The following is a 71,369-nucleotide window of genomic DNA, read 5'->3' on the forward strand; positions in this document are numbered from 1 at the left end:
GAATGCTATTTCATTGGCTAGACCATATTAATATTTTGTTTCTGCATTGATCAGTTGATGGACATTTGCATTGTTTCCACCTTTTGGCTATTGTGAATAGTGGTAAAAGTTTATCTGGGTGTGTAAATATCTGTTTGATTTCCTGCTTTCACTTCTTTTCGGTATATACTCTGATAAGGATTTGCTGAATCATAAGGTAACCTTTTTTTTTTTTTTTTGGCCACACTGCATGACTTTTGGGATTCCCCCACTAGGGACTGAACCTGAGCCCATGGCAGTGAAAGTCCAGACTCCTATCTACTAGGCCCCCAGGGAACTCCCCTGGTAACTATATTTTTAATTTTTTTTTTTTTTTGAGGAATTGCTATATATACTGTATTTTGAGGAATTGTTTTCCACAGCTGCTGCACCATTCTGCAGTCCCACCAGCAATGCGCAAGGGTTCCTCAGCCTTGTTATTTTCTGGTTTTTTTTTTTTCCCTTTAATATCACCCTCCTAATGGCTGCCAAGTGGTATTCCCTTGTAGTTTTGATTTGCATTTCCTAGAGGAATGATGTTGAACATCTTTCCATGTCCTTATCAGCAAATCTTTTGGGAAAAATATCTATTCAAGTCCTTTGCTTATTATTTTGAAAAATTTATTTATTTGTTTTTTTCCGTGCTGGGTCTTCCTTGCTGTGTGGGCTTTTCTCTAGTTGCGGCGTGCAGGCGTCTCCCTGCAGTGGCCTCTCTTATTGTGGGGCACGGGCTCTAGGCACACGGCTTCAGTAGCTTCCGCTCCTGGTCTCCAGTGCACGGGCTTAATAATTGTGGCACATGGACAGTTACTCCAAGGCACGCAGGATCGTCCTGGATCAGGGATCGAACCTGTGTCTCCTATAGAGGGCAGGCAGATTCTTTACCATTGAGCCACCAGGGAAGCCCATTTGCCTATTTTTATTTTTTTTACTTTGTTTTTTCATTTGCCCATTTTTAAATCAGGTTGTCTGTTGTAGTTAAGTTTTGGGAGTTCTTTACACTTTCTGGATATTAACCCCTTGTCAGATAACATGATTGGTATTCCATGAGTAACTTTTTGTTCTGTTGATGTGTCTTTTTAAAAAAATTTCTTTTTAAAATTTACTTTAATTATTTTTGACCACAGTGGCACATGTGGGATCTTAGTTCCCCAACTTGGGATTGAACCAGCACCCTCCGCATTGGGAGTGCAGAGTCTTACCCACCGGACCACCAGGGAAGTCCCTAACTTCAATGCCCCAAAGTTCTACATTTTGATGAAGTCCCATTTATCTATTTTTGTTGTTGTGGTCTCTGCCTTTGATGAAACTGCCAAGAGAGCCTTGCCAAATCCAACATCATGAGGCTTTCTTCCTAAGAAGTTTATAATTTTAGCTCTGACATTTAGGTCTTTGATCCATCTTGAGTTAATTTTTGCCTATAGTATGACGTCAGGGTCCAACCTCTTTCTTTGGCTTATGGAAATCCATTTTTTTCCAGCACTGTTGAAAAACCCCTTTCCACATTGAATGATCTTGGCGCCCTCGTCAAAAATCATTTGACCATATATGGGAGGGTTTATTTTTGGGCCACTGAATGTTTTCGCAAATAAAATGTTATTGAATACATGGCCATGCTATTTCATTTGAGAATCCAACGTTGGAAGAGCCTGAAGTATTAACTACCTGGCCTTTGACAGAAAAGGTTTGTCAGCCCTTGCTCATCGGAGCGTAAAACCTGCAGAGGTAGAAACACGTGGGAGGGACTTCCTGGGCGGCCAAGTGGGTTACGACTTCCCACTTCCAACACAGGAGGGGTGCGTTCAATGTCTGTTTGCAGAACTAAGATCCCACATGCGGCATGGTGAGGCCAAATGTGAAAGAAAAAAAAAAAAGAGCTCTTACACAGGTTACAATCCATACCCTGAAGCTTGGGACACTGCTCCTTTGAGGCTCCTCTGGCTTCCAGCTCTGGGTCCATCCAATTGCTCACAACTTCTTACCCTTTAGCCTCACCCGCCTGCCCTTGAGTTCCCTCTGGTTTAAATTCTCTTCCCTTTCCTATCACTTGGGCACTTGGTTAAATGCCCCCTCCTCCAGGAAACCTTCCCTGAATGCTTTGGGCTGAATGAAGTATTCTCTCCTTTCTCACTCTCAAAGGGTCTTGATCTATAGTCTGTCAAACAGAACACACTGTTGTCCTGGTTTGTAACTTACTCTCTCTCCTATAGTCCTGGGGGAGCCAGCAAGGCAGCGCTCAGCAGCCTCAATCCCTTTATAGCTAGCCAAGCCTGGCACACAGTAGGCACGCAAGGTATACAGTGTCTCACTGATCAAACTGAATAATCTTTGTCAAAGCTGGGCCCACTGGTTCACAGGATGGAGCAGTCCTGGTTTATTCAGAGAAAACAAGAGAGGACATCAACAAAAAAAATTTCTTTAAGTTTGGCTGATTTAAAGCTTTCTCTCTTAAAAAAAAAAAGAAAAAATTTTTTAAGGGATCCCCTGGTGGCTCAGACAGTAAAGGGTCTGCCCTCACGTGGGAGACCTGGGTTTGATCCCTGGGTCAGGAAGATCCCCTGGAGAAGGAAACGGCAACCCACTCCAGTATTTTTTTTTTCACTCCAGTATTCTTGCTTGGAAAATCCCATGGAGGGAGAAGCCTGGCGGGCTACAGCCCATGGGGTCTGAAAGAGTCAGACACGACTGAGTGACTTCATTTTCTCTTTTTTTAAAATTCATTTTTGCCTAAAAATTTAATTGCTGTGACTCATCTAATTACAATAATAAACAATACAGTTTCTTTTTCTTCAAATAATAGCAAAAATACAGTTTTTGCAATGTGCTAAGTAAAATCTAAGGTGCTTTGCATATGTGCTCGGTCGCTCAGTCATGTCCAGCTCTTTGTGACCCTGTGGACTGCAGCCCGCCAGGCTCCTCTGTCCATGGGATTCTCCAGGGAATAATACTGGAGTGGGTTGCCGTTTCCTCCTCTAGGGGATCTTCCCAACCCAGGGATCAAACCCCTGTCTCCCCATTACAGGCAGATTCTTTACCATCTGAGTTACCAGGGAAGATGTGTCCAAACCCCAGGGCCACCAGTCCCAACAGTCAGCCTCAGCTTTCCTCATCCTGAAATGGGGCTGTCAGGACGTCTGAATGGGGCTGCTGTGAGGGTCGAATACAGTAGGGCAGTTGTGAAAGAACCAGAACCACATGTGTTCTGAGGATGGTGGCCAGGGATACGGGTGGGGTGGGCGGGAGGAGGGGGGCATGCATTTGGCTGAATCAGCACTGTTCATTTATTTGGATCCAGGTTTGAGACTTTATATTCACTGCAGGTTCAACTCTGTCTAATTGGATCTAGGCAGTTGTTGCTGCCTATTTTTTTGTTTGGCTGTGATGCATAGCATGTGGACTCTTAGTTCCAGGACCAGGGATCGAACCCATGCCCCCTACCTTTGAAGTGTTGAGTATTAACCATGGGACCACCAGCGAAGTCTTTGTTGCTACCTTTTTGTACCTGATAAAGTTCTCTGCTCTGTGGTATTGACAACAGGGTCAGGGCTGCTTGAATGACAGACTCCCCCCACCCCCCGACATTTTGTTTGTTTAATATTCTTTTCCAGGATGGTTTATCACTGGATATTGAATATAGTTCCCTGTCAAAAGATAGATGTTTAAGTCACCTCCAGAAACCCCTTTCATCCTCTGTATAACACACTCAAACCTCATTCTCTTTTCCACAAGGAATAAACCCTCAGCCACGTCTTACTGATGGCCCCAGGGAACAGGGAGACGGATAGAATCCAGACAAAGCGGGAAACACTTCACCTTCCAGCTCATTGATTCTGTTAGAAATAGGAGCTGAGCTTCTGAAACGTTTCCTTCTCTGTCTCCTCCAATAAAATCAAACTGAATCTCAGATGAACTCAAAGGTGAAGAGTCTGGCTGTAACTCCATCATTCTGTCCGTTACTTTTTCTCTTCCCAGTTTTAGTAATTGAAACGAATTTGAAGGCCATTCAGCCTCATCAGCAGAGCCCAGCTCTCAGCGACCCACCTGAGGAGACACCGCAGTAGCGGAGAGGGAAACGGTAAGGCGGGCGGGCTTCCCTGGAGGCTCAGACGGTGAGGAATCCGCCTGCAACGCCAGAGACCTGAGTTCCGTCCCAGGGCTGGGATGATCCCCTGGAGGAGGGCATGGCAACCCACTCCAGTGTTCTTCCTGGAGAATCCCCAAGGACAGAGGAGCCTGGCGGGCCGCAGTCCCTGGGGTCACAAAGAGTCAGACACGACTGAGCAGCTAAGTACACAGGCAATTACACGACCCTGTGGCCAATATTTTTACTGCAGGCAATGGCCTGGGCAACATGCGGCCAGTATTTTACCGGCCCGCAGAGTGGACCTTTGTAATGAAATAGGAGAATATATCTATTTCATTGCAAAGGAATATGCACAATATTCCTTTTCCAATCCTCTGAATTTTGTTGACTATTAAAATCTTAACTTGGGAATTAAACACAGATCATATACAAATGAATACATAGTACATTGCCCATTTCCCCAATACCTTGGGTCACAGACACTGGAAAATTAATACTCTTGACTCCTCAGGAGCTTCTTAGCACATCTGTTTTTAATGCATTGTCATCGTTTCATCAATACCATGTGCCAAGCTCCACACTGGCACTGGAGGAAAAATGACATGTAGCATGAAGTCCCTGACCTCAAGCATATTACAGTCTGGTCAAGATGAGTAGGTTCATCTTGCCTTGAATTGACCTGATGTCTCCTCCCTCTAAGCTTATGTCACCAAAATGTAGGTAGACACAAATTCAGTGGATGCCAAATACCACCGCTCCAACTGTGAAACAATTATCATCGGCCAAGACATGTGATGAGAAAATTCCCTGAGCTAGATAATTTCCTTAACACATATTTAGCACTTCCCAAACATAGGCTAGATTAGAAAGTTCTATCCAAGGAAGGATGCCTGTCCTGCTTTGAAAAGGAAAATGGGATGACCCTACCATGGCGAGAAGGGGGGCTCCTTTGGCTGAAATTAGGGTTTCTCTAAACCAGAGCCCTTGGGTCCCCAGGGAACAGGAAAGCCATAACGGTTCTCAGAATTCTCTTACTTTTCTCCTTTCTCTCTTTCCCTCCCTCCATTGCTTCCTCCTCTCTTTTTTAATTTTCCATATCTTAATAACTCTTCTTGCATTTCTCTGTGAGAAAGCAAACTACTACAAAATGTTTCAGAGGGTGCTGGAGTTTGATGACATTGGTTATCTCAGAGTGATCTGAAACATATGATGGCTATTATTTGTGCCTTTGAAAAGTAAAAGTTGGAAACCCCAGTTGATATTTCTTAATCAATTTCTTTTGGTGAATAAAGCATCTTAAGGGTTAGTCTTTCTGCTTTAATTTGTGGTAAATGCTGCCCTCCTGTGGACACATGTGGCTATTACAACCTATGAATGAGGCTCCAAGAAAAAAGTTGCTTGATAATTTGTTATTAACTGTCTTCTGCAAAGAGGCCTCTGTTTTTTATTTCATTTTTTTTGGAGGATTCCCTGGGACCCTGAAAAATTCTCCATATTCTTCTGAACCACTTTCCACATCCCAGGAGCTACAAAATGTCTGCAGTTCTCTGTGTGTGCATGCGTGCGTGTCCAGTTCAGTTCAGTTCAGTTGCTCAGTTGTGTCCAACTCTTTGCCACCACATTGATCGCAGCACGCCGGGCTTCTCTGGTCATCACTGACTCCTGGAGCTTGCTCAAAGCCATGTCCATTGAGTTGGTGATGCCATCCTACCATCTCATCCTCTGTCGTCCCCTTCTCCTCCTGCCCTCAATCTTGCCCAGCATCAGGGTCTTCTCTGGTGAGTCGGTTCTTTGCATCAGGTGGCCGAAGTACTGAACAGGTGGCGTGTTCAGCAGTCCCACTATTTTGTGACCCCATGCACTATAGCTGGCCAGGTTCTTCTATTCATGGAATTATTCAGGGGAGGATGGTGGAGTGGGTAGCCATTTCCTCCTCCAGGGGATCTTCTAGACACAGGGATCGAATCCATGTCTCTTGTACCTCCTGCATTGGTAGGGGGATTCATTACCACTGTGCCACCTGGGAAGCCCAATTCTCTGGATGATAAGCTACCAACCTAGCTCTTATAACTAGCTCCTGCCCTCTTGCCTGTGTGTGGCCTAGTGACAATTTTCTGTTCAGAAGGCATCTGGCTATCCCATTACCCAGGGCTCCTAACAATTCCACTCATGTCCATCTATTGCTGCTGGGGTGTGAGGAGGAGAGCAAAGGCTATAAAGAGATACAGAGCAACTTCTCTGCGCTATGAAGATCAAGCAGCGAGGTCTGCCAGGCCTCCTCTTTTGCATCAAATATTGATCCCTGCATAACATGTGGAGGGCACTTACACAAAACATGTTAGTGAGCAAAAGCCAAGAGAGCATCATTTCTGCCTTAAACAGCAAGGGAAGTGAGGATGAAGCTCTGCGGACACTTTAGATGGAGAAACGAATTAGGCTGAGGTCCTGGCCCTTCCCTAAAGTCATGGGGGCTCTGAGAAAGGCTCAGTCCCTCAGTTTCCCAGCTGTAAGCTGAGAATGTTGGATACAGTAGCTTTAGGAACAAATTTAGCTCTATTTTTATATGATTTGTCTGGAATTTTGCCTGGATTTTGTCTGGATAGAAATTTTATAAATTTCTATCCAAAGGTACCTCCTCTGAGGATTTAGTTGTTAGCATATAAATGCCCAGGAAGAGGTCTTGGATGGGCCTTCAAACGTCTGATCGACTGTATCAGTGGTGTGTATTCATTCTCTGTTGTGAAGTACCTCACCCCAAAACCACATGTGTCAAACCCCAGTCTCCACGGGGCAGGATCTGGCCGTGGCTGAGCTGGATGTCCGGTGTCAGACGGAGTTGCCATCTCACCTGCTGGCTCAGCTGGGGGAGGATCCATCTGCTTTCTGCTCCGGTGTGTGGCCGTGGGCAGACCTCAGTTCCTCATGGACTGAAGGACAGACGGCCTCAGCTTCTTCCTGTGGGTATCTCCACAAGGAGATCCCAACGTGGCAGCTTCCTTCATCAGAATGGAGCAGTGAGAAGAGCCAGAGGCAGGGGAGAGGGAGGGAGAGAGAGAGAGAGGGAGAGAGGGGTGGGTGGGGAGAAGGTGAATCTTTTGTAACCTAATCTCAGAAGCAACATCCCTACACTTTTGCTGTAAGATTTTAAGTGAGTCCCTAGTTTTAGTCCAGTCCCAAGAGGATGGGATAAAACTCAGTGTGGTGGGGAAACCAGGAGACAGTGTTCTCTAGGAGTAATTTCAGAAGCTGCTGATCACATTGTCACTTTAGGAAAGGAAATGCTTTTATACCCCAATACCTAAAATTGGGCTGCTCAGGCCTATCTCCTAGCATGCCTGGTTTTTAATGTGTGATCACAGACTCATTTATATGGGGTGCCAAGCTCCGCACTGGCATTGGAGGAAAAAATGACATATAGTATACAGTCTTGCATGTTAGTATAGTATAGACCTCTCGCATGTTACAGTCTGGTCAAGATGATTAGGTTCATCTTGCCTTGAACTGACCTGATGTCTCCTTCCTCTAAGTTTACGTCACCAAAATGTAGGTAGACACAGATTCAGCGGATGCCAAATACCTCTACTCCAATCCCAAAACGATCGTCATTGGCCAAGAACATGTGATGAGAAGCTCGCCTGAGCTAGAAGATTTTCTCAGTGCATAGTTAGCATTTTCCCAACGTAAGCTAGATTAGGAAGATCCATCCCAGGAAGAATGCCTGTCCTACTGTGGAAAGGAAAATGAAATTACACTACCCAGTTTTCATTCCAATACCAAAGAAAGGCAATGCCAAAGAATGCTCAAACTACCGCACAACTGCACTCATCGCACAGGCTAGCAAAGTAGTGCTCAAAATTCTCCAAGCCAGGCTTCAACAGTATGTGTACCATGAACTTCCAGATGTTCAAGCTGATTTTAGAAAAGGCAGAGGAACCAGAGATCAAATTGCCAACATCCGTTGGATCACCAAAAAAGCAAGAAAATTCCAGAAAAACATCTGCTTCTGTAGTGTTATGCCTTCAAAATGTAGGTAGAGACAAATTCAGTGGGTGCCATATACCACCACCGCACCTCCCAAATATTCGTCACCGCCCAAGAACATGTGATGAGAAGACTGCATGGGCTGCAATATTTCTTTAACAAATGTTTAGCACTTCCCCAACACAGGCTAGCTTAGGAAGTTCTACCCAAGGAAGAACGCCTGTCCTACTTTGAAAAGGAAATGGCAGTATGCTACCCTGGGGAGATGGCTGAACCACTCTGGCTAAAATTAGGGTTTTTCAAAGCCAGAGACAATGGATTCCCATTTGGGGAATCGTAATTGTTCTCGGACTTCTTGTCTTACTTTCCTCCTTCTTTCTCTCCTTCCATCCCTCCATTCTTTCCTTCTCTCTTTCTTTTTAATTATCAGCATTTTATTTTTATTTATTTATTTATTTATAATTATCAGCATTTTATTTATTTATTTTTTTTATCATCATTTTAATAACTGTTCTTACATTTCTCTGTAAGATGACTAATTACAGAGTGTTATTGGAGTTGCTGGAATTTGATAAGACTGGCCATCTCCAAGTGATCTGAAAAATATGATGGCTATTATCTGTGTCCATTAAAATTAAGAATTGGAAAGCCAAGTTGATATTTCTTAATTCAGTTTGGTATAAAAATATCTCAAGTAGTCTTTTAGAGGGCAGCTTTGAAAATTCTGCTTTAAGTCATAGTAAATGATGCCCTCCTGTGGACACATGTGGACATTACAACCTATGAATGAGGCTCCAAGAGAAAAGTTGCTTGGTAACTCGTTATTGAACATCTTCTGCAAAGAGGGCCCTGTTTGTTTTTTTTTAAATTTTCTTTTCCTCGTGAGAATTCCTTGGACCCTGAAAAATTCTCCATCTTCTGAGCCACCTTCATATCCCAGGAACAACAGAATATCTGCAAGTCTCTGGCAGATAAATTACCACTCTAGCTCTTATAGCTAGCTCCCTCCCTCTTGCCTACGTCAGGTTGGTTACAGTTTCCTGTTTAGAAAGCATCCAAGGATCCCATTATCCTGCTGTTAGGAGCCCCAGGGCTCCTAACAATTCCATTCATGTCTTTTTCTTGCTGCTGGGGCGGGAGGTGGAGAGAAAAGGGTGTACAGAGATACTGAGCAACAGTACCTTCATTGTGAACATCAAGGACCAAGTACTGTTGGCCTCCACACTTGCAGCAAATATTCACCACTACATAAAATGTACAAGACATTTATATAAAACATGCTAGTGCACAAAACCCAAGAACACCTCATCGCTGCCTTAAATAGCAAGGGAAGTGAGGATGAACCCTGTAGACACTTTGGATGGAGAAACAACCTGGGCTGAGGTCCTGGCCCTTCCCACATGTCGTGGAGGCTCTGAGAAAGTCTCAGTCGCTCAGTTTCCCAGCTGTAAAATGAGAGAGTTGGATAATGTTTAGCTCTACTTTTGTATGGTTTTTATTTTCTGGACCTTTCTTGAAATTTCTATTCAAGGGTACCTCTTCTGATGATTTAGTTGTTCCTGTGAAAAGATGTCCAGGAATTGGTCTGAGATGGGCCTTCAAATATCTGATTGCCTGGTGTGTATTCATTTCCTATTGTGAAAGACATTACCCAAACTGAGTGGCTCAAAATAACATGCGTCATCTCCCAGTCTTCATGGGTGAGGATCTGGCTGTGGCTGAGCTGGATGTCAGGTGTCGGACAGAGTTGCCATCTCACCTGCTGGCTCAGCTGGGGGAGGATCCATCTGCTTTCTGCTCGGGTGTGTGGCCGCGGGCAGACCTCAGGTCCTCATGGGCTGAAGGACAGAAGGCCTCAGCTTCTTCCTGTGGGCCTCTCCACAGGGAGATCCCAACGTGGCAGCTTCCTTCATCAGAATGGAGCAGTGAGAAGAGCCAGAGGTGGGGGAGAGGGAGGGTGAGAAGGAGGGTGGGCGGGTGATACTGAAATATGGAAAGAAGGGTCAGGGTGGGGAGCAAACTCAGTCCATTATAACCTAATCAGAAGTGATATCCCATCACTTTGGCTGTAATATTTTGATTAAAGTCAGTCATCCTTTTTTAACCCAGTCCCAAGTTGATGGGATAAAACAGTGTGGTGGGAATACTAGAAGGAAGTGTTCTTTGGGAGTCAACACAGAAGCTGCCAATTATACTGTGTGATTTCATGAAAGAAAATGCCTTTGTATTCCATTTTCTTTCGATGTAAAATGGGGCTGCTCAAGCCTATCTCCTAGTACGTCTTGATTTCTAATGTGTTATCATCAACTCATTTATTCTGTGTGCCAAGTTCTGAATTGGCACTGGAGGAAAAAATGACATATAGTCTAGAGTCCCTGACCTCAAGCATATTCCCACGTGGTCAAGATGATTAAGTCCCTCTGGGCTTCAAAACGATTGTCATTGTCCAGAAGCACGTGAGCCAGAAGATTTCCTTAACATGTATTTAGCACTTCCCCAACACAGACTAGATTAGGAAGCTCCATCCAAGAGAGAGTTCCTGTCATACTTTGAAAAGGAAAATGGGACCACCTTACCCTGGGGAGACGGTTGGACTCCTCTCGCTAAAATGAGGGTTTCTCAAATCCAGGTAGCCTCTGGATACCCTAGGATCTGCCAAGTCATAATGGTGCTTAGATTTCTTTTCTGATTGTTCTTCTTTTTCTATTTCTTTCCTTCCTCCCCTCCATTCTTTCCTTCTCTCTTCTTAAAAATTTTTCAGCATTTTAGTAACTCCTTACATTTCTCTGTGAGAAGACCAATTAAAAACTATTCTGGTGGGGGGCAGGTATATATTTTAACACTGGTCGTCTCAGAGTGATTCGAAACATATGATGGCTCTTATTTGTGCCTTTGAAAAGCAAGAATTGGAAACCCAAGCTGACATTTCTTTATAAATTCAGTTTGGCAGACAAAATATCTCAAGCGGGTTAGTTTTCAGAGGTTGACGTAGGCTATTTGTCTTTAAGTCGTGGTAAATGCTGCCCTCCAGTGGACACATGTAAACATCACAACCTATGAATGCGGCTTCAAAAGAAAAGTTGCCAGCGAACATGTTATTGAATGACTTCTGCAAAGAGGACCCTGTTACTTTTTTTTTCTTTTTCAGAATTCCTTGGGACCCTGAAAAATTCTCCTTCGTCTTCTGAAGCATTTTCCACATCCCAGGAGCTGCAGTATATCTGCAAGTCTCTGCAATATTGGTATTGCAATATCTGCAATACCAAAGTCGCTCTTAAAACCAGCTCCCTCCCTCTTGCCTGTGTGTGTGGCCCTGTTACAATATCCTGGTCACAAAGCATCCAGGTATCTCATTATCCCAGGCTCCTAACAATTCCATTCATGTCCATCTACTGCTGCTGGGGAGTGAGGTGGAGAGCAAAGGGTACAAAGAGAGACTGAGCAATTTTTCTCCTTTGTAAAAACGTAGGGCCAAATAATGTTGGGCTTTTAATCTTGCAGGAATATTCATCACTTATAACGTGTAAGGCCATTTATACGAAACATGTCAATTAGCAAACCCCAGGAAGGCATCATTGTTGCCTTAACTAGCAAGAGAAGTGAGATGAAGCCATGTAGATAGACACCTAGATGCAGAAACCAAGCAGGCTGAGGTCCTGGCCCTTCCCAAATGTCATGGGGGCTCTGAGAGAGTCTCAGGCCCTCATTTCCCAGCTGAAAACTGAGAGCGCTGGATAAAGGAGCTTTAAGAACAAGTTTAGCTCGACTTCTGTATGATTTATATTCCCTGGACTTTTCTTGAAATTGCTATTCAGGGGCACCTCCTCTGAGGATTTAGTTGTTCATGTATAAAGATGCCCAGGAAGAGGTCTCAGATGGGCCTTCAAATATCTGATTGCCTGGTATTAGTGGTGAGGTATTTGTTCTCTATTTTGATGCACATTACCCAAACGTAGTGGCTGAAAACAACGCGTGTCATCTCCAGGCTCCACAGGTCAGGATCCGGCCGTGACTGAGTGGATGTCAGGCGTCAGACGGGGCTGCCGTCTCATCTGCTGGCTCAGCTGGGGGAGGATCCATCTGCCTTCTGCTCGGGTGTGTGGCCGCGGGCAGACCTCAGGTCCTCATGGGCTGCTGGACGGAAGGCCTCAGCTTCTTCCTGTGGGTGTCTCCACGGGGAGCTCCCAACGTGGCAGCTTCCTTCATCAGAATGGAGCAGTGAGAAGAGCCAGGGGCAGGGGGAGAGGGAGGGAGAGAGTGGGGGGGGGGGAACGTTAGTCTTTTGTATCCTAATCTTAGAAGTGACATCCCATCACTTTTGCTGTCTTATTTTGATTAAATTGAGTCACTACTTTTAGCCCAGTCCCAAGGGAAGGGGAGAAAACACAGGGTGGTGGGGAAACCATGAGGTAAGTATCTTTTGTACCTCATTTCCTTTCGTTGTAAAATGGGCCTGCTAGCCACTATGGAGAACAGTGTGGAGATTCCTTAAAAAACTGGAAATAGAACTGCCATACAACCCAGCAATCCCACTCCTGGGCATACACACCGAGGAAACCAGATCTGAAAGAGACACGTGCACCCCAATGTTCATCGCAGCACTGTTTATAATAGCCAGGACATGGAAGCAACCTAGATGCCCATCAGCAGAGGAATGGATAAGAAAGCTGTGGTACATATACACTATGGAATATTACTCAGCCATTAAAAAGAATACATTTGAATCAGTTCCAATGAGATGGATGAGACTGGAGCCCATTATACAGAGTGAAGTAAGCCAGAAAGATAAAGACCAATACAGTATACTAACACATATATATGGAATTTAGAAAGACGGTAATGATAATCCTATATGCAAAACAGAAAAATAGACACAGAAATACAGAACAGACTTTTGGACTCTGTGGGAGAAGGCGAGGGTGGGATGTTTCGAGAGAACAGCATCGAAACATGTATATTATCAAGGATGAAACAGATCACCAGCCCAGGTTGGATGCATAAGACAAGTGCTCGGGCCTGGTGCGCTGGGAAGACCCAGAGGAATCGAGTGGAGAGGGAGGTGGGAGGGGGGATCGGGATGGGGGATACATGTAACTCCATGGCTGATTCATGTCAGTGTATGACAAAAACCACCACAATACTGTAAAGTAATTAGCCTCCAATTAAAATAATTAATTAAAAAAATGGGCCTGCTAATGCCTAGCATGGAATCTAGGCCTAATGCTTTGGGAGCAAGGGTCTCAGCCACTGGACTACCGCAGAGGTGTCAGTCTTCATTTTTAATGTGGTATCATTGACTCATTCACACAGTGTGCCAAGGTCTGCACTGGCATTGGAGGAAAAATGACATATAGTACAGAGTCCCAGACTTCATGCAGATTACAGCCTGGTCAAGATGATTAAGTTCTTCTTACCTAGAATTGACCTCACCTCTCCTCCCTCTAAGCTTATGTCACGAAAATATATGCAGACACCAATTCAGCTGAAGCCAAATACCACCCTCCAACTCCATAACCACTGTTATTGGCCAAGAACATGTGATGAGAAGCTTTCATCAGCTGGAAGATTCCTTTAACATGTATTTAGCAGTTCCCCAGCATAAGCTAGGTTAAGAAGCTCCATCCAAAGAAGAATGCCTGTCCTACTTTGAAAACGAAAATGGGACTATCCTATCCTGGGGAAAGGGCTGGACACTTCTGGCTTAAATCAGGGTTTTTCAAAACCAGAGCCTCTGGATTTGCAGACTTCTCTTACTTTTTCCCTTTCTTTTTTTCCTTCCCTCCCTTCATTCCTTCCTTCTCACTTTTTAATTTTCAGCATTTTAATAACTCTTCTTGCATTTCTCTGAGAGAAACCTAAATACAAATTTTATAATTTTTATTTTGTATTTTATAAAATTTTTTTATAACTGGAATTTTTTAACACTGGTTTTCTCAGAGTGATCTGAAATAAATGATGCCTATTATTTGTGCCCTTTAAAAGCAAAAATTGGAAAGCTGAGTTGATATTTCTTAATAAATTCAGTGTGGCAGACAAAGTGTCTCTTCAGTTTAGTTCAGTTGTTCAGTCGTGTCCAACTCTTTGCGACCCCATGGACTGCAGCACGCCAGGCTTCCCTGTTCGTCACCAACTCCCAGAGCTTACTCAAACTCATGTCCATCGAGTCAGTGATGCCATCCAACCATCTCATCCTCTGTCATCCCCTTCTCCTCCTGCCCTCAATCTTTCCCAGCATCAGGGTCTTTTCCAGTGAGTCAGTTCTTCACATCAGGTGGCAAAAGTATTGGGAGTTTCAGCTTCAGCCTCAGTCCTTCCAATGAACACCCAGGACTCATCTCCCTTAGGATGGACTGGTTGGATCTCCTTGCAGTCCAAGGGACTCTCAAGAGTCTTCTCCAACACCACAGTTCAAAAGCATCAATTCTTCAGCACTCAGCTTTCTTTATAGTCCAACTCTCACATCCATACATGACTGCTAGATAAACCATAGCCTTGCCTAGATGGACCTTTGTTGGCAAAGTAATGTCTCTGCTTTTTAATATGCTGTCTAGGTTGCTCACAACTTTCCTGCCAAAGACTAATCTTTTAATTTCACGGCTGAAGTCACAATCTGCAGTGAATTTGGAGCCTAAAAAAATAAAGTCTGCCACTGTTTCCACTGTTTCCCCATCTATTTCCCATGAAGTGATGGGACCAGATGCCATGATCTTAGTTTTCTGAATGTTGAGCTTTAAGCCAACTTTTTCACTTTCCTCTTTCACTTTCATCAAGAGGCTCTTTAGTTCCTCTTCACTTTCTGCCATAAGGGTAGTGTCATCTGCATATCTGAGGTTATTGATATTTCTCCCGGCAATCTTGATTCCAGCTTGTGCTTCTTCCAGCCCAGCGTTTCTCATGATGTACTCTGCATATAAGTTAAATAAGCAGGGTGACAATATACAGCCTTGACATACTCCTTTTCCTATCTGGAACCAGTCTGTTGTTCCATGTCCAGTTCTAACTGTTGCTTCCTGACCTGCATACAGGTTTCTCAAGAGGCAGGTCAGGTGGTCTGGTATTCCTATCTCTTGAAGAATTTTCCACAGTTTATCATGATCCACACAGTGAAAGGCTTTGGCATAGTCAATAAAGCAGAAATAGATGTTTTTCTGGAACTCTCTTGCTTTTTCAATGATCCAGCGGATGTTGGCAATTTGATCTCTGGTTCCTCTGCCTTTTCTAAATCCAACTTGAACATCCGGAAGCTCATGGCTCATGTACTGTTGAAGCCTGGCTTGGAGAATTTTGAGCATTACTTTACTAGCATGTGAGATGAGTGCAACTGTACAGTAGTTTGAGCATTCTTTGGCATTGCCTTTCTTTGGAATTAGAATGAAAACTGATGTTTTCCAGTCTTGTGGCCACTGCTGTTTTCCAAATTTGCTGGCATATTGAGTGCAGCACTGTCACAGAATCATCTTTTAGGATTTGAAATAGCTCAACTGGAATTCCATCACCTCCACTAGCTTTGTTCATAGTGATGCTTCCTAAGGCCCACTTGACTTCACATTCCAGGATGTCTGGCTCTAGGTGAGTTGCTTTGTGAAGATCTTTTTTGTACAGTTCTTCTGTGTATTCTTGCCACCTCTTCTTAATATCTTCTCCTTCTGTTAGGTCCATACCATTTCTATCCTCTATCGAGCCCATCTTTGCATGAAATGTTCCCTTGGTATCTCTAATTTTCTTGAAGAGATCTCTAGTCTTTGTCATTCTGTTGTTCTCCTCTGTTTCTTTGCACTGATCACTGTGGAAGGCTTTCTTATCTCTCCTTGCTATTCTTTGGAACTCTGCATTCAAGAATGGGTATATCTTTCCTTTTCTCCTTTGCTTTTGGCTTCTCTTCTTTTCACAACTATTTGTAAGGCTTCTCAGACAACCATTTTGCTTTTTTGCATTTCTTTTTCTTAGGAATGGTCTTGATCCCTGTCTCCTTTACAATGTCATGAAACTCCGTCAATATTTCAGGCACTCTTTTCAGATCTAGTCCCTTAAATCTATTCCTCACTTCCACTGTATAATCATAAGGGATTTGATTTAGGTCATACCTGAATGGTCTAGTGGTTTTCCCTACTTTCTTCAATTTAAGTCTGAATTTGGCAATAAGGAGTTCATGATCTGAGCCACAGTCAGCTCCTGGTCTTGTTTTTGCTGACTGTATAGAGCTTCTCCATCTTTGGCTGCAAAGAATACAATCAATCTGATTTTGGTGTTGACCATCTGGTGATGTCCATGTGTAGAGTCTTCTCTTGTGTTGTTAGGAAGAGGGTATTTGCTATGACCAGTGCATTCTCTTGGCAAAACTCTGAATTAGCCTTTGCCCTGCTTCATTCTGTATTCCAAGGCCAAATTTGCCTGTTACTCCAGGTGTTTCTTCACTTCCTACTTTTGCATTCCAGTCCTCTATAATGAAAAGTACATCTTTGTTGCTTGATAACTTGTTATTGAAAAAAGTTGCTTGATAATTTGTTATTGAATGTCTTCTGTAAAGAGGGTCATTTTTTTCTTTTTCTTTTGAAGATTCCTTGGGACCCTGAAAAATACTCCTTCATCTTCTGAACCACCATCCACATCCCAGGAGCTAAAAAATACCTGCAATTCTCTGGCATCTAAGCTACCAAATATAGTTTATAACTAGGTCCTTCCCTCTCACCTGTGTGTGGCCTGATTACAATTTCCTGTTTAGAAAGCATCCAGGTATCCCATTATCCAGGGCTCTTGAATAGGGCTCAATTCCATGTCCATTTCTTGCCACTGGGGTGGGAGGTGGAGTACAAAGCATATAAAGATATATTGAGCAACTTCTCTTTATTTGAACATCAAGGACCAAGTACTCTCGGGTTTCCACTCTTACACCAAATATTCATCACTACATAACATGTACGATCCATTTATATAAAATAGGTTAGTGAGCAAATCACAGGTAGCCCTCATTTCTGCCTTAAATAGCAAGGGAGGTGAGGATGAAGCCATCTACACTTTGGGTGTGTAGACATACAAGGCTGAGGTCCTGGCCCTTCCCAGATGTCATGGGGGCTCTGAGAAAGTCTGCAACCCTCAGTTTCCCAGCTGTAAAATGGGAGAGTTGGATAAAGGAGCTTCAGAACAAAGTTTAGCTTTACTTTTTTATGATATATATTGCCTTTTGACATTTCTTGAAATTTCTCTGTAGAGGTAACTCCTCTGAGGATTAGTTGTTAGTGTATAAAGATGCCCAGGAAGCGGTCTGGGATGGCCCTGTCACACAGCTGATGGCCTCAGATTAACTGTGTGCATTCGCTGTCTATTGTTAAACACACTGCCCCAAACTTAGTGGCTGAAAACAACATGTGTCACCTCCCAGTCTCCACGGGTGAGGATCTGGCTGTGACTGAGCTGGAGGTCAGGCGTCAGACGGGGCTGCCCTCTCACCTGCTGGCTCAGCTGGAGGAGGATCCATCTGCTTTCTGCTCAGCTGGGTGGCCGCGGGCAGACCTCAGTTCCTCACGGGCTGAAGGACAGAGGGCCTCAGCTTCTTCCTGTGGGTGTCTCCACTGGGAGCTCCCAACGTGGCAGCTTCCTTCATCAGAATGGAGCAGTGAGAAGAGCCAGAGGTGGGGGAGAGGGAGGGGGGAGGGAGAGAGAGAGAGGAAGAGGGAAAGGGGTGGTAAGCTAATCTTTTTTAACCTAATCTCAGTAGTGATACTGCAATACTTTTACTATATTATTTTCACTAAATTCAGTCACTAGTTTTAGCCCAGTCCCTAGTGGATGGGTTAAAACCCAGTGTGGTGGGGATATCAGAGACAGGGTTTTTTGGAATTCATTTCAGAAACTGCCTATCATACTGTGTGACTTCAGGGAAGAAAATGTCTTTGTACCTCATTTTCTTTAGCTGTAAAATGTGATGCTCATGCCTATCTCTTAGCATACCTTGGTTTTTAATGTGTTATCATTGACTTATTTATTCTGTGTTGCAAGCTCTGTACTGGGATTGGAGGAAAAAATGATATATAATACAGAGTCCCAGACATCAAGCATATTACAGTCTGATCAAGTGAATTAAGTTCATTTTGCCTTCAACTGGCTTGATGTTTCCTCCCTCTAAGCTTATGCCACCAAAATATGTGTAGACACAAATTCAGCTGATGCCCAATACCACCACTCCAACTCCACAATGATTGTCATTAGCCAAGAACACATGATGAGAAACCTCCATGAGCCAGAAGATTTCCTTAGCTTGTACTTAGCACGTCCCCAGCACAGACTAGATTAGGAGGCTCCATCCAAGGAAGAATGCGTGTCCTACTTTGGAAAGGAAAATGGCATGACACTACCATGGGGAGATGGTTTGATTCCTCCAGCGAAAATTCGGGTTTCTCAAACCAGAGCCTCTGGGTCCCTGGGTAACGGGAATGATACTGGTTCTCAGATTTCTTCTCTTACTCTTCTCTTGTCTTGATTTTCTCCCCTCCCTCCATTCCTGCCTTTCTTAATTTTAAGCATTTTAATAACACATTTTTTTTCACTTTTAACAATAATGTTTATTATACAAAGCATTATAATTTTCTCAATAGTCTTCACTCATTTATCAACAAACTTTCCACTGTACTCATTTAATAAATCAACAGTGTCAAACTACACTACTTTTCAACCTCAAAGAACTCAACTTCAGTTCAGGTCAGTTCAGTCACTCAGTCGTGTCCAACTCTTTGCAACCCCATGAACCGCAGCACGCCAGGCCCCCCTGTCCATCACCAGCTCCCGCAGTTTACTCAAACTAATGCCCATGGAGTCGGTGATGCCATCCAGCCATCTCATCCTCTGTCATCCCCTTCCCCTCCTGCCCCCAATACTCAACTTAGAGACCAACAAAAAAGTGCTTGGAGCACCAAAAGGAAAGAGAATAAAACCTGGAAAGTTCAACTGAGATACTTAGAAGCAGTTAAAGGGGATGGGTTAGGGGAGGAATTAGATTCCCCAGCACCATCAGATTTCCCTCATGGGTCAAAGAGGTTTACAAAAGCAGTTTTAAGACATGAGGTTAGAACTAGGGAATCAGAGGAACCCATACTCTGGGATATTGCAGGTCATCTGAGTTCCTGGGTCGGCAGAAATAAGAAAAAGAGGGACAGAGACAGTGGGAATGGGGAGCAGAGGAGAGGCAGGACAGACAGGAGGTGAGAAGCACGGAGGGAGAAAAGTTGTGCCTAGAAGAAGTAAACTTCGAAACTTGTCATGAATTGGAAAAATGAAAAGCCACGGTCACAAAGCTGGAAGATGGACTACGGGACAAGAAAGCCTGGAATTTTATACCTTCCAGGAGGTGATGATAAATCCTGAAGCTGCACAGTGGCAGGCAGTGAGGTGCATCTGAGACTAAATCGTCTGTTTTATAAGAGTAAGACACTGGCAACCTTGCTTAACTAATTCTACTCTGTGGATTTAAAAACATTACGTGCCTAGAAGGTAGCCTCCCAGGCAGGTCACAACGCCTAACAGGCAATATAGGAGAGCGCCAAGCCAAGTGGGTCTGTAGAAAACAAAATTCAATTAATGTTACTGTCAAGTGAAGAGACAGCGGATTTCATTGTTCTCCTCAACCTTTTTAGTAATTTCCTAAAGCTAAGCCATTCTGATCACTGAAATAAGCTAGTATTGCCAAATACTGTATAATCAGACAGGTTGACTGTAATCAAACCCAAATTTTTCCTGACCCTTAACTGCCTCTGTGATCTGGGATACAGTTGGCAGCTTGGAAGTTATTGTTACTTTTCAGGGGGGCGGTGCAGGGAGGGAACTGGGGATCAACAATTGCCTAACTATAAGTGTATGTAAACAAAAGAGATGAAACCGGCCAATTAAATTAGCCATTCAGAATCCCTCTTTCCAAAAAGTTATAACCTTGAGACTGATTAAGCAAAACAGGATTCTGCTACTCAGATGCTCTGAGTCTGGGAAGCACCGGCTTTGATGGTAATCCTGATGATAATTCAGTTTTTATTTCGATCTTCTCAGGCTCTTCTGTCAAGACTACTCTGCCCAGCAGGAAAAAGCTTCACACAAACGTGTACCAGAGTTCGGCGTGGTACCTGCCAAGGGGCGTCTCCCCATCCTCTTCAGTTGTCCACTTTCTCTCTTCCTTCTGTTCTTCTTCCTTCAGCCTTTCCTCATCTTTATCGTTGTCCTCATCCCTGCTCTTGTCCTGCTCTTCCAAATCTTTTTTTTTGTCTTTGTCCTTCTTCTTTTGCTCTGAAGCTTTCTTCTTTGCCTTTCTGCTCCCTCCTATAAGCTTCCAGAGCTTCTTTGAACGGGGTAACAAAGCGCTGAAACGCCATCTCCTCCATGGCAGACAGCACATCGCTGGCATTCGGTGTCTTGAGTTTCCCTCCCATCGCGAAGCTGTTGGGACAGGATGCGGCATTCAGCACAAAGACGCTGGCGGCGCGGGGCGTGGAGATGTTGACACCGTCCCGGAGCGCCTCCTTGCTGATGCCGGTGATGATGGCGTTGGGCAGGTTCAGATCCTCAGGCCCCTCCGCCTTGGCCGTGACTGGGGACCGGGCCTGCAGCCTCCGCTTCAGGCTGCCACGGCGTCTGCACTTCCCGCATCGCCACGGTCCGACCCAGCGAGGCTGCTGTCCTGCCCCGCGTGGCCCCAGGAATACCTCTTTCTACATTTCTCTCTGAGAAGGCTAACCACAAAAATCTGGGGTGTTGCTGGAATACCATAACACTGGTTATCTCAGAATGATCTGAAAGATATGCTGGTTCTTACTTGTGCTTTTGAAAAGCAAAAATTGGAAACCCAAGTTGATATTTCCTAATAAATTCAGTTTGGCAGACAGTATCTCAAGTGGTTAGTCTTAGAGGACAGCTTTGGACACGTTGCTTTAAGTCATGGTAAATGCTGTCCTCCTGTGGACACATGTGGACATTACAATCATGAATGAGGTGTGAAGCGCAAAGGTGCTTGAAAACTTGTTATTGAATATCTTCGCCAAAGGGGGTCTGTTTTTTTTTTTTTCCTCTTTTCTCTTGAGGGATTTCTTGGGACCCTGAAAATTCTGATTCATCTTCAGAACCACTTTCCACGTCCAAGGAGCTACAAAATATCTGCAATACTCTGGCTTATAACTTACCAAATCTAGCTTTTATAACCACCTCCTTCCCTCTTGCCTACATGTGGCTTGTTTACAGTTTCCTCTTTAGAAAGCAACCAGGTATCCCCATTTTCCAGGGTTCTTAAACAATTCCATTCATGTCTGTTCCTTGCTGCTGGGGCGGGAGGTAGAGAACCAAGGGTATAAAGAGATAAAGAGATATTGTGAACTCTACTCTCTACATTGTGAACTCAAGGAGCAAGTATAGTTGGGCTTCCACTCTTGCAGCAAATAGTCAAAGCTATGACCAACCTAGACAGCATATTATTATTATTATTATTATTATTTAGACAGCATAATAAAAAGCAAAGGCATTACTTCACTGACAAAGGTCTATATAGTCAAAGCTATGGTTTTTCTATTAGTCATGTATAGATGTGAGAGTTGAACCATAAAGAAGGCTGAGCACAGAAGAATTGATGCTTTTGAATTGTGGTGTTGGAGAAAACTCTTGAGAGTCCCTTGGACTTCAAGGAGATCAAACCAGTCCATCCTAAAGGAATCAACCCTGAATGTTCATTGGAAGGACTGATGCTAAAGCTGAGGCTCCAATACTTTAGCCACTTGATGCAAAGAGCCGACTAATTGGAAAAGACCCTGATACTGGGAAAGACTGAGGGCAGGAGGAGAAGGGGATGACAGAGGATGAGATGGTTGGATGGCATCACCAACTCGATGGACAGGAGTTTGAGCAAGCTCCAGGAGATAGTGAAGGACCAGGAACCCTGGTGTGCTGCAGTCCATGGGGTTACAAAGAGTTGGACACAACTGAGCAGCAACGGAAACAATAAAACATGTACAAGCTCTTTATACAAAACACACAAGTGCACAAAACCCAAGAAGGCATCACTGTGGCCTTAAATAGCATGAGAAGTGAGGATGAAGTCGTGTAGACAGACACTTGGATGGAGACGCAAACTGGGCTGAGGTCCTGGCCCTTCCCAGATGTCATGGGGACTCTGAGAAAGCCTCAGTCCCTCCGTTTCCCAGAGGTAAAATGAGGAAGTTGGATAAAGGAGCTTCAAGAACAAGTTTAGCTCTACTTTGTATGATTTATATTGTCTGGACCTTCTTGAAACTGCTATTCAGGGGCACCTCCTCTGAGGAGTTAGTTGTTCGTGTATAAAGATGCCCAGGAAGAGGTCTCGGTGGACGTGAAGGTGAAAGTCCCTCAGTCCCGTCCGACTCTGGGTGACCCCGTGGACTATAGTGGTCTCAGGTGGACCTTCAAATAGCTGAGTGCCTCGTTTTTAGTGGCGAGTATTTGTTCTCTATTTTGAACCATATTACCCCAAACTTAATGGCTGAAGACAACGTGCGTCATCTCCCAGTCTCCACAGGTGAGGATCCGGCCGTGACTGAGTGGATGTCAGGCGTCAGACGGGGCTGCCGTCTCATCTGCTGGCTCAGCTGGGGGAGGATCCATCTGCCTTCTGCTCGGGTGTGTGGCCGCGGGCAGACCTCAGTCCCTCATGGGCTGCTGGACGGAAGGCCTCAGCTTCTTCCTGTGGGCCTCTCCACAGGGAGCCCCCAACATGGCAGCTTCCTTCATCAGAATGGAGCAGTGAGAAAAGCCAGGGGCAGGGGGAGAGGGAGGGAGAGAGAGGGGGTTGGTGGGGGAGAAAGTTAATCTTCTGTAACCTAATCTCAGAAGTGACATGGCTACACTTTTGCTGTATTATCCTCATTAAATTGAGTCACTAGTTTTAGCCCAGTCCCGGGGGGGTGGGTTAGAACACAGCGTGGTGGGGAAACCAGTGTTCTTTGGGGTTTATTTCAAAAATTGTCATACTGTGTGCCTTCAGAAAAGAATATGCATTTGTGCCTCATTTTCTTTAGGTAGAAACGGGATGCTAATGCCCATCTCATGGGTCTGTGGTAAGAAACAAATGCAGAGTACTGGGAACATAGTAATTAAGAACTCAGTGACCATTACTTTGCATGCATTCCCTATTGGAGGCCTTCCATAACAATAACTGCAGAATTGAATTACCCAGTCTGTTTCATGTTTTCTCCCTCAACAACCTTCTGCTCTCTAAGGAGTAGTAGCAATGGGAAATAATGAAACCACCGTGATTTATCTTATTCTTAAAGTTATAAGTCAAAATAATAAAATAATCTTTAAGCCACCAAGTATATCCAGGAAAGAGACTAAATAGTCATTGCAGCACTGGTTTCTGTATTTCTCAGCATTATATTCCCAGGACCACAGCATCTGGTTCATGGCAGACACTTGTAAAATATCTCTTGAGTTGTATGCTGTTTTGTTTTATAAATGGTTTCCCAAGGAAACCGGTAAAACATGTTACTTGGACTTAAAGGGACAACAAGTTTCTTGGTACCGCAGTGAGTATTATTAAAAAGAAAAGAATGAAAACATCATTGTCTTATCCTTATTTAAAGTTAGGGGTTTCTCTATGGAACACCAGAAATTTCTGGTCCTTTAAGAAGGAAAGTTCCCAGGGAAGGCCATATCTTTAGGGTAAGGATGGACTGGTCCAACAAGGGATCTGTTTTCCAGGCTTCTACCATCTGGGTGGTAGGGAAACATCAGACAGTGCTAGGACTGGTGGTTCATTCTCTGGACTCTGTAACAGGCAGGAGCAAATACAAATGCAAATCCCCTCTGGGGATAAGAAGCTTTATCTGAGGCTTCAAATACTTCTATAAATATTTCCTCTAGGACAGTTAGAGCACACGAGATAATGCATGCTAAAGAAGATCAGAACTGTGATTGAGAAGCAGAGAAAACAGCAGGATGAGGGCCACAGAGGCACAGGCTATTGGAACCGTCAGGCACAAGTGAACAACTATACTGACTTATTATGTTTAAACCTACTGCCCTAAAGTTCAATTCAGTTCAGTCACTCAGTCATGTCCAACTCTTTGTGACCCCATGGACTGCAGCATGCCAGCTTCCTTGTCCTTCAGCATCTCCCGGAGCTTACTCAAAGTCATTTCCATTGAGTCGGTGATGTCATCCAACCATCTCATCCTCTGTTGTCCCCTTCTCCTCCTGCCTTCAATCTTTCCCAGCATCAAGGTCTTTTCCAATGAGTCAGCTCTTCGTATCAGGTGGCCAAAGTATTGGAACTTCAGCGTCAGCATCAGTCCTTCCAATGAATATTCAGGACTGATTTCCTTTAGGATTGATTGGTTTCATCTCCTTGCGGTTCAGGGGATTCTCAAGAGTCTTCTCCAACACCACAATTCAAAAGCATCAATTCTTTGGTGCTCAGCTTTCTTTATAGTCCAACTCTCACATCTATACATGACTACTGGAAAAACCATAGCCTTGACTAGATGGACCTTTGTTGGCAAGGTAAATGTCTGTGCTTTTTAATATGCTGTCTGGGTTGGTCATAGCTCTTCTTCCAGGGAGCAAGTGTCTTAATTTCATGGCTGCAGTCACGATCTGCAGTGATTGTGGATTTCACTACTGCCCTCAGCAGTCCACATATTCATAGATTCTGAGGCTTAAGATGGAGTGAGCTATGAGATACCACAGGTGGGAAGAGATACACCATGCAAATATTAACCAAAAAGAAGGTCGGTATGGTTTTATTTCTATCAGGCAAGATAAACTTTAAGGAAGAAATAAAAGAAAACCTAAATAAGTGGTTATATATGCTCTGCTTGTCAACAGGAAGACTTAGTTTCATGAAGGTGCCCATTTTCCCTAATTTGATCTATTGATTCAGTACAATCCCAAACAAAGCCTTAGCTGGAGATTTTGTAGACAGACAAGCTGAATCTAAAATTTACATAGCAAAAAACATAGGAAATAAAGTAGTCAAAACAATTTTGAAAAGAAAGAAAAAGGTTGGAAGATGCACATTCCCTGACTTTAAAATTATAGTGAATCTATAGTAATTAGGACAGTGAGGTACTGGTGAAGTAATAAACTGTATATCTATGTGTATGTGAATTAGACTCCCACAGATATGGTCAATCGATGTTTTTAACAAGATTATGAAAGCAGTTCATGGGAGAAAGAATAATCTTTTCAACAAGTAATACTGAACAGTTGGACAGTTTGCAACCCCTCTCCCAGACAAATCACCAACTCCCCCCAAAAGTCTTGACCCATACCTCAGATTTTATACAAAAAATTGACTTAAAATACATCATAGACTTTAATATAAAGCCTTAACTATTAAACTTCTCAAAGGAAACACAGGAGAAAACTTTGTGGCCTTGAATTAAAGAAAATTTTTGGACATGGGCACCAAAAGCATTGTCCTTATAAAAATTATAAATGGGTTTAGATAAAATTAAAAACTGTTTCTCTGTGAAAGATGTTGTTAAGAGAATGAAAAGATAAGCCACATGCTGGGAGAAAATATTTATAAATCACACTGGATGTCAAAGGACTGTATATAGAGCTCTCAAAATTCAACAACAATAAAAAAAACCCACATGTTTAAAATAAGCAAAAGATTTGAACAGATATTGTCAACAAAGATATGTAGATGCAAATAAGCTCATGCAAAGTTGTTCAACATTGATCATTGGGGAAAGGCATATTAAAAGTCCAGTGAGATACTGCTATATACGTAATAGAATGGTTAAAACAAAATACACATGGCTATATTTAAAGTGGATAACCAGCAAGGACCTATTGTATAGCACAGGGAACTCTGCTCAATATTATGTAACAACCTAAAAGAATTTGAAAAAGAAGAAATACAGGTATAACTAAATCACTCTTATGTTCACCTGAAACTGTCACAATATTATTATTCAACTGTAACACAAAATAAGATGTTGACAAAGCAAAGCAAACAAAACCCCAGTAATACCAACAGCTGGTAAGGATGCTGAGTGATGGGAACTCTCACCCATCGCTGGTGGGAATGCAGAATGGTCCAGCCAAATTGGTAACAGTCTGCCCGTTTCTTATGAAGTTAAACATACGTTTATCACGTCACCCAATAACTCCAAAGGAGGGAAATAAAATTTCTCTGGGAAACCCGCGTGTAAATGTTTATAGCAGCTTTGTTCCGAACCACTAAAAACCTCGAGTGAACTTGAGTGTTCTTCAACTGGCGAATGGATGAGCAGATTTTGCTACCAGACAGTGGAATACCGCTTAACAACACAAAGAACAAATTACTGATATGCACTTGCCACAACATAGATGAATTTTGAACTAGAGCTGTGTGAAAGAAGCCAGAGTGAAAAGGCTGTATGCTTAATGGTTCTCTTTATGTGCTCTTCTGGAGAAGGGAGAACTGGAGTGACAGAAAACAAAGCAGCGATGGTCAGGGCTATCTACATAGGAACAGAACAAAAGAATTTGGGGGTGATGCGATTGTCCTGTATCTCGATTGCGGTGATGGTCACAGAACTCTATGCTTTTCCCAGTAACTCTTAGAACTGTACCCAAAAGAATAAAGTTCACTATTTGTTAAATAAAAACACCTAAGGGGGAAAAAAAAAACACCTAAGGACTTTCAGGCAAAAAGCAAAAGTCATGTCAAAATGATAAAAGATCGATTCATCAGAAAGACTTTTTGATCTCCAAACCTGTATTTACCTAACAACCATTTGCCAAATTTAATTAAAGATAATTTGACAGAATCGTAGGAGAAATAACCAATCTACAATTATCCTGGAAGATTAAAGACCCTTAACTCTCAATAATTGATAGAAGAAGGAGCAAGAGTCACACTGAGCCCAGTAACTGCATAACATTTTTTCTCTTTTTTTAAATTAAAAAAAATATCTTTCATTTATTTTATTTTTGGCTGTTCTGGGTCTTTGTTGCTGTGTGCGGGCTTTCTCTAGCCGTGGTGAGTGGGGGCTCCTCTCTAGTTGCTACACACAGGCTTCTCCCTGTGGGGGCTTCTCCGGTTGTGGAACACAAGCCCTAGAACTTGGGCTCAATAGCTGTGGTACATGGGCTTAGTTGCCCCATGGCATATGGAATCTTCCTGGGCTAGGGATTGAACCTGTGTCCCCTGCATTGGCCAGCAGATTCCTATCCCCTGGACCACCAGGGAAGTCCCAGAATAACATTTTCTGAGTGCACATTTTATATTTAAAATATTTCACTATGTTCTGGGCTGCAAGTAAATAATTTTGAAGTATCAAAATCATACAATGTTTTTTTTTTTTAACAAAATAAGATTATGTTAGAAATCAGTAATAAAAATGTAACAAAGTGTCTCCATGAATTTGGAAATTAAGAAATGTACATCTAAATAATAATGAATGCAAAAGGAAATGATAATGGAAATTTTAAAATATTTCAAATTGAACAATAATAAAAACATTACATTTTAAAACTTGTAGCAAAAATAGTACTCAGTGGGAAATTTATAGCTCTTAAAAGGTATATTCTAAAAGAATAAAGACTGAAAAAAATGAGTTTATACTTCTTAACTAATTAAAAATAAAATAAATTATCAAAAGTAAAAAGAAGGAATAGTTATGATAAAAGCAGAAATAAGTGGACTAGAAAATAGAGAGTTTTGATACAGTCAGAAACAGTTCTTCCAAAAAGATTAATAAGTTTGACAGACCTTTGGTGAGACTGATTGAGGAAAACAAGAAAAATGTTACAAACATGCATGAGTGAAAAGGGAACATAAATTAGATATAGTTAAAATGAACGATATAAAAGAAATCAATCCTGAATATTCACTGGAAGAACTGATGCTGAAGCTCCAATTTTGGTCACTTGATGTGAAGAGCCAACTTACTGGAAAAGACTTTGATGCTGGGAAAGATTGAAGGCAGGAGGAGAAGGTATGACAGCGATGAGATGGTTAGATGGCATCACCGACTCAACTGACATGAGTTTGAACAAACTCCAGGAGATGCTGAAGGACAGGGAAGCCTAGCGTGCTGCAGTTCATGGGACTGCAAAGAGTCGGACACAACTGAGCAACTGAATAGCAAGATATCATGAATAATGTTATGCCAAAAATCAGATGAAATTGACAAATTCATGGAGAAAAGCTTTACCAAAACTGAATATTGGCTTTAGAACAAGATTCTGGTTATGGATACACAAGAAATTATATTCTAAAAGTTGTTGAATTGTACACTTAAAATGCCCAAGTTTGATAGTGTATAAATTATACCTCAATTTGGTTGTTTAAAATGAAAATTAACTCTGGAAGTGAAAGCAAACCCCCAAATTCTTATAATCATTGGAAAAATTGAGTTAGTAATGAAAAAATCTTCCTGCAAACAAAATTCCAGGCCCAGATGGTTTCACCGAAAGTTCAAACCAATTATTCAAGGAACAAATAATTCCAGTCTTACATAAACTTTTTAGAAAATAGACAAAGAGGCTTATTATTACTCATTTCTGAAGCTGTTATAGCCTTGATAACAAAATCTGACATGGATAGTAGGCAAAAAAACATAGATCAACCTCACAAAAGCAGAAGATATTAAGAAGAGATGGCAAGAACACACAGAAGTATACAAAAAAGATCTTCATGACCCAGATAACCATGATGGTGTCATTCACCTAGAGCCAGACAACCTGGAATGCGAAGTCAAGGGGGCCTTAGGAGGTATCACTATGAACAAAGCTAGTGGAGGTGATGAAATTTCAGTTGAGCTGTTTCAAATCCTAAAAGATGATGCTGTGAAAGTGCTGCATGCAATATGCCAGCAAATTTGGAAATATCAATAACCTCAGATATGCAGATGACCACCCTTATGGCAGAAAGTGAAGAGAAACTAAAGAACCTCTTGATGAAGGTGAAAGAGGAAAGTGAAAAAGCTGGCTAAAAACTCAACATTCGAAAAAACAAAGATCATGGCATCCAGTCCCATCACTGCATTGCAAATAGGTGGGGAAACTATGGAAAGAGTGTCAGACTTTATTTTTTGGGCTCCAAAATCACTGCAGATGGTGACTGCAGCCATGAAATTAAAAGATGCTTGCTTCTTAGAAGAAAAGCTATGACAATCCTAGACAGCATATTGAAAAGCAGAGATATTAATTTGCTGACAAAGGTCTGTAAAAGCTATGGTTTTTCCATTAGTCAAGTGTGGATGTGAGAGTTGGACCATAAAGAAGGCTGAGCATAGAAGAAATGATGAACTGTGGTGTTGGAGGAGACTCTTGAGAGTCCCTTGGACTGCAAGGAGATCAAACCAGTCAATCCTAAAAGAAATCAATCCTGAATATTCTTTGGAAGACTGATGCTGAAGCTGAAACTCCAATACTTTGGCCACCTGATGCGAAGAACTGACTCACTGGAAAAGACCCTGATGCTGAGAAAGATTGAAGGCAGGAGGAGAATGGGACAACAGAGGACGAGATGGTTGGATGGCATCACCGACTCAATGGACATGAGTTTGAGCGAGCTCCAAAGGTGCTGATGGACAGGGAAGCTGGTGTGCTGCAGTCCATGGGGTCACAAAGAGTCAGACATGACTGAGTGACTGAACAATAACAACAATTTCACATATATACAAAAATTCTAGGCAAAATAAGAGCAAATAGGATCCAGCAATATATAAAAAGGATAATATACTGTCACAAAGTTGGCTTATTCTAGTGGTGGAGAAATAATTTTTTTTCAGGAAATGGTGTTAGGATGAATAGGTGTCCATTTGGGAAAAAAATTAAGTTGGATTCCTATTTAATGTCCTTTACAATAAAACATTTCTAGGTGGATAAAATAAAGGAAGGTTAGTTAGGAGATGTTACAGGAGGGTATTTAATGATCTTGGAATATTTTAAATACTTTTACATGAGACACAAATTTCCTGACCTTATAGTCAGGAAAAGACCATGTTTTTGACTATATAAACATTAGGAATTCCTATTTATCAAGACGTTATAAACAATTTTAAAAGCCACAGAAAAGAAAAATAATATTTGTTTCAGCACATATAATTCATAAAGGACAGGTGTCTGGAACATAAAAAGAACATCTGTAAATCAATAAAAAGTCAGCTTTCCCCAAATAATGAAAACGCTTGAATAAAAGGAAATCCAGAAGTCCAATGAACAGATGAAAAACTATTCAACTTTCTTTGTAATCAAGGAAATGCAAATTTAAACCACTGTGAAATACCAGCATATCTTCATGTGTTGGGAGAAATAAAAATGTCCAACAACTATCAAACATTTAAAGAAAAATTAATACCAATCCTTTCCAAACTCTTACAAAAAATTGCAAGAAACCAATAACCCAGAAAATGAAGGAATACTTTATTTTATGGGGCTAGTATTATCCTGATGGGGCTTCCCAGGTGGTGCAGTGCTAAAGAATCCACCTGCCAATGCAGGAGACGTGGGTTCAATCCCTGGATCGGGAAGATCTGTGGGAGAAGGAAATGGCAACCCACTCCAGTATTCTTGCCTGGAAAATTCCATGGACAGAGGAGCCTGGTGAGCTACAGTCTATGGGGTCATAAAGAGTCAGACACAACTGAGCCACTGAGCATGCATACACAATTATCTTGGTAGCAAAACCAGAAAAAGACATCACAAGAAAAGAAAACTACAGACCAATCAATGTCATGAACACAGACATAAAAACCCTCAACAAAAGACTAGGAACTAGAACTCAATAATAAGTGAAAAGATTATACACTGGGATCAAATGGGATTTTTCCCAGAAGAGGAAGTTTGGTTTAACATTCAAAAATTAATTAATGTAATGAGATGCATCAGTAGAATAAAGGACAATAATATGGTCATCTGAATGCATACAGAAAAACATTTCACAAAACTCAGCCCCTCATCATAACAAAAGCACTCAACAAACCAGGAATACAAGGAAAATTCCTCAAGCTGATAAGCGGCATCTATGAAAAACCTATAGCTAACATTATACTTAATGTGAAAGCTTTCCCCCTAACATCAGGAACAAGGCAAAGACTTTCACTTTCACTGTTCTATACTCCATTGTGCTAGAGTTTCTCGACAGGGCAATAATGGAAGAAAATGAAATAAAATGCATATATACTGGTAAGGAAGAAATAAAACTACTTGTATGTGATATGATCTTGTATATAGGAAATTCTAGGGAATCCACTAAAAATCTTTTAGAGCTAATAAGTGAGTTCTACATGGTTGCAGGATACAAAGTCAATATACAATGATCATTTGTATTTCTATTAATATATAGCAGCAATGAGCAAACCAAAATTGAAATTAAGAAAACTTTTCTTTTCAATAGCACCAAAAAAATAGATACGTAAGAATAAATTAACAAAGGCCATGCAAGATATGTATACTGAAAATTACAAAACATTATCAAAAGAAATTAAAGAAGGCCTAAATAAATGGAGACATTCTATGCTCATGAATGAAAAGACTTAATATTGTTAAGATGGCAGTTCTTTCCAAATTGATGTATACATTCAACATAATCACTATCAAAATCCCAGCTGAATTAAAGAAATCAGCAAGCTGATCCTAAAATTCATATGGAAATGCAAGGACACACGACAGCCAAAATGATCTAGATAAAGAAGGACCGAGTTGGACTCACAATTCCTGATTCAAAACTTGCAACAAAACAAAACTTACTATAAAGTGACAGTAATCAAACAGTGTGATACTGGTACAAAGATGGACATATAGATCAATGGAATAGAATTGAGAGCCCAGAAATAAGCGTTCATTACATACAGTTAATTGATTTGTGACAAGAGTGCCAAGATAATTCAATGTAAATAGACATGTAAATAATTACCTACATGGAATAAAACTGTACTCACATCACACACAATATGCAAAAGTTAAATCGAAATAGATAAAAGCTAATTGTAAGAGCTGAACTATTAAATTCTTAGAAGAAAACATAGATGTAAATCTGCGTGGCCTTGGATTACGTGATGGTTTCTTTTTTTTTTTTTTACGTGATGGTTTCTTAAATATGATACTAAAAGCACAAGCAATAAAATAAAATATAGGTAAACTGAACATCAAAATGTTAAACTTTTGTGCTTCAAAAAACACCATGAAGAAAGTGAAAACCCATAGTATGGGAGAAAATTTTTGCAAGTCATATATCTGGTAAGGGATATATATATATATATATATGAGAAGGAAATGGCAACCCACTCCAGTATTTTTGCCTGGAGAATCCTATAGACAGAGGAGCCTGGCAGGCTACTGATCATGGGGTCACGAGAGTTGGACACGACTTAGCGACTAAACTACTACTATATATATATAAAATAATAAAGACAATCCAGTTTTAAAATGGGCACTGGATCTGATAGACATTTCTTCAAAGAAGATAAACAAATGACCAATAAACACATGAAAAGTTGCTCAACATCATCGGCTATGATGGAGATGCAAATCAAAACAGAAGAAAATATCAAGTCACACCCACTGGAATGGCTATTAAAAAAAAGAAAGATAGCAACAACAAGATGTGGAGAAATTGGAACCACCATAGGCTGCTGGTGAGAATGTAAAATGGTGCAGCTGCTTTGGAAAACTGTCTGGCAGGTCCTTAATAGATTAACCGTAGAATTCCCATATGATCAGGACCTCTGCTCCTGGGTATGTATATACACAAGAGATTGGAACATGTCCTCACAAAAACTTGTAAATCAATGTTCACAGTGGCATTTTCATAATAGCCAAAAAGAGGAAAAACCCTGATGTTCATCAACTGATAAATGAGTAAATAATAATAGTCATACTGGAATATTATTTGGTATAAGAAATGAAATACTAATTCATGCTATGGTGTGAGTGAAGCTTGAACAGTAATGCTTAGTGAAAGATGCCAGTCACAAAGGCCCAGATGATTCTACTTATATGAAATGAAATAAACAGGAAATCTATAGAGAAAGGAAGTAGGAAACCATGTTGTCTAGGGAGTTGTGCGGATGAGCAGTGATGTCTAAGAGGTTTGGGGTTTTGTGGCAATTAAAATATCCTAAAATTTTAAAATATTAATTCTTTTTTAAGTTTTATTGAGGTATTACTGACAAATAAAATTGTAAGGTATTTATTTAAAGCATATATTGTGATGACTTGATATATATGTATATATATATATATATACACATATAAATGTTCAAAAATTGTGATGACATAAGCACAGCTCTATGAATATACTAAAAACCATCAAATTTTACAGTTTGAAAAGGTGAATTGTGTGGTATGTGAATTATACCCAGTAAAGCTGTTAAAAATAACAAAACAAACAAAAAACCCTTTGACAATACCAGGTGTTAAGGAAGCTATAGAGTAATGGAAACTCTCAGGTGCTCTTCATGGGAGATGCAAGTTAGTATAACCATTTTTGTCTTTACTTTTATTTATTTTCTTTTTTGGCCATGTCTCATAGCTTGCAAGGACCTTAGTTCTCTGACCAGGGGTTGAACCCACACACTTGGAGTAAAAACTGAGTCTTAGCTACTGGACTGCCAGAGAATTGTAACTACTTTGGGAAGATGTTTGGCAGTACTATCTAATAGTAGAAAATATGTATGCCTATGACTCAGTAATTTCATTCCTGTCTATACCCCTAGGGAAAATTGTATACACATGGCCCAGGATACATTTATAAGAATAACAGCATTATTTGTAATAACTCCAACCTGGAAACAACCCAAATATCCATCAGTAGAATTTGTAATTTAATTGTGGTATAGTCCTATGATGGAAACAGATCACGAAAGAGAATGAATGACTTAGAACTATTCTCAGCAAACATGGATGAATCCTAAAACTTAACGTTGAGGGGAAGAAAGAAGACACAAAAAATATAGACAGTTCGTGTACATAAAATTCAAAGCCAGCTCAAACTACAGTTTAGCATTTAGGGGTATATCTGTAGGTAATAGAACATCTTTAAAAATACAAGAAAATGATTATTTCAAAAGTCAGTGTAGTGTTTACCTTCTCGTTGTGGGGAAGAGACACGTGGGGGTTTGGGGACCCCCTTCCTTGACCTGGTGTGATTACATAGCTGTAGGGCTAATGTTGTTCATTAAACTGTACTTTTGTATGTTTTTGTCTTTTTCTGTATGTAATAACATACAATGAAAAAAAGGTCAAAGAAAAGCTTGACAGTTTTGGAACTAACAAAAGGAATATTTTGTTAATATTTTAAACTTACTTAAAATTGATTATTTATAGGTATTTGGAGTGAAGTAGGGGGAATTATATGTGCCTACATATTATGCCGCCCTTGCGACCCAGAAGTTGATATATTGCATTAAAAAGAAAAGAACTCATTACCAGTAGTGTCTGTAGTGGGACTGTATGCCGAGGTTCAGGACTGGTTTAGATGAATGGATGCAAGAGAGATCGCAAAGGGTGATATACAGTATAAATTCCTAACCTTTTGAAGCGGGTGTCAAAGAGGGTAATTGGATTCTCTTCAACATGCTTCTTGTTGCTGCTGTCAGATCGAAAGATACCCTGGATCGATGGAGGGGCTGACCCAGGAAGTCAAATCTCATCTCCTTCGGTAACAACAGAAGACACAAATTCTTCCCCAGAGGATCTCAGTCCTGTGCCCAGAATGAAGGTCGCAGCTGATCAACCGGAGTTTGCCATGCAATTTAGGACTAGAGTAGTTTCTAGGTCCCAGTTTTTAAATAATTTACAATCTGACTGGGGAGACCAAAGGGACATCCCTGAATAGGAATTTTACATTTTGAATTATGTGGTTTTAATTATAAAGGTATTAGAAGGGAAAATATTTGTAGATTTCATGCCAGAAAAACTTACAAATCAATAAGAGAAGTATAACCACCTAATAGAAAAATGGGCAAAGGACCTGAATACGCAGTTCACAGAAAAAAAAAATTCAAATAGAAATAAGCATATGAAAAGTTGCTTACCTTCACTTATCATTTAAGAACTGTAGAGCAAAGTGACAAGGGATTCCTAATCACCTATCAGATTAGCAAACATTTATAGGTTTGAAAATAGCCAGTGTTGGTGAATATGTAGGGAAATAAATATTATTTTTTGCTGGTAGGAATGTAAATGTATTTGCTGCTGCTAGTATTTACTAAGTCCTAATTAGTATTATAACCACTGAATTAATATTTACTAATTACATCAGTATAATCTTTTTGAAGAACAGTTGGCAGCATCAACTATTAAAAAGAAAAACCACTTTGACTCAACAATATGAGCACTTGGAATTTAGCTCTTGGATATTCTCTTAAAAGTATGGCAACATAGACAGAGGTTAGAAAGCAGTGACATTAATAACCTCCATGGAGAAGAACTGGGTGGCTGGAGGCCATGCAGGAAGCATGGAACAGGGATTATAGGAAAGAAGGGGAGGTTTTCACTTTCTATGCTCTTGTACATTGGGATTTTGAATCATGTGGATGTGTTACTCGTGTTTTAAAAAGAAGACTTTAAAAAGGGCCTTCAGTATAAGTTCACTGGGACATTGTAGCAAGAATATAAGTGGAATCATACAGCATTTGTCCTTTTGTAACTGAAGACTCAGCATAATGTCCTCAAGGTTTATCCATGTTGTAGTTTGTGTCAGAATTGTCTTCCTTTTCCAGGCTAAGTAATATTCATATATGTGCTTCCCTGGCAGCACAGTGGTAGAGAATCTGCTTGCCAGGGCAGGAGACGTGGGTTTGATCCCTGGGTCGGGAAGATCCCCGGAGAAGGAAATGGTAACCCACTCCAGTATTCCTGTCAGGAAAATCCCATGGACAGAGGCGCCTGGTGGTCTACAGTCCATGGGGTTACAAAAGAGTTGGATAATACTTAGTAACTATCAACAATATTCATATATATAACACTTTTATTGCTTCTCCCTCTTAGATATTGTGAACAGTGCTGCTATGAACATGGGTGAAAATATCCCTTTGAAACCCAGCTTTCACTTCTTTTGGATATGTACCAGGAAGTGAAATTTCTAGATCATATGATAATTCTATTTTTAATTTTTTGAGGACTCACCATACTGTTTTCCATAATTGTTGAACCATTTTATAATCCCACCAATTTCTCTACTTCCTTGCCAACAGTTGATATTATTATTTTTTATAGAAGTCTCATCCTAATGGGTGTACGCTGGTATATCATTATGGTTTTGATTTGCATTTATCAAAAGATCTTTGATAACATCAAATAACATTTAGATGTGATAGGATTGAGATCTGACACTAAACATCTTTTCATGTACAGGCCATTTGTGTAATCATCTTTGGAGAAATGTCTATTCAAGTCTTTGGTCTTACTTTTAATCGGGTTATTTGAATTTTTTGTTGTTGAGTTGTATAAGTTCTTTATATATTCTGGCTATTGGTCTAGGTACTTTCGTCATAAATATCTTTGCCACAAGGATCTTTGCTGCATAACTGATTGACTGTCAGGCAATTTTGCCACACAAGATAAAATAATGAAAAATAAAAGAGGGACATTAAAAAGGACATAGTGAAACATGAGAAATGAGTAACAAAATTAAGAAGTCTTTATTGAAAAATGCAAAATACTTGAATACTTTGAAAATGTGTGTAGATTCATGGCAATGTTGCACAAAGCATGTATTTTATTTTGTGGGTTGTACCTGAGCACTTTTCTTCCAAGTCTTTCATTCATTGTGTTTTACACCTTTTTTGCTTGTTGATCCATTTCCTTGTTCAGCATGGCACTTTTTCTTTTTTGCTAAAATTTCTTCCTTCATTAAGAGAGGTATCAGCTTCTAAATACTGGGATAAATATTTGTAACTGAGCTCTTTGCTGCTTTGTGAAAGCCTCTACACTGTTTTATGCTGTTGGTATATTGTCACATGCATTGCTAATGCATTTGAATCATTTGAAACCAAAGCGTCAGACCAAAAATCATCAAGCAGTTATTTCATCTTTCACAGCAAAACTGCCTTACGGCCAATTAGTTCTGCAGTCAAAATTTTTGCAGCAAAAATGCTCATGGCGTAGTGAAAATACTGAATATTGTGTCCGGTGTTTTCAGATACATTATTTGTAAAATTTTCTCCCATTCCCTATCAGACATGTTATTTGCAAATATTTTCTCTCATTCTATGGGTTCCCTTTTCACTCTGTTATTACTGTTTGATTCACAGGAGTTTCGAAGTTTGGATGCAATCCCATTTGTATGTTTTTGCTTTTGTTGCTTATGCTTTTGATGTCATATCCAAGATGTCAGTGCCAAATCCATTGTCGTAAAGATTTTCCCCTATGTTTCTTCTAGGAGATTTGTAATTTTGGGTCTTATGTTGAAATAATACATTGATTTTTTAAAATTCCACAAGTCCACATGAATAAGTGAAACAAAGATAAAAATAAAACTAATGGTGGAAGGAATGTTAGAAAACCATCATTTCTAACCTCCAAAGCAATAGTTAATTCAGGTAAGGATCACTGATGGATAAATACATTTGTTGAGGAATAAGATATTCTCATGGTCTCAAAGTTGTCACTCTTCAGAATTTTATTAATTACCAAGGGTAATTAATTAACAGTGTCTCTTTAGAGTGGAGAGAGCTGGGAGTCATCATCTGGACTCAGGAATTAAATATAGCAACACTAATGATGGGACACCTTGACATTCTGTGTCTCCTGAAGTGATGTAACAAGAGGAACGCAGTATCACTGAGGGTGTGCTCTTGTCAAAAACGTTTAACTTGAAACTAGGCATGAGGGAATAATCAGACAAATCCCAAATATGAGCTATTCTGGACAAAGTAGAAGACAACAGATAACCGGCCCATGCTTGTCAAAAAATACCATAATATACTGTAATATTAATACATAAGAATATAATTCTGATTGTTATTATTCAGTCACTCAGTTGTGTCCAACTCTTTGAGACCCCATGGACTGCAGCACGCCAGGCTTCCCTGTCCATCACTATCTCCCAGACTTTGCTCAAAGTCATGTCCATAGAGTTGATGATGCCATCCAACCATCTCATCCTCTGTCACCTCCTTCTCCTCCTGCCCTCCATCTTTCCCAGCATCAGGGTCTTTAATTTTATAGTTATAATTATTTAATAATTATATCAAAAAAGCAAGGAGACTGTTCCAAATTAAAAGAGAGCAGAAAGACATAATAAATGCAATACAGGACATTTGATCTCGGATCAAAATCAAAACAACAGTAACAACTGTAAGAAACATTCTTGGACAACTGCAGTTCCTAGAGTGGTCCCAAGGACATAGTAGGAATCTGATATAATATTTGTTGAATGAATTCCTGATGGTAGTAGTTAGTGGTGGTGGTTTGGGTAGATGGGGCTTTGGCCATAGCTAAATACCAAGATATATTCTGTGCTGTGCCTAGTCGCTGAGTCATGTCCGACTCTTTGCAACCCCATGGACTGTAGCCCTCCAGGCTACTCTGTCCATGGGGATTCTCCAGGCAAGAATACTGGAGTGGGTTGCCATGCCTTCCTCCAGGGGATCTTCCGAACCCAGGTCTCCCGCATTGCAGGCGGATTATTTACCGTCTGAGCCACCAGGAAGCCCTGTTACTTTTATACTAATACGTAAAATGCAATGAGAAGAAAATGCATTGTTAATAAATGCAGAGAACAACAAGGGAAATTTTGGGTAGAGAACATGTAGCTAGGGTAAGGATGTACGGGAGAAGCCCTGAGACTCCATGCCCAGTGATAAGGAGCTAAAGTCAAAAGAACATTAAGTATGAAATGAAAGGAGAGGCATTTCTGGAGGAGGAAGGAATTTCATAGCAAAAAGAAAGAAAATCCAAAAGAAGAAATGGAGGGCATTAAAAAAAAATGCATGAGCCTCTGATGGGGAATGTTGATGATGGGATGGCTGTGCCTGTGTGTGGGGTCCATCAGAAATCTCTGTACCTTCTGCTCAATTTTTAAAATAATTTTATTTATTTATAGCTGGGCTGGGTCTTTGTAGCTGCATGGGCTTTCTGTCATTGTGGCAATCGGGAGCTACTCTTGGTTGCAGTGTGTGGGCTTCTCCTTGCGGTGGCTTCTCTCGCTGCAGATCATGGGCTCTATGGCAGGTGGGCTTCAGTAGTTTCTCCACACGGGCTCCGTAATCATGGCTCCCAGGCTCTAGAACACAGGCTCAGTAGTTGTGGAATCAACATGTGGAATCTTCCCAGCCAGGGATTGAATCCTGCATTGGCAGGCAGATTCTTTACCACTGAGCCACCAGAGAAGGCCTGTTCAATTTTTTTATATTAATTTTTATTGAAGTATAGTCGCTTGCCTTCTGCTCAATTTTATAGTGAACCTAAAAGTGCTCTAAAAAAGTAAAGTCTATCAAATAAAAAGTGAGGAAGAAGAAAGGATGGAAGCAGGCAGTGACCTTTTCCTCTCCCTAAAATGTCTCTTCAAAGAAAGAAGCAGCAATTGATGAGCTGTAATTCATTTCTCCACTTGACATTTGGAGATGGTTGGAGAAATCCTGCCATGATCTATCTGGGGGTTGCACGCTTCAGCCGGCCTAATCCCAGATGGCTGGAAGGGGTGGGTTTCTTTCCTTCTGACTTCTGTGCTGAAGATGCCGTTCAGGGGAAGATCCCATGGCCTCGTAAGAACACAAACAGAAAAGTGAGTGAGCTTCCCCAGGAGCAGGAAGGCAATCTGGGTGGAGTCGGGGGTGTGGGGCCCTGATGCAGGGTTTCTCTGGTGACCTGTGCCCCCACCATTGTCACATCTTCAAGGATGTGGACACATGTCCATGCAAATACCATTCCATCTCAGCAGACATCCATCTGGCAAGAGCATGTCCATGTGCCCGTGTGAGGGCTGATCCACAAGATCTGTCCAGCAAAAACAGCAAGCAGGCTCTTCTGAAACCGACCTCTAAGAAGCAAAACGCCTCTCTTGTTTCTCCTGGGGACACCCATTGACCTACAGGTAGTAAGCGTTTCACGCAGAGAGAAGGAATTGGAGGGTTCAGGTTTATCAAGAGGGTTTCTCAGCTGGCTCAGTGGTAAACAGTCTGCCTGCCAATGCAGGGGACATGAGTTTGATCCCTGGTCCGGGAAGATCCCACAGGCAGTGAAACAACTATTGAGCCTGTGGCTCTAGAGCCCGCGGGCTGCAACTACCGAGGCCCACATGGCCTGTGCTCCTGTGCCCCCCAACAAGAGGAATCACTGCATTGAGAAGCCCGTGCACCACAAGGGGAGAACCGCCTTGGTTCACAGCAACAAAGACCCAGCACAGCCAAAGATAAATACATACAATTATTTTTTTTAAAGATTCATTAAAGTTTTTCAAGAATGAGAGTGATCAGGGACTTCCATGGGGTTCCTGGTTAAGACTCCATCCTTCCAACGCAAGGGAGTGTTGGTTCAATCCCTGGTCAGGAACTAAGCAAGATCCCATATACTTCGGGTTGTAGCCAAAACAAAAAAAGGAGAGCGATCATGCTTTGTTTTAAAATCTTTCTATATTATTGGCCCCTTTTAGCAATATTTGCAAATATTTATCTATTAGGATCTATAGTCACACTATAGATCCACACTATAGACCAGTATTTTGGTCATCTGATGCAAACAGACACTCATAGGAAAAGTCCCTGATGCTGGGAAAGATTGAGGACAGAAAGAGAAGAGGGTGTCAGAGGATGAGATGGCTGGATGGCATCACCGATGTAATAGACATGAACTTGGGCAAACTCTGGGAGATGGTGAGGGATAGGGAGGCATGGCGTGCTGCATTCCATGGGGTAACAAGCAGTCAGACACGAATGGGCGACTGAACAACAACATAGTCACACTGCCAGATGCCTATCCGCTTTTAAAGAGCTTGAAAAATGCCTGATACCTTGGGAAAAGAAAAAGTCTATCTCTCCAAAATTAAGAGAAAAGAAAAAGCAGTTGTTGAAGTATTCACAAAGTATAACTTTAGATCTATTGAATTATTAAAATTATTATTTTTCAATTTTCATTATATTAAAAAACTATAACCAAGGGGGAAGAAGGGCAAGGAAGGGAAGGAATGGGTTTAGGAAGGAGTTGGGGTTTAGCAGAGGCAAACTAATATATACAGGATGGATAAACAACGAGGTCCTACTGTGTAGCACAGGGAACGATATTCAATATTCTGTGACAAACTATAATGGAAAAGAATATGAGGAAGGAAATAAACATGTATAACTGAATCACTTTGCTCTACAGAAAACATTAATACAACATTGCAAATCAACTATACTTCAATAAAATTTTTAAAAATAAATTAAAAAGAAAGAAACAAACCTATTTGTGGATTTTTTTCACTTCACAAGAATTCTGGTATAAGCTAAATGATTACTGAGAATTCATATGCAAATTAAATGATTTCCTTGGAGCTAAACAATTTTAAAAGCAACTTAGAAAAATCCATTTAATATTTTACAGCAAAACTATATTTAATGTTAGTTGGAGGTATATTTTACAATGTTTGGTGTGCTTGGGGTGAGGCTGTAAGAATGGAAACAGTCTATGAAATCTTTTAGAAATTTTATTTATTTATTTATTTAGCCGCACCACGTGGCAGGGAGGATCTTAGTCCCTCAACCAGGAATCAAACCTGTGCCGCCTACAGTGGAAGCCTGAAGTCTCAACCACTGGACCACCAGGGAAGTCCCAAGTCTATGAAATCTTAAAGTGGCAATACATGCAAATATTTACCTATAAGGATATTCATCCCAGTGTGATTTACCCACAAGACTGTTCGTCACAGTGTGCTTTATGATAGTAAATATAAATAACTCAAAACAACCTAACACCCCAGCAAGTGGAGACTAGTTTAACAAATGCTGGTACCACAAAATGGATACTAAGGGATCACTGAAAATGAAGTCGTAGGGAAATATTTAATGATCCAGAAATATATTTGTACTATATTAAAATATAAAACAGTTTGTACAGTATGGTTGATCTTATTTGTAACAGAAAAAAATATCCTCAGAAAAAAGACTGGCAGGAAACATTCCAACACGGTAATGTTAGTGGTTATTTTGGGATGGTAGAATTATGAGTTAAATTTATTTTCTTTTAAAAAATTCTCTATGTTTTCTGCTATGCACATTTATTGGTTCTGGAAAGCAGATAGGTAAGATTTATAAAGATGGGAAAACAGTGATAGATGACAGCTCTTTCTCTGGTAATCAGTAAATTCTAACCCAAGAAGCCTCTGTAGGGGCTTGAGTGGACAGATTGAGTGGAAATTGCCAACATTTGCTTCTCTTATGTCTGAAGTTGAACATCATGGAGCTATCACTTAGAGATAGATTTTTGACTAAATAATAACAACACACACTCATATCATGACCAGTATTTAGAATAAGCCATTTAAAAAATAAATTGAATTTTGCAGCACTTCTGTATCTTCTCCTTCTACTTAGGATAAGATCTCAAACCTTTATCACAACCATGTCCATCTATCTCCCCAACTCTACCCCCATCTCCAGGGTCATCGTTAGCTCCTCACAGGCTCCAGAGTGAGAATCTGTAGCCATAGAAAGATGTTCCTACCACACTGGTGGGAAAAAAGCAAATTATGGTTCAAGTGTGGTTTACTCCCATTTGTGAAGAATGCAGCCACAGTGTCCCCTTTTTTGGGCTTCTCAGGTGGTGTCAGTGGTAAATAACCCTCCTGCCAATGCATGAGACATAATAAATTCGGGTTCAGTCCCTGGGTAGTGAAGATCCCCTGGAGAAGGACATGGCAACCCACTCCAGTATTCTTGCCTGGAGAATCCCATGGACAGAGGAATCTGGCAGGCTACAGTCCATAGGGTCACAAAGGGTCGGACACAGCTGAAGCGACTTAGCCTGCTCACACACATACATGTCCAGAACTTTCTAATAGGATGCACTCAAAATGTTAACAGTGGTTACCCCTGAATGATGTCATTTTGAGCAATTAAAAAAAATGCATGGGGTTTCCCTAGTGGTTTAGGGGTAAAGAATCTGCCTGCCAATGCAGGAGACACGAGTTCCATCCCTGATCCGGGAAGATCCCACATGCCGTGGAGCAACTAAGCCCCTCACCACAACCACTAAGAGCCATGACTGCTAAGCCCACGGGATGCAACTACTGAAGCCTTCATGCCCTAGAGCCTATTCTCTGCAACAAGAGAAGCTACCGCAATGAGAAGCCTGAGCGCCGCACCTAGAGAGTAGCCTCTGCTCTCTGCAATGAAAGCCCGCAGGCAGCAGTGAAGAACCAGCACTGCCAAAAATATATAAATAAATAAAAGTATTTTAAAGTACATGGCTTGAAACTCTTACAGAAATAAAGCGTCATCTTACAAAATGGATCTGTGACCCTTACATTGTTTTACTCACTCTCATTACTCTCACATCTCTGATGAGAAAGAGCAAACTAGATAAGATTGCAAAGTTACTTTTTAAAGAAGAAAATGGATAGAGATGCTTCTAGGGTAGAAGGGTGAAGTGGGACTCCTGAAATACTGGATTTCATTCTGCGGGCACCTGTGTTTGTTCTCAAGGCTGAAGTGACTGCCGAGCATACATGAGGGGGACAGAGGTATCTTGATTTCCCCTAGGCTAAGGGCTCAGGATGTCAACAACACCACTGTTGTTCCTTAGGTGGGCACAGGGTCATCCCTCTTTAGGGAAGAATCATAAATGTACCCCAGGGGCCCACCAGCTTGGAGGAGGGTACTGATTTTCAGACAAAGCACATGGAAAAAGAAAACTACCGTTGAGAGCCGAACATTCAACATTCAGTTTAAAGCGTTGTGGGAAATGCTGTAGAAAGATGTTTGACTGGAAGGATCTAGAACCAGAGAGGCTCTGTTCCAAGCCTGCCCCTACCACTCATGAGCTGTGGGATCTTCTCAACATTCTGGACACAGTGATGTACAACTCAGTTCCTGGGTCAGTGAAGGGCTTGCTGGCCCAGCTACTGGAAGTGTGGTCAGCAGGCTGTCAGCAGCCATCAGCCCCTTGGAACTCTGCCCCCACTGCAGAGCCATCTTGCCCAAAGTCCACCCTCCAAGTCCCATGACTGATTGAGAGGAAATATAAAGATTTGTTCATCCCAGCTCAACCTGAGATAACTCTGAAGGGCCACTCTAGCTCCAGAGCTTTCTGTAGTTTGGCTGAGGCCAGCAGTGGGCTGCATCAGAGCTCAACTTCTCCTGTTCACTCTTTTTCCCATCCCCTCTCCCTTCATCCGTGTTGACCTCAGGGGCACTCTCAGCACCATGCTAAACCACCTCTGCTCAAGGGCATGCCTTAAAAAGCATGCTGCCCAATAATCCAGTGTCTGCTTCCCGAGGAGCCCAACCTGGGACAAATAAGTTATTGAATTAACCTGGGCCTCCATTTCTTCATCTATAAAACCCAGGATGACAATATCAGTGCCCACTATCTAAGGCTGAGAATTACAAGAGATCGTGTACGTTAAACGCTTGACACGTGATAGTTACTCAATAAATGGCAACTATTATGACTGCAATTTGAAAAGAAGTAGCCTGACCTTGACCACTCACCATCATCACATTTATCAGATAGTTTAGCCTCAGTGAGAGGGATCTTGAAGAAATGGACATAAGGGAAATCTACATTGGTGGAATACAAAGTTTGGGGCAAGAGATGTTACCAAAGAGGGCAGTGTAAAGAGGGTGCCTCCTCCTAATAAAAGAGTCAGTCCATAGACATCTGGTTTACCAACAAGTCTCTTATGAGTTTGGTCAGCACAGGGCAGCCCTGTAGGGTCTGACCACTTCTCAGCAAACTGACCAAATTGAGGTCCTGGCCTGCCATGCCACGATGGGGAGCTGCAGCTGTGTGTCTTCTGCAAGATGGAAGCACCCTAGACAGTGCATTCCCTCTATGCGTCATACTTGACACCAGGGGTGGTGGCCCACACTTGCAGGCTGTGCACACAGTTGTGTTGTTGTTTAGTTGCTCAGGCCTGTCTGACTCTGTGCAACACCATGGACTGTAGTCCACCAGCCTCCTCTGTCCATGGGATTTCCCAGGCAAGAATACTGGAGTGGGTTGCCATTTCCTTCTCCAGGGGATCTTCCCAGCCCCAGGGATCCATCCCAAGTCTTGGCAGGCAGATTCTTTACCTCTGGGCCACCTGGGAAGCTCCCGTGCACACAGTAGGGGCCACATGTGTGAGGCTGGGTCTTCACACCTAACAAGGAAGGGAGGGCAGGTGGACTGTGCTGTTGGCAGAGCATATGCCCTCCCTACTATCACCCCTGTCTTCTGCTGACCTCTGCTCACCCCTACACGTTTCTCGGACTTTGGCATCTGGCTCTTGGTCCTCCCCACCCCCGCGCCTGCCATCCCACTGCGCATGTGCAGCTCAATGCAGAGCAGCGGAGTGATCATGACATTATAGTGACTGGGACTTTTTGTTCCCTGAGTTGTTTTTGTATCTGCCTTGGCTGCATTTTCCCCTCAAAATCTGTGTCCTGAGTATAGATTTGGCTTTGGGAGAGCTGTCCATCTGGATCTATTTGACTGTAAAATGCTGTCTTGTATTTAAAGCTACGGTTGTCCATGATGAAGCGCAGACACGTGGCTGTGGTTTTCTGGTCCAGGAATGGCACAAGCCTCTGAGTCTTAGAAGAATACAGGAGGCATGGGGTCTGCAAAGTCATCTGGTGTTCTTTGACACTTGGTTTGTCCCTGGGCGCTGGCAAGGGAATCTGGGAGCAGCCTCAGGCTGCCAATCTCTTTACACAGAGCCTGGAAATTTTTAGAAATCTTACTTTGAAGATATCATTTAGCTAGCACATAATTTTTCTCATGGTTTATTGACACGCAAAAATGATGTTTACAAGACTCCAAGTTTGGACGAGTGTATATTGATGGTCTCCCATCTGGCATCATTGGGAAATAAGGTAATTCTCTCTCTAAAAAGGTAAAAAATAAAAAATAAATAATTCCATAAATAGAAAAATCACTTTCAAGGTAAATCTTCCTTTAATATAATACATACTTTTCCATCTTTTAAAAAAATTCCTTGCATTATTGAATACTATTTACCAGCCCTTTATATGCATTATTGCATTCAGCCCTTAACATCTCTGCAAAGTGGATATTATCATCATTTAGCCAGTAAGAAAACCCAAAGCTTGGAGAAATTATGTAACTTGGCTAAAATCACAGGTTGGGTGACTGCCAGGATGGAGCTTTGAATCCAATTTCATCCAACTCCAAAACCCACGTGATTGCTACCACACTGTGAAAATGCTCCTACTTTTCTCAAAGTTGGGATTCTAAGCATATTTTTAAACTTTACTGGATGGATTAGAGATGAAATTATAAAAATCAGTGATAATACAGGGCTGAAATACTAACTTAGGCGAGACCCTTGGTTGAGGTAACAAATTCAGTGGTGTTTGCTCAAGCCAAGAAAGAAGGAGTTATTAGATCAGGTGAATTGTAAGATGTGAGGAAAGCATGCACCCAACTCTCAAGAATGAGCTGAGACTTGAGACTTAAACTTATTAGACCTTCTCCAACCCTCGCCTCTGCTTTAGTCTGCGCCTCTGTTTCTGTTTCTCTCTTCTCAGACCGGTTTGAAGGTAGGCAGGCCAGGGTTGGTGCTGTGACTCTTCAATATTATCAGAAGCTAGATACCTCATAACTGCCTGCCTTGCCCCTCTTTTTGCTATTGTTCTCAGAAGGTAGCTGCCGTATCTCCAGACATCAGACTCTTATTCCAGGCTAGAATACAGGAAAGGTTGGGGGCAATAGAGAATTTTCCTTTTTATTCAGGGGAAGCCCCAGTGGACAAGTCACAGATTTCTCCCTACGTTCGAAAAGCTTATAATCCTTCAGGGAAGATAAACATAAACCATTAAAGATTCTTGATAAGAAGATGGCCAGAGTACTCAAGAGAGGGACTTCCCTGGTGGTCCAGAGGCTAAGACGCAATGCTTCCAATGTGGGGGCCCTGGGTTCAACCCCTGGTCAGGGAACTAGATCCCACATGCCACAACTAAAGGTTTACATGCTGTAACTAAAGATCCTGCATGCTGCAATGAAGATCAAAGAACTGGCACAGCCACATAAATAAACAAAATGAATATATAAAAAAAAGAGTAGCCAAAAGAAATAAGTGTCTATGTCTGAAAGACGGCCATAAGAATATTCATATAGCTTTATAATAGCACCAAACTGCAAACAACCAAAACATACATCAACTGAAGAAAAGACAGGTAAATTGTAGTATATTCATACAATGGGAGATTCCTTAGCAAAATTCCCTCTGCAATCCCTCGCCAAAGCCCCCAAACCATTACCACACGCAACAACATGGATCAGTCTCACAGATGTAAGTTTGGATGAAAGAAGCCGGATACATTCCGTTTACATGAAGTTCAGAAGAAACAATAGAGGGACTTTCCTGGTGGTCCAGTGGCTAAGACTCTCTGCACTCTCGATGCAGGGGCCCGGCTTAAATCCCTGATCAGGGAACTAGATCCCACATGCCTAAAGTAAGAGTTCACATGCTGCAAGTAAGGAGCCCGTGTGGTGCAACTAAGACATGGTGTAGCCAAATATTTTAAGAAAGGAGAAACAATAGAAGTCAGAATAGTGGTTGCCTGTGGAAGGGGGATTACTGATTGAGAGGAGTCATTCTAGGGGACTGGGAATGGTCTGCCCCTTGTTCTGAATGCAGGTGTACACGTATGTAAATTCACCAAGATGTACTCTTATTGTGCTCTCTTTTCTGCTTATATTAGATCTCAATTTTTAAAAAGGTATGTATGGCACCTAAAAGAGAACGTTCAATCTTTTCCAAAACAAACAAACAAGTAGTAAATAACTCAGGAAACTTGTCCTTGGACTTGTTGTTTTCACAGTCAGCTCATGATTGTGTAGCACAGAGGTTCTCAATCCTGGCTGTACACGAGCATCCCTTTCCTTCTATTTTAATTTTGTGAATTTTAATTTGGTTTTTGACATAGGCAATCTATTTACCTGGTTGCATATTCAACAGATTTGAAGAGATAGGCGGCAAAAAGTTGCCCTCTGACCCCAACCCTGCATCCACCAAAAACTTCTTCAGAGACAACCATTGTCGCTAGAATCTTATAAATCCTTCCAGGATATTTTATGCCTAGATAAGTGGAGACATGTGCACATTTTCATCTCCTGAACAAATGTTTCAGTTCAGTTCAATTCCTCAGTCATGTCTGACTCTTTGCGACCCCATGGACTGCAGCACACCAGGCTTCCCTGTCCATCACCAACTCCCAGAGCTTGCTCAAATTCATGTCCATTGAGTTGGTGATGCCATCCAACCATCTCATCCTCTGTCGTCCCCTTCTGCTCCTGCCTTCAATCTTTCCCAGCATCAGGGTCTTTTCCAATGAGTCAGCTCTTCACGTCAGGTAGCCAAAGTATTGGAGTTTCAGCTTCAGCATCAGTCCTTCCAGTGAATATTCAGGTCTAATTCCTTTAGGATTGACCGGTTTGATCTCCTTGCAGTCCAAGGGACTCTCAAGAGTCTTCCCCAACACCACAGCTCAAAAGCATCAATTCTTTGGCTCTCAGCTTTCTTTATAGTCCAACTCTCATACCCATACATGATTACTGGAAAAACCGTAGCCTTGACTAGACGGACCTTTGTTGGCAAAGCAATGTCTCTGCTTTTATATGCTGTCTAGGTTGGTCATAGCTTTCCTTCTAAGGAGCAAGTGTCTTTTAATTTCATGGCTGCAATCACCATCTGCAGTGATTTTGGAGCTCCCCAAAATAAAGTCTGTCATTATTTCTATTGTTTCCCCATCTATTTGCTGTGAAGTGATGGTACTGGATGCCATGATCTTTATTTTCTGAATGTTGAGTTTTAAGCCAACTTTTTCACTCTCCTCTTTCACCTTCATCAAGAGGCTCTTTAATTCTTAGCTTTCTGCCATAAGGGTGGTATCATCTGTGTATCTGAGGTTATTAATATTTCTCCTGGCAATCTTGATTCCAGCTTGTGCTTCATCCAGCCAGACATTTCAAATGAGGTACTCTGCATAGAAGTTAAATAAGCAGGGTGACAATATACAGTCTTGACGTACTCCTTTCCCAATTTTTGAACCAGTCCATTGTTCCATGTTCGGTTCTAACTGTTGCTTCTCGACCTGTATACAGATTTCTCAGGAGGCAGGTCAGGTGGTCTGGTATTCCAATCTCTTGAAGAATTTTCGACAGTTTGTTGTGATCCACACAGTCAGAGACTTTGGTGTAGTCAGTAAAGCAGAAATAGATGTTTTTCTGGACCTATCTTGCTTTTTCTATGATCCGATGGATATTGGCAAATTGACCTCTGGTTCCTCTGCCTTTTCTAAATCTAGCTTGAACATCCGGAATTTCATGGTTCACATACTGTTGAAGCCTGGTTTGGAGAATTTTGAGCATTACTTTGCTAGCGTATGAGATGAGTGCAATTGTGTGGTAATTTGAACATTCTTTGGCATTAGCTTTCTTTGGGATTAGAATGAAAACTGACCTTTTCCAGTCCTGTGGCCACTGCTGAGTTTTCCAGATTTGCTGGCATATGGATTTAAACCAATTTTATTCATATAGCACTCTACTAAGGAGATTTTTTCTTATCAGTATGTTGACAACTTCCTCAGTCTTAAGTTTGCATTGTATTCCAACATGAGGGCTTACTATAATTTGAGTTCTGAGGACTTTAACAAAAATAAACCTATTTATTGCCATGCAGAACCTTTGTCGCTGTGCGGGTTTTTCTCTAGTTGTGGTGAGTGAGGGCTGGAGCTTGTCATCGTGGTGGCTTCTCTTGTCGTGGGACACAGGCTCTAGGGTGCTTGGGCCCCAGTAGTTGCGGCACAGTAGTTGTGGCTCCCAGACTCTAGAGCACAGGCTCGGTAGTTGTGGCTCAGGGGCTTAGCTGCTCCGTGGCGTATGGGATCTTCCCAGATCAGAGGTTGAGCCTGTGTCTCCTGCATTGGCAGGTGGAGTCTTTATCACTGAGCCGCCAGGGAAGCCCTTCCTGAAGACTTCTGAAAAATGCTCATGCCCTGGGTTTTCCCTGGATTTAATGCATTGGAAGTGAATCCTGAGTATGATGTGCAGACAGACGTGGGGAGCACTGGTGTGGCTTACATTTCTCCTTCAACCTATGACAGGAAGGATGCTGGTTTCCTAGAGCTCAGAAAGCTGGCTCAGGGTTTTGGAAAGACAGATAAATTCTTTCCTTCTGATGAACGGAGAGTGTTCCTAGCTAAGACTCTCATTAGCAAGAGACACAGTGGCAGGTAATTGAGAAAAGCTGGCCACGAGCCCTGGACCTGTATACAACGTGAGCAGCATTCTCCAAGTCTACAGACCTCATAGGACTTACCAGGCAGCGAGAACATAAAAGATGGAGGAAGATCTTTCCAGATTCTCTGAGCTGCAGAAAAGCAAGGGATGAGTTTCAAGATGGGTAAATGAAAGATGAAATACTGAGAAAAATAATAATCCAAGTTATACTTATAGTTCCTTGGATTAAAATATGTCTATGCACTGTCTGAGATTGTCCTCTGAGCTTATCCTTTTCCAGTAGCCAGAGAAGTTGATTACAGGTAGGGTCCAGCCAGGAAAGGTGTTAGAAATTAGAGGGAAAACACTGTCCCAGTATCATAAAAACGTATTGTGTTTTTCAGGCTGAATTCTATGTCGGAATTTTGTTGATAAATCTCAGAAAAATATTCTAGTACTTGAGAAGGGCACTGAACACAGTTAAAGGAATGAGAAAGGAAACAAAGTATTTGGGCTTTTGAATCTGGTAAAACTGGTGGTTGATACACTTATTGGTCATTTTATTTATTTATTCTTCCATTTGAGGCTCTGCTGGGTCTTCGCTGACCTAGTTGTGGCTTGTGGGCTTCTCGTTGTGGCGGCTTCTCTGTCGCAGAGCACAGCCTCCATAGCTGTGGTTCATGGGCTTAGTTGCTCCGTGGCATGTAGAGTCTTCCTGGATCAGGGATTGAACCCATGTCTCCTGCATTGGCAGGTGGATTCTTTACCACTGAGTCACCAGGGAAACCCTGAAACACTTATTTAAAAGCTAAAATCAAATAGATTTCCAGGTTGGAAACAACCCAAATGTCCTTCAGCGGGTGAATGGTTAAACTGTGCTACATCCATACGGTAGCACAGTTTCACTACAGTAGGGATGTCGGTAACTACATTTTATTGCAGAATACTACTCAGTAATAAAAAGAAATAGGCTATTGATATGGATAGTCACTTGGGTGGATCTCAAATCTCAAAATGTCACGTGCTGTATGGGTCCATTTATATAACATGCAATAAACAGAATTATAAAGACAGAGAACAGATTTGTGGTTGCCAGGAGTTGCAGGCAGGGCAGGAAGTACTGTAGGTGGGTGTGTAGAAGGGTAGCATGAGGGATCGTTGTGTCAGGGAAACTGTCCTGAGGCTTCACTGTGGGAGCGAACTTACAAATCTACACATGTGATAAAACTGCATAGAACTGAACACACACGTACACACACAAATGATATTCCTGGTTGTGACATCTCACTATGGTCACGCAAAATGACACCATTAGTAAGAGATTGGGTGAAGAGGACATGGACGCACTCTGTACTATTTTTCACCACTGCATGTGGATCTGCAATTATCTCAAAATCTAATTAAAAAAATTAAATAAGCCTAGAATGTTAGTGCTAGAGAAATGTAGAAATGGACAAAGCTATGCTGACATTGATTTTTATCCAATTCAAAAGGGGCAGCTCTTGACCTTTAATATAAGTAGATTTAAAATCAATAGAACTATGTGCCTGTACATACATTGAGTAATAAACTTAAGAAATGTATCCACCTACGAGATGTAAGGGCTTCCCTGATGGCTCAGCGGGAAAGACTCCATCTGCAATGCAGGAAATGCAGGACACAGTGGCTCAATTCCCGGGTCAGGAAGATTCCCTGGAGTAGGAAATGGCAACCTACTCCAGTATTTTTGCCTGGAGAATCCCATGAACAGAGGAGCCTGGCAGGCTACAGTCTATGGGGTTGCAAAAGAGTTGGACACAATTGAGCACACACACACGGGATGTAGGAGGATAAAGATATAGGCATAACGTGAAAAAGCACGAATGGGTCTCCAGGACACATTAAGACAGTTTGGAAGCTCACCTAACCTTGGAGCTTGACGTCACGTAGTTTCACAACAGGATCACAATGTGACGTGGAGGGACTTAAAAATTACTCCCACAAACATTTGCTGAGCTCTTCCTATGAGGCAGGCACTGTCCCAGGTGCTCTGTGTTGGAAAGGCAGAAGACACAGCCTCCCTTTCCGAAGCTCATTACCCAGAGTTCTTCGGTAACTTTGTACATGTCCCACTGTTCAGGAATTCAATGCTGGTGACATTATTTATGGAACAGAAATGAATGTCATCCTGACAGATATTATTTTTAATGATATACTGATTAATAGTCACACTTGAGGCTATTTTAAAAATGGAAGCAGTCACCATGAAGTGTGATAGGAATTACCCCAAAATAGACCATTTTATCCTCTGTGAATAATTTAGACCCTGGCACTCGGAAAGCAGTGAAGAGTGTGAGAGGATGGTGAAAGAACTGATTGGGAGCTTTCAGAAAGTAGGGCCAGTATCTTATTATCCCTGTATCGCCAAACTTAACAGTTTGTGCTTGGTATGCACCAGGAGCTCAATAAATGCTGAGTTGGCAACCCAGGGGCTCTTTTTGTTTGTTTTATATGAGTTCAGGCCAGAAGGCCACCTGCCATTGATGACTGGAAATCGATTTTGACTGGTGTCAGGATCTGGGATGAGATGTAAAATAAAATAACTGAATGGAGATGCAAAAGGCCATCGGCCCAGGGCTGACTCGCAACTGTACCTAGGAAATGCCTTTGGCAATCAGAGCTCTCAGGTCTGCATAGCTCTGCTACCACCAATTCCACTTTTTTGCTTCTGGGTAAAGGAGCAGAATCCTACCTGCTTGCTCCCTTCCTTTCAAAGGTCATGTGGGGATACAGCTTGATTCACCATTTATTTAACTTTCACATGCAGAGACTAGCCGAGCATCATGAACATTATAAAAATGATACTTAGACTTCCCTAGTGGTCCAGTGCTTAAGAATCCACCTGCCAATGCAGGAGACACCCGTTTGACCCCTGGTCTGGGAAGATCCCACATGCCACAGAGCAAATAAGCCTATAAGCCACAACTACTGAGCCTGCATTTTAGAGCCTGCAAGCAGCAATTTCTGAAGACTGATCGTCCTAGAGCCTGTGCTCCACAACTAGAGAAGACCCTGCAATAAGAAGCCCATGCACTGTAATGAAGTGTAGCTCCCACTCTCCCCAACTAGAGAAAACCCTCATAGCAATTAAGACCCAGCACAACCAAAAAGCAAGATAAATTAATAAATAATTTTTTAAAATATACTATGGCAATGGGAAAATATTCTGAATACTTCTTGGTGGTGAGCTTCCCAGAAAGACAATTATTGAAAAGATGTGGGAGAAAATGAACATGATCTTTAGCAAATCTGGGCTTCCCTCATAGCTCAGTTGGTAAAGATCCGCCTGCAATGCAGGAGACCCGGGTTTGATTCCTGGGTTGGGAAGATCCGCTGAAGAAGGGATAGTCTACCCATTCCAATATTCTTGGGCTTCGCTTTTGGCTCAGCTGGTAAAGTATCCGCCTGCCATGAGGGAGACCTTGGTTTGATCCCTCGGTTGGGAAGATCCCCTGAAGAAAGGAAAGGCTACCTACTCCAGTATTCTGGCCTGGAGAATTCCATGGACTCCATGGGGTTGCAAAGAGTTGGACATGACTGAGCAACTTTCACTTTCGGCCACCAGGGACAACATTTACTTTGCCTTGTAGGGGAAAAATAACAAACAGCTACCAACATGGTAGGTAGCTAGTAGGTAGCTGATGTCAGGATCTGAGATGAGATGTAAGATAAAATAACTGAATGGAGATGCAAAAGGTCATTGGCCCAGGGTTGACTCGAAACTGTACTATAAAACGCCTTTGGCAATCAGAGTTCTCAGTTTATCTCTGTGGCTTTTTGGGCAGATGAGGGTATTTAGATCAATACTCAAGGACTAAGAAACACCATATGCTTACTATTTCATTGACTGCAACTCTTTATTCATTCTGCCCAACTGGAGTCAGGGAAAGTCTGGGACATGGTAGAGTGGTGATTGTACCACTCAGACATCGAAGTAGAGGGATCATAGTTGACCTGACACCCCTGGTACTTAACCCTGGAATCCAGAGCAATATATTTGTGCTGAGACCATGCTTCCCACCGGGGGGGCTGCCAGCCAGTGACTAAGTATGCAAGGATACCAGGGCTTCTCTGACAGGTGGCTTTGGCTTGAACCTTGTTGAAACTTCCTTAGACGTTGTGGCAGTCTAGGACGCTTCCATCCAATCCCCTCCTTCCCTCTCTCTTTCATGTGTGGCAAGACTTGCTTCGAGGTCTGACATGGGTCTCCAGCATTTTGGGCTCCCTCCCCATTAGTTCTCCCCATGGGCATAAAAATCTTTGCATGCTTAACCCTTCCTTGATGTTTGCATCTCAGAGGACCTGGACTAACACAAGTGGTATTCAGAGTGGTCTGAGAGAACAAGGGAGAAGCTGGGGATGTGGGCCTGGGTTGCCCACCACCCAACATATGAAGAGGAAGATTAGGAGGTACACTGGAGGTGTACCAGTCTCTGGTACAGTGTGGTAGCTCAACTGCCAAAGATTTCACTGGTGGTTACCTGGGAAATGTCATGGTAGAGGGTTGGGGGGAACACTGTGACAGGTGTGACGATGCAAGAATTTGAAAAATATGGAGGGAGCAATGCCTCCAAAGACAATGGAAGTCACTGTTTACTGGAAAGTTGCACTGATGCTCTGCAAAAGGATAATGAGAGACCTGAGGCCATTAACAAGCAGATAAAGGCTAAGTGCAAGAGTTAGAATGCCTCCATGGTGGTTCACAAAGAGGCCTTGCTACCCAGAGTGGAAAGGCAGAGACACTTGAGCATCAGGCAGAAGACCTCATCATGAGTCACAGCTCCAGAGATGTCAGAATACTCAGCTGTGGTGGGCCTGCTTTGCAGAGGACAGGGCCATGGGAAAATCTGTGCTATGGACTGAACTGTGTTCTACCCAAATTCATATGTTGAATCATTAATCCCCAAAGTGATTCTATTTGGAGACAAGGCTTTTAGGAGATAATTAAATTTAAATGTGATTATAGGGGTGGGGCCCTAGTCTGATAGGTCTGTGGCCTCATAAGAAGAGGAAGATCTTTCTTTTTCTCTTTGCCACTTCCCTCCTCCATGCCATGTGAGGACACAGCAAGAAGGCAGCCATCTGCAAGCCAATAAGAGAGCTCTTCCCAGAAGCCAAACTGCCTGACACTTTGATCTTGGAGATTTCAGCTTCCAGAACCATGAGAAAACTAATGTCTATTGTTTAAGCAATGCAGTCTGTGGTCTTCTCTTACGGCAGGCCCAGCAGACTGAGACGGTCTGGGTCCTTATAGCTAAGGATGCTCAGAAGTGTATTATTATATCACATACCACACCACCTTCAGACAGTTGGCCTCATAGAATCCTGGAATGGCCTTCTAAGGGAGCAACTGGGGACTTCCCTGGTGGGCCAGTGGCTCAGACTCAGAGCTCCCAATGTAGGGGACCCAGGTTTGATCCTTGGTCAGGGAACTAGATCCCACATTCTGCAACTAAGAGTTCATGTGCCACAACTAAAGATACCACATGCCACAACAAATATGGGAGACCCTGTGTGCTGCAACTAAGAGCAGGCACAGACAAATAAATAAATAAATATTAAAAAAACAATTAGACTTTCTAAAATAAATAAGGGCTTCCCTGGTGGCTCAGAGGTTAAAGCGTCTGCCTGCAATGCGGGAGACCCAGGTTTGATCCCTGGGTTGGGAGGATCCCCTGGAGAAGGAAATGGCAACCCACTCCAGTATTCTTGCCTGGAAAATCCCATGGAGGGAGGAACCTGGTAGGCTACAGTCCATGGGGTTGAAAAGAGTTGGACACGACTGAGCTACTTCACAGCAGCAAAATAAATAAATAAAGGAGCAACTGAAGTGTCAGCTTACAGGAAGTACCCTGAAAGGATGAGGTACCATCCTCCAGTGCCCAAAGATCTATTTATGGCATTGGGTTCCTAAAAGGAAAAATACATAAGTCTGGAAACTGTGGAATTAAAGAAACTTCAGCTAAAACTGGAGTTGAGTAGACTTGTTGGGGCAGATCTTATGCTCTGTGGTGATTGCTTAGTTGCACACCTGTGTCCGACTCTTTGCAACTCTGTGGGCTGTAGCCCACCAGGCTCTTCTGTCCATGGGATTTCTCAGGGGAGAATACTGGAGCACCTTTCCATTTACTCCTCGAGGGGATCTTCCTGACCCATGGACTGAACTCTCATCTCCTGTGTCTCCTGCATTGCAGGTGGATTCTTTACCTTCCGGCTGAGCCATCCGGAAAGCCTCCATGCCCTGCCATATATCATTAATTACTCCCCACAGGGAGCAGTGTAGGCCTACGTTGCTGACAGGAAGATTTTACCTACTTTACTCTATCAGGAAGAAGAAAATTCTCCATCCCATGACAGTCCGGCCAATCATAGACTGTAGCAGTACAACCAATGAGAAGCCTCCACACTTTGGCTTCCAGAGTTCTTCCAGTGGATTCTGGTTATTACAGCCCCTCCCAACTCTTCTTTTTTCCTGTTGAAAGGAAGTTCCCCTGCCTTGTTCTCTGGATTCCCCTGTGAGTGAGTGAGTGAAAGTCGCTCAGTCATGTCTGACTCTTTGCGACCCCATGGTCTATACAGTCCATGGAATTCTTCAGGCCAGAATACTGGATTCGGTAGCCTGTCCCTTCTCCAGTGGATCTTCCCAACCCAGGGATCAAACCCCGGTCTCCTGCATTGCAGGCGGATTCTTTACCAGCTGAGCCACAAGGGAAGCCTGGATTCCCCTGTGGTACATCATAATCACATATCTCAAGTGACAATTCCTCTGGGCATTCCCAAGTAAACTTGCTTTTGCTGGTAAAATAAATGGGTATTATATTATTAGAGTTGACATTTTTGGTGTCAGAAGTGGGGTTCAAAGGAGGCAAATCTTGAGAGGTGATAGACCCCCAGAACTGAATGAGGTACTCATACCAAACCCCTGTGCTCATTGCTTCCATGAGTAGCCTCCTGTTTTCAGGTTGGTGGGTCTTCTCTGAGATTTCAAGCTTTGCTCTTTGTGCATTTTGAGTTCTCTGACTTTATTCTGGATCCAGAAAGGCTTTGTCCCTTCAGGGAAAAGAGTTCATCTTTTCTAATTTAAGGTTTTGTCCTTGGTGAGCACTCAGTTGCTTCCTGAAGTGCAAGGTAGTGAGGTTCTCTTTGGAAGATCAGATTAACTGAAATCCAAGAATTTTTGTTTCTAGATTCCTTTTGGGATTTAGACTAGGACTCTAGCAACTTATGTTTTCAGAAAAGTTTAGGAAAATGGGATGCCAGTCATCTAAATGCTCTAAGGGCAGCCCTCCTTTGGGGACTTAGGCTCACTTGACGTTTAAAAACTATGACCTCCTACATGCACATCTGTAAACTAAGTGGTCTGAACAAACTAAGAGTGATTTTGCATTACAATGGTCATTGTGGAGAACTTTTGATTTCTCCAAATTCATTTTTTCTTAAGATTAAATTGGAGTACTGCAGTTCTAAAATTAAGCTAAATGAATGGTATATTTATTTTCATTGGTATGCAGAAGCTTCCAATTGTGCACAAAAAAAATCTAAAATTGCCTCTTTGCAAGATACCATTTCTACGTTGGCTGGAACAACTAAAAAGCTAAGAAAAGAATAAAATGGCTTCTGAAGCTTCCTCCAAGGGTAGCATGATCAAATGAATTTTGGGAACAGTAAGTTAAACAAAGTGAGTTGAGTTTCTTTATGTTAGGACTTAGCATAAGGCATTGTCTCTAGGACTATGCATTATCTCCCACTTATTCAACTATAGCTCCCTTCCCTTGCATTTTCCCCACAGCATCTCAGGGAACTAGTTTTCTGTGGAACACACTATGGAAATGCTGGCTATGATGGCTTAGAGGACAGAATCCAAACTCCTTGGTCTAGCCATTGAGGTTGTGTTGTCTTGGCTTCAACAGTTGTTGAACCTTATTTTTCTTCCTGAATGCTTTGTTGCAGGAAACTTAAACTTAGTCATTGTGCCTGCCTACTGATGCTGCACTGCTTTTGGGCATTTCATGTTCTTCCTTCTACCTCCGAAGCCCTTTTTCCTCTTCTTCTCTTTTTTAAAGATTTTTTTTTTTAAATGTGGACCGTTTTTAATGTCTTTATTGAATTTGTTACAATATTTCCTGTGTTTTATGCTTTGTTTTTTTTGGCTGTGAGGCATGTGGGATCTTAATTCCCTGACCAGAGATCAAAACCATGCCCCCTGAACTGGAAGGCAAAGTTTTAACCACTGGACCACCAGGGAAGTGTCTTCCTCTTCTTTATCTATTGAAATGTATCTGCCCTTTCAAGCCCAACTCAGTGCCAACTCAGAGACTTCTGGGAAGTCTCATCTGAAACAACATGCTGTTTTTAACAAATGTCGGGGGGTGCCAAATGGAAGTGGGGGAGTGGGATATATGGGCTTCCCAGGTGGCACAATGGTGAAAAATCTGCCTGCCAAAACAGGAGGCGCAAGAGACGTGGGTTTGATCCCTGGGTCAGGCAGATGCCCTGGAGTACGAAAAGGCAACCTATTCTAGCATTCTTGCCTGGGGAATCCCATGAAGAGAGGAGCCTGGTGGGCTACAGTCCCTGGGGTCACAAAGAGTCAAATTTGGATGAGCATGCACACAGTGGGAGACACAAACTATTTGGTATAAGATAGGCGCAAGGATGTATTGTACAACATGGGGAATATAGCCAATATTTGTAATAACTGTACACAGAAACTAATCTTCAAAAATTGTATAAATTTTTTAAGAAATAAAAAGATCATGATAAAACTACATTATATAAAATTCACCATCATAGCCATTTTTAAGTGCACAGTTCAATGATATTGAGTACATACATATTATTGTATAAGCATCACCACCATCCATAGTACTCTACATCTTATAAAACAGAAACTGTATGCATTAAACAACAACTCCATATTACTCCCCTCAACTCCACCCCCACAGGTAACCGCCATTCTACTCTCAGTCTCTATGAATCTGACCACTATAGGACCTCATAGGAGTAAAATCACACAGTATTTGTCCTTTCTTAACTCATTTGTTTCACTTAGCATAATGTCTTCAAGATTCATCCACATGGTAACACATGTCAGAATTTCGTTCCTTTTTAAGGCTAAGTAATATTCCATTGTATCTTTATACTGTTTTCTTTATTGATTCATTTGTTGATAGATACCTGGGTTGCCTTCACCGTTCGGCTGTTGTGAATAATGCTGCAATGAACATGTGTGTACAAATATGTGTTTGAGACCTTGCTTCCAATTTTTTTGAATTTGTACCCAGCAGTGGGATTGCTAGATCTCATGGTAACTCTATTTTTAGTTTTTTGAGGAAATGCTATACTCTTTTTCACAGTGGCTGTACCGTTTTACATTCTTGAAAATACATGACCTTTTTTACAGTACTCTGTTAGGTATTACTTTCCATTATGCTCTTAGTCACTGATACAAGTCTTTTCGTTCCTGATTATAAGTTCCTAAAAGGTAAGATTCATGTCCAATTTTTCTGTTTCCTCTCAGGTTTCTATATAAGTGTCTTAATATTGTGCTCATAGATATTCTGCCCCTTAATGCTGGTGCCTTACTCGTTATTGAAGGGCTGAATTTATTTTTTTTAAAGCTGTTTTATTTTATTTTTAAGTATTTAGTTGGCTGCACTGAGTCTCAGTTGTGGCATGTGGGATATAGTTCCCCAAGGGATCGAACCCAGGCCTCCTCCATTGGGAGCTCAGAGTCTTAACCACTGGACCACCAGGGAAGTCTCAAAGTGCTGAATTCCCATACATGTCGATATCCTATCAATGATTCACAGGTAGTCACACAAAACAGTCATATCATAGTCTTTCTGCTCTTCATCATGGTAAATGAAGTGTCTACTAAAGGATCTCAAGATGTTGATTTGCACCAAGAATATTGTCCTGATACACTGAAGTGCCCCTAAACGCTGAGCAGAGATGGTACTTTTCCAGTGTTAGCTACTTATTGCATCAGAACAAACTCACCCCACAGACAAATTCACAAAGATGTGCTATGAACTGCATCTCATACATATGCGCTATGTATTGTTCAGTCACTAAGTTGTGTCTGACTGTTTGTGACCCCGTGGACTTCAGCATACCAGGCTTCCCTGTCCTTCACTATCTCCCAGAGTTTGCTCAATGTCATGTTCATTGAGTTGGTGATGCCACCCAACCATCTCATTCTCTGTCCCCCTGTTCTCCTCCTGCCCTCAATCGTTCCCAGCATCAGGGTCTTTTACAATGAGTCAGCTCTTCTCATCAAGCGGACAAAGTACTGGAGCTTCAGCTTCAGCTTCAGTGTCAGTCCTTCCAATGACTATTTCAGAGTTGATTTCCTTTAGGATTAACTGACTTGATCTCCTTGCTGTCCTTGGGACTCTCAAAAGTCTTCTCCAGCACCCCACTCCCAAAATCCATATGTCAAACTTTAATCTCCAATGTGTTGGTGTTTGGAGGTGGGGCTTTTGTGAAGAAATTGGATTTGGATGAAGTCATGGGGGTGGGCCCAAATGATGGGATTGATGCCGTTATAAGGGGATGAAGAGACCAGAGCCATGTGAAGACAGAGGGAGAAGGCACTGTCTGCAGGCAAAGAAGAGGGTCCTCACCAGGAATCAAATTGACTGGCATCTAAACCTGGGACTTCAAGCCTCCAGAACTGTGAGAAATAAATGTCTGTTGTTCAAGCCACTCAGTCCAGGGTATTTGTTGTGTGTGCATGTGTGTATACTCAGTCAGTCGTGTCCAAGTCGTTGCCACCCCATGGACTGTAGCCTGCCAGGCGCCTCTGTCCATGGGGTTTTCCAGGCAAGAATACTGGAGGGGGTTGCCATTTCCTCCTCCAGGGGATCTTCCTGGCCCAGGGATCAAACCCACGCCTCCTGCATTGGGAGGCAGATTCTTTACCACTGAGCCACCCGTGAAGCCCCGTGGTATTTGTTACAGCAACCCAGATTGACTGAGACAGGATACAAAACTGGAAGTGTTCCAGGTGGCCACTGACCTTGTTCCTCCAAGGTCAGGGTTGGTAACCTTCCTGCTTCCATTCTCATCCTAGAATCTAGCTTCTCTGAGAAATGAAGATGTTGCAAATCTCCATCTCTCCTGCCTGATAAGGAAACAAGATTGAATGGGAAACAGTTCCTCAACTATTTTGGGAAGAAGATGTTCACCCACCCAGAAGGCTGGTCTTTCTGTTTCTTTCTTCCTATTTCTCTCCCATGGTTACTACCCCTCTTTCCTCAGGTTAACATTAACTTGAAAAAACAAGTCAGCTACTTAGAATTTTGAGCAAATGTTAATCACCACCAGCAGTCTCAGTAATCTGCTTTTACTATTTCTCCTGAGGTGGGCAGGCTAATTTAGCTTGTCAGTGGAGGCTTTGTCTGCTATTAACCTCTTCACCTCTTTGTCTTTCTCGAGTCTAGTTGCTTTTGCAGGGTTTAATTGGATTAGGGTTAGGGTCTCAGAGACTTTCAGATCTGGAGCTTTTATTAGATGAGACAGTGGAAAACAGGAGGCATGGGGAGGAGGGCAGTAATTCAATGCCTGGCTCACTGGAGAGAATTAAATCCTGAATTAGTGAGACCTGGGGGCAGGGCCCCTCCATGGGGGTTTCCTTTTGGTCCCAAATTACTCTACTCAAGGCATATGCATTGCTATACCTGGGAGAGGTGAGCATAGGCATTTCTGGCTCTTCTCTCCCTTTTTTTCTAGTGTAGGGAGGAGACAAGAAATATTGGTGGCTTGCTAGGGAGAGAGACAGCACAGTAAGTCATAAGCAGTGCGGTGTTGTGAAAAACACCAAATGTTATACAGTTGGTGAAAAAAAAAAAGTAACGATTTATGGTCTCCACAGAAGCTTCTGTCATAACACTAAACTTGGACTCTGAAGTGTGCTGGGAACTTGTTTGGAGGGTTAGGAGAAAAGGCCAACATTTCAAACCACAGAACTCCAGAGGATGTGATGGACTTGGTGCTGAGGTCTTCCAAGGAAGGGGGATGCAGGAGGGAGATACCAATCTGGTGGGTTGGAATCCAGGAATAAGCTATTCTACTGGAACCTCCATCATATGGGGTGTGCACTGCACAACTTCAGATGCACCATTCACAGGACATCGGCGGTAATACCAGTGATATTACTTGGTCAGGACTCATTTCTAGGCTGCTGTCCCTCCCTCCCTTCTAAGGTTACCATAGGAGCTCCATGTACACACTTAACTCACATTTGACCAATCGGGGTTTCCTATGCTTTTGGTTAAGTTTATTGGTCCAGGGGTAGGCTCTTAAGTTAATCTGAGCTATAAAATATAAAGTCTGGGAAATCCCAATGGCCGTGTTTCTTGCTGTGTAAACCTGGGAAGCAGAGGCTAGTTTGAAGAAAGAGAAGAATTAGATATGTGCAGAGAGGAGCAGATGCTGGAGACATAGAGAAAGATGTCTGAGTCCATGTTTCTAGCTGTCCTTGAGTAACTGGATTCCGTGGAATGATAAATCCCCCTTCATGATTAAGCTGGTTCAAATTGTGCTTCTGTCGCTTGAAATCAGAGTTCTGAATAATATGCTAGAAGTCAGGGTCAGGGTTGTGAGTCTATTGTTCTTTCTTAAACCTTTATTTAATTTGTTACAGTATTGCCTCTGTTTCATGTTTTGGATTTTCGGCCATAAGGCATGTGGGATCTTAGCTTCCCGACCAGGGATTGAACCCTCACCCCCTGCATAACGAGTGTGGGGTCTTAACCACTGGACTGCCAGGAAAGCGCTTTCACTGTTGTTCTAAGTCCTTAATCAGATTTGCAGTAGGAGTTCCTCAGAGATGAAGGCTAGCTCTCAGAAATCAGAGGCAGGCGAGATACAGGAAGGTTTTCAGAGACCCAACCAAGGAGGCTGGTTTGAGGATTTAAGCACAAACTGCCAGGAGACAGATGACAATCAGTGGGCATGCAGGTGACCAGAGCAATGACTTGATACCCATCTTAGGACAGAAAGGCTGTACTCAGTGGGTAAGGGATTGCTGCCTCCATTCCATTTGTCAGAACATCCTCAGATTTGCCAACAGAATTGTCACAGCGTTGGCAAAACAACAAATAACCTGATTTAAAAAATGAACTGAGGCCTTGAATAGACATTTTGCTAAAGAAGACATGCAAATGGCTAATAAACACTTGAAAAGATTGTCAACATCACTAATCTTTAGGGGAAATGCAAGTCAAAAATCACAAAGAAGCATCATCATTAGGTTGACTACTAAAAACAAAAAAACAAAACAATCTCCCCCTCCCCCCTTACCCCACCCCACACACCAGAAAATTAGTCTTGGCAAGGATGTAGAAAAAATGAAACTCTTGTGTGTTGTTGCTAGAAATGCAAATGGTGCAACCACTGTGGAAAACAGTATGGAGGGTCTTCAAAAAATTAAAAATAGAATTCCTATGTGCTGTGGACTGAATTGTGTCTCTCTTCAAGTCCTAACTCCCAAGGTAATGGTATTTGGAGATGGCAAATGGTGCTTGGGAGGTGATTATGTTTAGATGAGTGGGGTCATCATGATGGCCCTTATGAGACGAAACCAGAGCCTCCTCTCTGTTTTTCTCTTTGCCACATGAGAACACAGCAAGAAGGCAGCCATCTGCAAGTCAGGAACAGAGCTTTCACTAGAACTCGACCACGCTGGCACCCTGATCTTGGACTTCCAGCCTCCAGAATGGGGAGAAAATAAATTTCTGTTGTTTAAGCCAGCCAGTCTGTGGTATTTTGTTATGGCAGCCTGGGCTGACTAAGACACTATATGATCCAGCAATTCCCACATGCAATCTGGCCCCACACTTTCTTTCTGCTATATTGTCATTATACCTATGCTTTGTTCTGCAAACCCTCCCCACCCCAGGACAATGCTCTTGTTCATCTTACCATTTAGGCTGCTCCCCCCACTCCCAAATTCTACCTCTTGAAATTTCCCTCGTTGTCTTATTGGAAAAGGAGTCTTTTTTTATTTGAACTTCTCTGGCATTTTGACTTTTCTCTTGTATGATATCAACCACATTTGGTTTCATTGTAATTATTTAAGTATTTCTTATTTTTTTCTACTGGACTCAAAGATTATGGAGGGCAAGGAAGGAGGGGGCCCTAAGTATCCACAAATTCCTCCTGGCTGATATCAGAGTTTGATGACCAGCAAGATTTCAATAAAATGCTTACAAATGAATCCAGGAAGCAGAGACTTATAATCAACAGCACAAGAATTAGCACAGGGATAAATTTAGGGTGTCCCTCTCACATCAACCTTCTCCCATATCCAGCGGTCTCTAAATACACGCCCAAGTCAGTCCTGGCTGTGGCCATGTTAGCTCTGTCTGTCCTGCTGCACAGATGTCCCAAGTGAGTGTTTACAAGAATAATCCTCCACAACAGCCTTACTAACCTCACTCCTCACACACATCAGTTCAGTTCAGTTCAGTTGCTTAGTCATGTGACTCTTTGTGACCCCCATGCACTACACACCAGGCTTCCCTGTCTGTCACCAATTCCTGGAGCTTGTGCAAGCTCATGTCCCTTGAGTCGGTGATGCCATCCTACCATCTCACCCTCTGTCACCCCCTTTTCCTCCTGCCTTCAATCTTTCCCAGCATCAGGGTCTTTTATGCACACAGACAAATAATCCTGGAAGACTTCCTAAAGTTACAGTGGGGGAAATCAGGGAGATGCTTCTGGGAAATGGCCCTATCAGTGACAGTGAAACTGCCCCCGAAGAGGCCCTGGAGTTGCTGGGCCTGGGCTCGTTTCACAGGCTGTGTGTGGAGCAAATGACAGCCTGGCAGTCAATCTGGAGTCTGAGGGAGGAGAAGACACTGCTCTCTATTCCCATCTGGGGAGAGAAGGCGCCCTAAAAGCAATGGCTAGTGAGTGCTTATTGAGCACTGACCATATGCCAGGTATTATGCTGAAGCCTGCATTGCCTGATGGGAGAGCCACAAACTACATGTAGCTATGGAGCTCTTGACAGGTGGCTACTGCGATTGAAGAATGGATCTTTGATATAATTTAACCTTAAAAACAAATACTCTAGGGACTTTCCTAGTGGTCCAGTGGTTAAGAATCCACCTGCCAATGCAGCTGACACGGGTTTGATCCCTGGTCCAAGAAGATGCCACATGGGGGAGGCTGGTGGTAAATAAACCCATGCACCACAACTATAGGGCCCACACTCTAGAGCTCATGCTCTGCCACAAAAGAAGCCCCCACGAGGAGAAACCCGCACACCCGGCTAGACAGCAGCCCCGATCTCCCCAACTAGGGAAAGCCGGGCCCAGCAGCCAAGGCCAGCACAGTCAAAAATAAATAAATAAATATTTAATGAAAGAAATCATTTGGAAAACAACAAGTACTCTCTTGGGTTATTAGAAAATACTTTTAAATGGTTGACACTACCTTGGGTGTGTGAATTCGTTCTTCAACTCTAGATTGTAGGAAGTCTAATAGGAAGCAAGTCTTTCTGTTGAAAATTCAGTAACTGAACTGGGTGGCATGGTATGTGTTAGCTACACATCAGATTTTGAAGATGTAGCCTGAATAAAAGAATGTTAGATGTCGCATGAATAGTTTGTACTCTGATTAACATGTTGAAATTATAGTATTTGGGGTTCTATGTATTGGGTTAAATAAAATACATGATTAAAGTCAATGTTATATGTTTCTTTTCACTTTTTAAAATGTGGCTGCCAAAGAGATTTAAGTTTTGTATATATTTGCATTATATTTCTATTGAACAGTGCTAAATGTTTTAAGGGGGATGACAGAGGATTAGATGGTTGAATGGCATCACCGACTCAATGGACGTGAGTTTGAGCAAACTCCAGGAGATAGTGAAGGACAGGGAAGCCTGGCGTGCTGCAGTTCACGGGGTCACAAAGAGTTGGACACAAGTGAGTGACTGAACAATAACAAAATGTTTTTAACGTGCATTATCTAATTTAATCCATAAAACAACTCTATGACGTAGACACCATTATAATCATTACCTTTTTACAAAAGACCCTCAGAGAGATTTAGCAACTTACCCAAAGTCATATACATTAGGCTGTGCTTTCTCTGGGGGCTGGGCCTGGGCCTAGGGGGCCCTCTGTGACTCTGGCCTCTGCTTGGGTGCCAGAATCATGAAGGGTCTCAAATGCAGACTTTTTTGTAATACTTTTGGAAGATGCTCTACAGACAGCATAGGTACAGTAACAGAACTGAAAGCAGGTATTAATCATTTAATTTCAAATTCTTAACTCTAAGCATGTAAAAGACATCACAATTTTGGTAATCCTTGCTTTCGCATTTCTTAATTTTGGAATAGCCTGGGAGCCTCAGGAAATGGAAGGGATGAAATCTCTCCAGAATCCTGAGAGACCCTGATCACATTAAATAATTTTCCTAGCCACCCCAAATGCTAGGGATAGCTTTTCATCAGTCGTATGAGGAGGGATCCAGGAACTGGATAATACAGGTTTATCGAAACAGGGGTGGGTGCAGGCTGGTGGTGGAACCACGCTCCGAACTTCTCGGGCTAGGCTGTTGCTCTTGATTAATCATCCCGACAAAGGCAGCAAGACGCTGAGGCAGAAGGAAAAGAGAGGAAACCCGCAAAAGACTTTCTCCAAGACCAAGTTTTCTAAGAGGCTAGTGGGAACCCAGGAAGGCTCTGGCATGATTCGAATTTACTGGCTTCAAGCTCACTAACAAAAGTCACAGCCCACTCGACTCCTTGCCCTGAAAGAATCTGCTCTGGATCCTGGCTTGGCATTGCAACGTGGCTTCTCCAAGAAAAATGGATGCTATCAGGGTGTCAAGGAGATGATGGAACTCCACTTAGACCAGGGAAGACCGGCTAGGGAGAGGAGAGTGAACAAAAACAACGCAGGGAGGTACCAAAGTCACGTGCTGCATCCTGACGGGCTGAGTCTGTACTTAACCAGTTTTAAGACCGAAGAAAAAGCCCAATGTCAGCGACAGAGGCATCAATAGTTAATGGATGGGGGACATCCCTGGTGGTCCAGTGATTGAGTATCCACCTGCCAATGCAGGGGACATAGGTTCGATCACTGGTCTGGGAAGATTCCATATGCCACGGAGGCCATGCACCACCACGACTAAGCTCGCACTTTAGGGCCTGGGAGCTGCAACTACTGAATCCCACACCTAGAACTGGTGCTCCACAACGAAGACTAGCCCCCAACTGCTGCAACTAGAAAAAGCCTGTGCAAAAGCGATGAAGACCCAGTGCAGCCAAAAATAAAATGAAATTTAAAAAATAGTTAATGGATGGGGAAACTTACATGTCTGGAGCAAGATCCTGGGGCAACACCCCATTGTGTGGGGCAGGCGGTGGGCAGGACATGGCAGCGGTTTTTCCTGGGGTTTGGGAGGGAGAGGTTACCGGCAATGGTGGTAATTGATGTCAGGTGGGCTTGTTGGTTAGCAGGGAAACCAGCAGAGGAGCAAAACCTTCCCCTCCCCTTTGAGGAGCCATCAAGGTGGGGTTGTTCTGACCCAAAGATTAGGACAGTCACCAGCTGGGGCCAGGGCGAGTATGTAGGAAGGCCAGTCATTTGAACAGGGTTTAGGTGAAGCAGGAACCAGCGGAGCAGGGGATGTTCTGAGAGCAAGGGAACAGCCATCTGGGGTAGTCTCATCTTATACTACTTGATTCCCAGATTCACCAGAAACGCCTTAGATTCTACTTTGAGTCACTATAGGGAACTGGGCTCGCTGGGTCACAGCGTCCAATGTTTAATCAAATAATTAAGTGTGACTCTTTATGGAACAGTAAAATCAGAAATCACAATTATGCAAACTGACATGAGCAGACTGGCCTTAAAGGCAGTGGCCTTAACCGAAACTGATAGCATATAATGTGCAGAAGTCACAGGTGTCTCTGTTCAAGGCTCAGGGTGCTCCTACCAGCCTTCAGTCGGGAGAGGAAACCAAAGAGGGTTCACCTGAGGTTCTTTTTTTTATTTGGCAGCACCAGGTCTTAGTTGAATCACTCAGGATCTTTGTTTCAGTATGCAGAATCCTTTAGTTGAGGCACAGAGGATCTAGTTCCCTGACCAGGGATTGAACCTTGGCCCTTTGTATTGGGAGCACCAAGTCTTAGCCACTGGACCACCAGGAAGTCCCCACCTGGGGTTCTTGAAATGTGTTTTCTTATTAACTGTGTCATATAATATGTTAGGGCTTCCCTGGTGGCTCGGTTGTAAAGAATCTGCCTACCAATGCACGAGGCACAGGTTCGATCCCTGGGTTGGGAAGATCTTCTGGAGAAGAAATGGCAACCTATTCCAGTATTCTTGCCTGGGAAATTCCATGGACAGAGAAGGCTGGTGGGCTACAGTCCATGGGGTTGCAATGAGTTGGACACAACTTAGCAACTAAACAACAACAATAACGAATGTTTGGAGCATCAATATGTCTAGAAGGAAGGGGTGTTTTCCTCAAGCAAATGGGGAAGTTGATGCTATTCTCCCCGCTTTTAGACTCATTCACAAGAAACTCCAACCTAGATTCCACTCAGTGCCTCGTCTAAGATGTAAATATCTCTAGGAAATTTGAGACAAAGCAATTCACTTATTTGTGTGATATGGCTTAACTTCACTGCTCTTCTCCTAATACCTCTTGACCATTGAGAATATACATATTTTCATGGGGCTGGGGGGAGGAGAGTAGAAGGAGAGAGAAATTGATATTTATTTATGGCATACCCCAGTCAGGAAGGGTAAATAAATTGATATTTATTTATTTATGGCATACCCCAGTTCCTGGTAAAGAACCTGCCCGCCAATGCAGGAGACGTGATATGGGGGTTTGATCCCTGGGTTGGAAAGATCCCCTGGAGAAGGGCATGGCAACCCAAGTATGGGAGGAACCCAAGTATTCTTGCCAAGAGAATCCCCATAGACAGAGGAGCCTGGCGGGCTACAGTCCATGGGGTCGCAAAGAGTCGGACATGACTGAAGTGACTTGGCTCGCAGGCTTCAGTTGGGAACACCTGGGTTGCAGTGTGAATTGGGGGTGGTGAAGGAAGAGATTTGAGTGTAGGGGTTGTTAGAAAGGAAAACAAGTGCTCGACAAAGAAGGCAAAAGGGCTCAAAGGAGGTTTTTTTTTTACACTTTTTTTTGCTGGGCTGGGTCTTCATTGCTTCGTGGGCTTTGCCCTAGCTGAGGAGAGAGGGGGCTACTCTCTAGTTGCGGAGCATGGGCTTCTCACGGCCGTGGCTTCTCTTACTGCTGAACACAGGGCTCTGGGGCGCTCAGGCTTCAGTGCTGCGGTTCCTGGGCTCTAAAGCACAGGCTCAGTAGTCATGGTGGGATTGTCCCGGGTCAGGGATCAAACCTGTGTCTCCTGCGTTGGCAGGCGATGCTTTACCACTGAGCCACACGGGGAGCCAAGATTTTTTTTTTTTTTTACTCTTTGATTTTACCTGTGGGAATGGGCATGTATGTGGTCTCTCAACCATGCATGAAGTATCTGAAAATCAAGTCCACACATCTGGATGAGTTAAGCAGGGCTGGGGCCAGTGGATAAACCAGAAACAGTTTTCAGCCCCTTCCTTGACAATGAGGCCACTCTATTTCCTGCCCAAGAGGTCTTCATGCATAATTGTAGATTTTTTGCAGCCAAAGAAGGGCAGCTGCTGCTAATTTAATGACATCCAATTTAGGTGGTATTTATTGAGCCTTATGTGGAAGACACCTTCTTAACAATGTCCCAGCCCAACACAACACTCACCCTCATGTTGGCCCAACAAGAAACCTGACCACAGGATTCCCAGGCCAGAATGAAGGCCTCCAACCCCCTCAGCACTGGGGCAAAGCGAGGCCTCAGCCATCACCAGCTGCTCTGACATTTTGCTTTCTCTCAGTTCAGTTCTGATGCTGACACAATGCAGGTTGCTATAGAACTGTTAGAGGTAACTGAAAGAGCCCGCTAGAGCATTTAAAGCATTATTTCAAAATGGGGAAGAAGGGAAAAAAACAGGCAAAGAAGGACCTCGCTGGGAGGGGAGTTTGGGGCAGAATGGATACACGTGTATGTATGGCTGAGTCTCTTTGCTGTTCTCCTGAAACCATCACAACATTGTTAATCAGCTACACCCCAACAGAAAATAAAAAGTTACAAAATAAATAAGAAGGATCTCCCTGCTTGTCCTTCGGATTTTTTCCTTTTATTTTCCTGTTTTCCAGAGCACCCATAAGCGGAAGTGCTCACTTCCAGATATCAGTGAATTCTGGGCACACAAATAAAACAAGGTAAAAGACATTTTTTTTTTTCTTTAAGGCGATAGCCCCTAATTGTGACCGCTCCGCAAGGTCAGGAAGTGAAGCAGGAGCGGTTTCCAGGGCATCCGTGGGACAGGAGACAAAAGCTTGCCTCTTCATCTCTGAAAAGGGTGCTTTTCCCAAATTGCTTTCTCAAGTTTCCCTCCTCGAAATGTGAAATGACAAGGTTCCAGCTCTCTGTGAATCGATGGTGTTATATCTGGGTCCTAAGCTCTCAGGCCGGCCCTGGTTGGGCTCCTGGGGAGGTGAGGGAGGGCCGGGAGAGAGGAGGGGGGAAGAAGGGGAGGCCCCCAGTGTCTTCTTCTCATGGGAACGTGCCACTCCAAATTCAACTCTATTCAATATCCTGTAATGAACCATAATGGAAAATTAAAAAAAAAAAAAAATGGCTCCAGAGAAAGCAAGCCCAGAAGTGGTGAATAGAGGAAGGAAAAACTTAAGATGCGGCTTTTTAAAAAAGTGGGAATTACTGACTTCAAGGGCAAAGAAGAAATCTCCCTCAAAAGGAGAAAAAAAAAAGCCTGAGGGTAACTGCCCCCCTCCCTCCCCCACTGGGCTAAGTGCTGGGACAAACAAACAAGAGGACGGATGTGCC

The 71,369-nt window shown here is 42.5% G+C and overlaps 1 pseudogene; it reads right to left on the minus strand.

The window, feature by feature from the left end:
- Positions 1-20,156: 20,156 nt before the first annotated feature.
- On the minus strand, positions 20,157-45,511 carry LOC122452768 (annotated as a pseudogene).
- Positions 45,512-71,369: the final 25,858 nt, after the last annotated feature.

The sequence above is a fragment of the Cervus canadensis genome, chromosome 14 (assembly GCF_019320065.1).
Source record: "Cervus canadensis isolate Bull #8, Minnesota chromosome 14, ASM1932006v1, whole genome shotgun sequence".
In the NCBI taxonomy this organism is placed as follows: domain Eukaryota; kingdom Metazoa; phylum Chordata; class Mammalia; order Artiodactyla; family Cervidae; genus Cervus; species Cervus canadensis.